General features: G+C 31.9%; 7 protein-coding genes across 12 annotated transcripts; 2 read left to right on the top strand and 5 right to left on the bottom strand.

Moving 5' to 3' along the window:
- Positions 1–14769: 14769 nt before the first annotated feature.
- On the bottom strand, positions 14770–18477 carry LOC107405097 (peroxidase 4). The gene is made up of 4 exons (XM_048468465.2): positions 18161–18477; positions 15868–16059; positions 15546–15714; positions 14770–15423 (listed from the first exon to the last, which is right to left on the bottom strand). Exons 1-4 carry the CDS (start codon positions 18371–18373, stop codon positions 15032–15034), a joined length of 966 nt encoding a protein of 321 aa, XP_048324422.1. The 5' UTR covers positions 18374–18477; the 3' UTR covers positions 14770–15031.
- A 9266-nt stretch (positions 18478–27743) lies between these two features.
- On the top strand, positions 27744–30830 carry LOC107405101 (biogenesis of lysosome-related organelles complex 1 subunit 1). Of its 5 annotated transcripts, XR_009634468.1 has the most exons (5): positions 27759–27986; positions 28124–28329; positions 29113–29347; positions 29789–29897; positions 30021–30830. XR_009634468.1 is itself a non-coding variant. In XM_048467748.2 (3 exons), the coding sequence occupies exons 1-3, from the start codon at positions 27845–27847 to the stop codon at positions 29127–29129; spliced, it is 381 nt and encodes a 126-aa protein (XP_048323705.2). In that variant the 5' UTR covers positions 27744–27844; the 3' UTR covers positions 29130–29516. The 5 variants fall into 5 exon arrangements, 2 of the variants coding, with proteins under 2 accessions (XP_048323705.2, XP_048323704.2); XR_007238984.2 differs by lacking the exons at positions 29789–29897; positions 30021–30830 and adding an exon at positions 29458–29516; XR_007238983.2 differs by lacking the exons at positions 29789–29897; positions 30021–30830 and adding an exon at positions 29448–29516.
- Positions 30831–32064: 1234 nt separating this feature from the next.
- On the bottom strand, positions 32065–34347 carry LOC112490641 (cationic peroxidase 1). Its single transcript, XM_048467746.2, has 4 exons — positions 33755–34347; positions 33378–33569; positions 32745–32910; positions 32065–32555 (listed from the first exon to the last, which is right to left on the bottom strand). The coding sequence occupies exons 1-4, from the start codon at positions 33977–33979 to the stop codon at positions 32167–32169; spliced, it is 972 nt and encodes a 323-aa protein (XP_048323703.2). The 5' UTR covers positions 33980–34347; the 3' UTR covers positions 32065–32166.
- A 1071-nt stretch (positions 34348–35418) lies between these two features.
- LOC107411606 (protein TIC110, chloroplastic) lies at positions 35419–41351 on the bottom strand. Its single transcript, XM_048468047.2, has 15 exons — positions 40684–41351; positions 40315–40374; positions 40054–40177; positions 39884–39952; positions 39680–39778; positions 39431–39497; positions 39014–39078; positions 38829–38923; positions 38506–38633; positions 38318–38418; positions 37936–38152; positions 37553–37707; positions 37114–37239; positions 36042–37013; positions 35419–35926 (listed from the first exon to the last, which is right to left on the bottom strand). The coding sequence occupies exons 1-15, from the start codon at positions 41199–41201 to the stop codon at positions 35684–35686; spliced, it is 3039 nt and encodes a 1012-aa protein (XP_048324004.2). The 5' UTR covers positions 41202–41351; the 3' UTR covers positions 35419–35683.
- Positions 41352–41427: 76 nt separating this feature from the next.
- On the top strand, positions 41428–44995 carry LOC125420846 (putative tRNA pseudouridine synthase). 2 transcript variants are annotated; one of them, XM_048468048.2, is made up of 8 exons: positions 41428–41824; positions 41949–41984; positions 42207–42319; positions 42474–42622; positions 42926–43070; positions 43189–43641; positions 43854–44289; positions 44532–44995. In XM_048468048.2, the coding sequence occupies exons 1-7, from the start codon at positions 41575–41577 to the stop codon at positions 44280–44282; spliced, it is 1575 nt and encodes a 524-aa protein (XP_048324005.2). In that variant the 5' UTR covers positions 41428–41574; the 3' UTR covers positions 44283–44289; positions 44532–44995. The 2 variants fall into 2 exon arrangements, with proteins under 2 accessions (XP_048324005.2, XP_048324006.2); XM_048468049.2 differs by having other exon boundaries at positions 43854–44326.
- Positions 44996–46215: 1220 nt separating this feature from the next.
- Positions 46216–47556, bottom strand: LOC125420847 (basic helix-loop-helix protein 004). Its single transcript, XM_048468050.2, has 4 exons — positions 47346–47556; positions 46849–46986; positions 46553–46729; positions 46216–46442 (listed from the first exon to the last, which is right to left on the bottom strand). Exons 1-4 carry the CDS (start codon positions 47418–47420, stop codon positions 46344–46346), a joined length of 489 nt encoding a protein of 162 aa, XP_048324007.1. The 5' UTR covers positions 47421–47556; the 3' UTR covers positions 46216–46343.
- A 15583-nt stretch (positions 47557–63139) lies between these two features.
- Positions 63140–65680, bottom strand: LOC107410159 (protein NUCLEAR FUSION DEFECTIVE 4). The gene is made up of 2 exons (XM_016017565.3): positions 64212–65680; positions 63140–63974 (listed from the first exon to the last, which is right to left on the bottom strand). The coding sequence occupies exons 1-2, from the start codon at positions 65372–65374 to the stop codon at positions 63548–63550; spliced, it is 1590 nt and encodes a 529-aa protein (XP_015873051.3). The 5' UTR covers positions 65375–65680; the 3' UTR covers positions 63140–63547.
- Positions 65681–71541: the final 5861 nt, after the last annotated feature.

The following is a 71541-nucleotide window of genomic DNA, read 5'->3' as shown; positions in this document are numbered from 1 at the left end:
AGGTTACATATATCACACTTTTAATGATAAATAAAAACAAAACTCTAAATTGTATAATCAAACAAATGTATGTATTTTAATATGCATGTGTTGTGAATATTTATCATCTAATTTATGTATATCGTGCTCTTAAAAGTAAAATTGATATATTTTATTAGTCTAATATGCAAAATTAAATTTTCATATGGGGTGTGTGTAAAGATATAAGGTGCCTAATAGCTTTTATAATTTGAATCAAACCACCCTTACACTTTTGCTCTTAAACTTTTGGGTCACTATAAAAACACTTTTACCCTGCAATTTCCTTTCAAATTACTAACATTTCACCAATCATATAAAAATTTTAAAAGTTGAAAAAGTATTTAAGTTTATTCCTTTTGCATTATATTTACTATTATATTTTATTTATTCCTTACTAATGTCAATTTATTAATTTTTTTTTTCTTTTATAGACTTAAATATGTATATAAATATATTATGTGTAAATGATCAAAAAGAATATATTACTAGTTATATTCTTTATGTTATCAGTTAAAATGCTACAAAAGAAACCTTACAAGAAATGATATATGAATTGTCATCATGTCTACAATAAGTTAATAATTTCAAATTATTTAATGAAATAAATGTTGTAATATTTCATTATTTTTTTTATGTTTTTATCTATGAAACATATATATATATATATATGTTGCACGGGCCAAGCCAAAGTATTAAAGGCTCCATCTTGTTTTTGAGTTCAAACATTTCCCTCCAAAGCTTTGTTTTCAGCCGATCGCTAAACTTTACATCTACATGTCAGATTCACATTCTCAAATCTCAAAATTCCCTATCCTTTTTTATTACCATTCTCCCAAATTTTCCATAATAAAATTTTTCCAAACCCAAAATTTTCCCAAATTTAATCACCTGTTTCTTGGATTTGTACTTTTTTTTTCTCGTTGATGGACTTTTTTTTGGTCAATAGATTTTTTTTTTCAATATTATAGTTGTTTGATTTCAGAAATATTTGATTCTATCTTGAATCTTTTTTTCATATTCATTTAACAGATTTCCATTGTCACAGCTTAGGTAGTCCTTGAGAAGACTAGAAAGTCGATTGAGGCAAATTAAAGGTAAGGGTAAAAGTGATTCAGAAGCAAAAGGGGGAAAATTACAAAAGAAGTCCAAGAAATTTGCGACAAAACTGGTATAGATTGACTTTCAACTATTAATTTTTAATTGCTTGCAAAGATTATGGGTCATAGTGGACAAGATCAAAGTATATTATGCGTTTACCTGTGTTTAAGAGTTAAAATCTTTTCTCTGATGTTAAATTTTTAGATATGGAGAACCTAGAGCTATTGACGGTGGAGGAACCTATCGACTCCATGAACAAATATCTCAAGGATGTATGTAGCAATTTTTCCATGCTTTTATGAAATCTTTGACATATAGCTTTTTCCATATTGTTGAAATGTACGTTTTAATTTTGTAAATTTACGTGATAACCTTTTGTTATTATTTTCTTTTTCCCCCAGAATCTCATGGAAGAAGTGTCTGCACATGTTGATGCATTACATGCGATGAACTTCATCTCCGACAAAGGTGTGGTTGGATCAATGTTGGCATTACGAAAGGTGCGGAACTCGTTTAATGAAGTGCAGGAGCACCTACAGCTCAAGCTGAGGATTTTTAAATTTATACACAGTTTTAGAGAGGACTTGTAAGGTATGCGGGATGCTGATGGTTTCACAGCTGTACTGAAAGAATCGAGTATTAGAAACTGGTTGATTAACGTCACCATAGTGATCCATGAAGAGCAGCAACAATTTTTAATGCTATTACTGACAAAAATGCTACATAATTTAAGATGGGAGTCTCTGTGAAGGTGATCAGAGAGTTCATCTCCAACGGTAAGAAATATTTCTACTTCTTACCAGTGGTGTTTGAGGGAAGGCAACCAGGAAGAGATGGCAGCGCAATGGTAGAAGATCTGACAATATCATCCCTGAGAAGGTCAGTAGACCACTTGGCACTTCCAGAGAGAATGTAACTACGAAAGTATATTACGAGAAGGAATGGAGAGCTGCCACATATCGAAATTGGGTTTCTCAAACTCACTGGAACATGCAACTCTGTTACTGTTGACCTGGAGAAACACTACATGAGGTACATGCAAAATAATCTAACATCAGGAGGTTGACATTGGACCCTAAGGACGTGGATCCGTTGCCGGAAGTTGGGAACAGTAACCTGTCATTGCTACAAAATCTTCCCTTCCCATCTTCGGAGGATCTTCTACCATTGGAAACTGAGACAAATTCCATGGCACCACAGATGACTCTGAACAACCCACAGGAATCTGAAATTGAGACAAATAGAGTGGCAGTGGTACCTCCGACTCACAACCACCCAACACCACCTTAAGAGCATATGTTGGATGCTTTGGCAAAGGAGAATCTACCGCAACAATCAGAAACTGCCAAGGGACCACATGTTCTGATTCTCCTTCCCCCTTCATCGATACTAGAGCGCTTCTTCTACACAGATTATTGGGAGAACCCCATAAGCCCAACAGTAAGCTCAAACCCAGAGGACATAAGCCTAAACCCAGGAGAGTAAAAAGAAATATTAGTTAGTTTTTGTAGCAAGTTCATCTTTTTTTTTATAGCCAAAATTTCACTGGACAAAGCTCTCTTGTGGCTCTATTTCTAATCTCTCAACGAGTGTTTTTTTTTAGCTTAACCAACCTCTTTTGTAAGTTTTTGTGGTAACATTTTGTTATTATTATCTTTCTCCCCAAGAATCTCATGAAGGAAGTGTCTACACATGTTGGTGCATTACAAGCTATGAACTTCATGTCGGATAGAGTTGTGGCTGGATCGATGTTGGCATTATGAAAGGTGCGGAACTCGTTTAATGAAGAGAAAGACCACCTACAACTCAAGTTATGGATTTTGAAATTTATAGACAAGTTTAGAGAGGACTTCCAGGGTATGGGAGATGCTAATGGTTTCACAACTGAACTGAAAGAATCCTATCTTAGAAAATGATCAATTAACCTTGCCACAGTGACCCACGAAGAGCAGTAACAATTTTTAAATTTTTAAAAGTTAGTTGATGCTATTATTGACAAAAACGCCACAGGATTTAGGATGGGTGTCTATGTGGAGGAGATCAGAGAGTTCATCTCCAATGGTAAGAAATATTTCTACTTCTTACCAGTGGTGTTTGAGGGAAGGAAACCAGGAAGAGATGACTTTTGTAGGGTGCGATATGACAAATTGCTGGAGAATGATGATAGTGCAAAGGTAGAAAATCTTCAAATATCATCCGTGAGGAGGCGTAGAAAGAGAGGTAAACCTATCACTCCACGAGAGAATGTAACTATAGAAGTATATCAAGGGTATGAATGGAGAGCTGCCATATGGTGAAATCGAGTTTCTCAAACTCACGGGAACATGCAACTGTGTTACTCTCTCCCTGAAGAAACATGATGTGAGGTGCATGCAACGTCACCAGACATTAGAAGGTTGATATTGAACCCTGTGAACATGGATATGGTGCCGGAAGCTGGGAACAGTTCCCTGTCATTGCTGCAGAATCTTCCCGTCTCATCTTTGGAGGATCTTCTGCCATTGAAAACGGAGACAAATTCCGTGGCATCACAAAGGACTCTGAACAACCCACAAGAATCTGAAACTAAAACAAATACAGTGGCACTTGGACCTCCGACTCACAACAACCCAATGCCTCCTCCGGAGCAGATGTTGGATACGTTAGCAAGGGAAGATCTGCTGCAACAATTCGAAACTGCCGAGGGACCATATGTTCTGATTCCCGTTCCCCCTTCATCGATAGCAAAGCAATACTTCAGCACAGATTATTGGGAGAACCCCGTAACCTATACAGTAAGCTCAAACCTAGAGGACACCAGCCTAAACCCAGGAGAGTAAAAAGAAATATTAGTTAGTTTTTGTAGCAAGTTCATCTTTTTTTTTTTTTTTAAGGTGAATCTTTAACTGGACAAAGCTCTCTTATGGCTCTGTTTTTAATATCTCTGTGGGTGTTTTTTTTTTTTTTTTTTTTTAGCTTAACCCATCTCTTTTGTAAGTTTACGTGATAATATTTTGTTATTATTTTCTTTTTCCCCCAGGAATCTCATGGAAGAAGTGTCTGCAAATGTTGATGCATTACATGCCATAAACTTCACGTCGGACAGAGTTGTGGCTGGATCGATGTTAGCATTACAAAAGGTGTGGAACTCGTTTAACGAAGTGAAGGAGCACCTATAACTCAAGCTGGGGATTTTTATGTTTATACATAGGTTTAGAAAGAACTTCCAGGATATGAGGGATGCTGATGGTTTCACAATCGAATTGAAAGAATCCTATCTTAGCAACTGGTCGAATAACCTCACCACAGTGACCCATGAACAAAAGCAACAATTTTTAGATTTTCAAAAGTATGTTGATGCTATTACTGATAAAAATGCTACCGGATTTAACATGGGAGTCTCTGTGAAGGTGATCAGAGAGTTCATCTCCAACCGTACGAAATATTTCTACTTCTTACCACCGGTGTTTAAGGGATGGTAACTAGGATGAGATCATTTTTGTACGTTACGATATGACAAATTGCTGGGTAATGATGGTTGTGCAAAGCTTGAAGATCTTCCAATATCATCCATGAGGAGGCATAGAAAGAGAGGTAGACCTATCACTCTACGAGAGAATGTAATTGTGGAAGTATATCACAGGTATGAATGGAGAGCTGCCATATGCCAAATCCGGATTTCTCAAACTCACTGGAACATGCAACTGTGTTACTCTCTACCTGAAAAATACTACGTGAGGTACATGCAATATCACTTGACATTAGAAGGTTGACATTGAGCCCTGTGGACGTGGATCCGGTACCGGAAGCTAGGAATAGTTCTCTGTCATTGCTGTAGAATTTTCCCTTCCCATCTTTGGAAGATCTTCTACCCTTGGAAACTGAGACAAATCCCGTGGCACCATAGATGACTCTGAACAACCCACAGGAATCTGAAACTGAGACAAATACAATGGCAGTGGTATCTCCGACTCAAAACCACCAAACACCACCTTAAGAGCAGATGTTGGAAGCTTTGCCAAAGGAGAATCTGCCGCAACAATCAAAAACTGCCAAGGGACCACATGTTCTGATTCCCGTTCCCCCTTTATCGATACCATAGTGCTTCTTCTACACACATTATTGGGAGAACCCCATAAGCCCAACAGTAAGCTCAAACCCAGAGGACACAAGCCCAAACCCAGGGGAGTAAAAAGAAATATTAGTTAGCTTTTGTAGCAAGTTCATCTTTTTTTTTTTATAGCCAAACTTTCACTGAACAAAGCTCTCTTGTGGCTCTATTTCTAATCTCTCTATGGGTGTTTTTTTTGCGCTTAACCCACCTCTTTTGTAAGTTTTTGTGGTAACCTTTTGTTATTATTATCTTTTCCCCCAAGAATCTCATGGAGGAAATGTCTACACATGTTGGTGCATTACATGCTATGAACTTCATGTCAGATAGAGTTGTGGTTGGATCGATGTTGGCATTATGAAAGGTGTGGAACTCGTTTAATCAAGAGAAAGACCACCTACAGCACAAGTTGGGGATTTTGAAATTTATATACAAGTTTAGAGAGGACTTCCAGGGTATGGGGGATGCTGATGGTTTCACAACTGAACTGAAAGAATCCTGTCTTAGAAACTGATCGATTAACCTTACCAGAGTGACCCACGAAGAGCAGCAACAATTTTTAAACTTTCAAAAGTTAGTTGATGCTATTATTGACAAAAATGCCACAGGATTTAGGATGGGTGTCTCTGTGGAGGCGATCAGAGAGTTCATCTCCAATGGTAAGAAATATTTCTACTTCTTGCCAGTGGTGTTTAAGGGAAGAAAACCAGGAAGAGATGACTTTTGTAGGATACAATATGACAAATTGCTGGAGAATGATGATAGTGCAAGGGTAGAAAATCTTCAAATGTCATCCGTGAGGAGGTGTAGAAAGAGAGGTAAACCTATCACTCCACGAGAGAATGTAACTATAGAAGTATATCACGGGTATGAATGGAGAGCTGCCATATGGTGAAATCGAGTTTCTCGAACTCACTGGAACATGCAACTGTGTTACTCTCTCCCTGGAGAAACACAATGTGAGGTGGATCTAGTGCCGGAAGCTGGGAACAGTTCCCTGTCATTGCTGCAGAATCTTCCCGTCTCATCTTTGGAGGATCTTCTGCCATGGAAAACTGAGACAAATTCTGTGGCACCACAAAGGACTTTGAACAACCCACAAGAATCTGAAACTAAGACAAATACAGTGGCATTTGCACCTGCAACTCACAACAACCCAATGTCTCCTCAGGAGCAGATGTTGGATACGTTGGCAAGGGAGGATCTGCTGCAACAATTCGAAACTGCCGAGAGACTGTATGTTCTCATTCCCGTTCCCCCTTCATCGATAGCGAAGCACTTCTTCAGCACAGATTATTGGGAGAGCCCCGTAACCTATACAGTAAGCTCAAACCTAGAGGACACAAGCCTAAACTCAGGAGAGTAAAAAGAAATATTAGTTAGTTGTTATAACAAGTTCATCTTATTTTTTTTAAAGGTGAATCTTTCACTGGACAAAGCTCTCTTATGGCTCTGTTTCTAATATCTCTGTGGGGTTTTTTTTTCTTTTTTTGTTTTTGCTTAACCCACCTCTTTTGTAAGTTTACGTGATAACCTTTTGTTATTATTTTATTTTTCCCCCAGGAATCTCATGGAGGAAGTGTCTGCAAATGTTGATGCATTTCATGCTATGAACTTCGCGTTGGACAGAGTTGTGGCTGGATCGATGTTCGCATTACAGAAGGCGTGGAACTCGTTTAACGAAGTGAAGGAGCACCTACAACTCAAGCTGGGGATTTTTATGTTTATACACAGGTTTAGAGAGGACTTCTAGGATATGAGGGATGCTGATGGTTTCACAATCGAATTGAAAGAATCTTGTCTTAGCAATTGGTCGAATAACCTCGCCACAGTGACCCATGAACAAAAGCAACAATTTTTAAATTTTCAAAAGTATGTTGATGCTATTACTGATAAAAATGCTACCGGATTTAACATGTGAGTCTCTGTGAAGGTGATCAGAGAGTTCATCTCCAACCGTACGAAATATTTCTACTTCTTACCAGCAGTGTTTAAGGGAAGGTAACTAGGATGAGATCATTTTTCTACATTACGATATGACAAATTGTTGAAGAATGATGGCAGTGCAAAGCTTGAAGATCTTCCAATATGATCCAAAAGGAGGCATAGAAAGAGAGGTAGACCTATCACAGTTCCACACCTTTCGTAATGACAACATCGATCCAACCACAGCTCTGTCCGACATGAAGTTCATAGCATGTAATGCATCAACATGTGTAGACACTTCCTCCATGAGATTCTTGGGGAAAAAAGATAATAATAACAAAAGTTTATCACGTAAACTTACAAAAGAGGTGGGTTAAGCACAAAAAAGAAAAAAAAAAACACCCATAGAGAGATTAGAAATAGAGCCACAAAAGAGCTTTATCTGGTGAAAGTTTGGCTATAAAAAAAAAAGGATGAACTTGCTACAAAAACTAACTAATATTTCTTCTTACTCTCCTGGGTTTGAGCTTGTGTCCTCTTGGTTTGAGCTTACTGTTGGGCTTATGAGATTCTCCCAATAATCTGTGTAGAAGAAGTGCTCTGGTATCGATGAAGGGGGAACGGGAATCAGAACATGTGGTTCCTAGGCAGTTTCCAATTGTTGCGGTAGATTCTCCCTTGCCAACGCATCCAAAATTTGCTCCTGAGATGGCGTTGGGTGGTTGTGAGTCGGAGGTGCCACTGCCACTGTATTTGTCTTAGTATCAGATTCCTGTTGGTTGTTCAGAGTCATCCATGGTGCCACGGGATTTGTCTCAGTTTCCAATGGTAGAAGATCCTCCAAAGATGAGAAAGGAAGATTCTGCAGCAATGACAGGGAACTGCTCCCAGCTTCAGGCACCGGATCTGTGTTCACCGGATCCAGGAACACAGGGCTCAATGTCAACCTTCTAACGTCAAGTGATGTTGCATGTACCTCACGTAGTGTTTTTCAGGTAGAGAGTAACACAGTTGCATATTCCAGAGAGTTTTAGAAACTTGATTTTGGCATATGGCAGCTCCGCATTCATACCCGTGATATCCTTCCATAAATATTAAAAAATAAAATTGAGGGGGGCACTTGCCCTCCTAGACTTTAACTAAATCCACCCATACATAGTCGTCAGATGTTACAGATTATGCGGATTTGATAACTATGATCGGATATTGCCTATCATATGGTATCCGACTTTAACTACAATAACAACTTTTCATATATATATATATATATATAAATGTATGTATATATAATATGCAATTGATCTTGGATCTTGTCTATCTATTATAATTTGATTAAGAGATGCACATATATTCAAATGTTCAAAAAGCATTATTTTGGCTCTTATCGATTCAAAATATAATTGAATTCCTTTTCACACTACTGATTTTTTTAAGATAACTTCTGATAATATATTTAGATATACATTTATATTAGAACTGTTTTGGAAATTATTTTCCAATTTATAAAGGCGAATGACATGATTAATTATTTGTTAAGTTGTATGTATAACACTTGGTGAATTATTTGTCAAGTTGTATGTATAACATTTCAATTAATTATTTAGAACTAAAAATCTAGTGAACTATGAATATATAACAACCCTTTTGTCACTTAATTATCATATATATTTTATTACTATAAATTAAAACGTAGCTTTCAGAATATCAATAATGATATATCAGAAAAGGAAAAAAAAAAGCATACAGATAAATTATGCACCTAAATGTGTTAATTAGTTAATAAGAAGCGTTGGGCTCCATTAAGATGCTTTCCATTTAGAACACTATGAGAGAAAATGCCGGTTCAGCCAAGAACAATATGAGAAAAGGCCGGTCAAAAGAACAAATAGAAAATGTCGAAGAAACTTTTACAGTCAGCATCTCCAGCTGGTTTATACTCTGCCATCTGCCAGATAGGAAATGGAAATGTCAGAAGAACAATTAATGTCTGGAATGGAAACATGGTGGGCCATGCATGCATCGTCACAATAGATTGAGATCCCCATCAACACGCCCTTTTCTCTCATGAGACAAACACATGTTTACCTTTAATTCTACTAATTTCAAATTTGTGTAAACATGCTTCAACTAATATCAATAATAATTGAGTATGCCTATGTCCACTAAGTAATATGCATGTTTACCAATTATTTACTCCCACACACACACACACACACACACACATTGTATATGCTGAATCTGCCAATTTGCTTGCTACATATATACAATATGACTAATTTCATGGAGTAACTGTAAATTGATAGATCTTTTATATATAATTATTAAAAATCATATGGAATTCCTGTGTATTTTATGATCCATACGAATTATATTACGTTAATTTGGTAGTAGTAGCTGGAAGTAGATTGGCTACAACTTATTCCACCAACTTGATCATTGCATAGGAATCTTTTTCATACATCATGTTCGGGGAAGGAATTCAAAAAGTTTGAAATATGAGACTCTAACTAAATCGACCTAACTCAATTAATATGTATATATATATAATTGAATATAAGTTTATATATATATATATATTATATACGGACTAATTAGAAATATAGTTATATATAGTGAGATTGTGATGTTCATGAAGACCTATGACCAATATGTTGAAGACTTGGATCCATCATCAAAAAATATTAAATCAATTAATTAATTCCAATGGAGAAAATTATTAAGAGCGATTGTTTTGACTGAAGCTAGAACAAAGTGTTCTTTCCCTTTGATTTTGCCTTTGGCTGTACGTATAACTATTTGAACTTAAATGAGTTTGAAAAACACCTAACATTAAATATAATAACTACTTTTTTATTCAAAATTAGGTTCCATATGTATAGTTTTTGGAATATTATTCAAAATTTATATATGGACATAATTATTTTTGAATTGAATAGTCCTTTAGGCTTTAGGGGATAGACCAGCTATTTGTATAGTAGATGTAGGTATTAAATTTCCAAGTTCAAATGTTGACAAATCAAAGAAAAACAAATTTAAAATTTGAAAAGAAGGGATCAAGGTGAAGAAACGGTGAAGAGGGAAATATTAGAGAGATAAAGAATAGAATAAACAGATATTTTTGTCCTTGTTTTCCTATGTGCTTGAAAGTTGTTTTTCTATAACCATTATTTTCTTCTTATCCAAACAGTCTTGATATATGCACACAGAATCATAAATTAGATTGATATACTCCGTTTGAAATAAACTTTTTTCCCCCTAAAAGAGTAAGAAGGAGAAAGAAACAGAAATCACAACATTTAATTTTAAGTCTAGTGTTTTATGAAATTTTAGCTAAGATGAAAATTTTAATGGGAAAAAAATATTATTTTTTGTTTGTTATATATAATAGTAAATAGTTGAAATGTACATCAAAGGATAGATAAGTTATGAGGAGTTATAGTAGTTATATATCCTATGATTTACACAGATAATTAGATCTAATCATTCTATAGACAAGCTAATATTTTGCAAAAATCTTTATCAAATATCTTCATCACATATGGAAATGACCACAATTTAGAAGTAAAAATATTTATTTGAATACAAAACAACTTTTCTTGTTTACTAATAATTAGAACTTCATCAGCAAATTACATGCTTACTAAGTTTCGGCAAAAAGTTGAACCATTACATCAAAATTCGAACTAAAAGAGCAAGATCGGTGTCCAGTGAAGGATGAATGGGCTTTTAGATTGACATGTTTTCCACCATAACCCAGTAGAACCCGCTCATTACCCATACCCATTGGTCCATTGTGCATTCAGAGAGAGCCAGTGAAACGACGTCGTAAAAGTTGAGCGGTGTTGTTCTCAGTGAGTCAGGAGGAATCGGCCACCTCATTAGCAAAGCTCAAATTCAATCACTCCCGCAGGGGATGTATCCAGGAACACCGATCGCAGCGGCGCGTGCCATCTTCATCCGAGGCAAAGCCTGGTGGTCTGGAAGCCTCTTTGCTCGAGCTCTTCCACGATCATCAGAATTCCTCCCTCAGACTCCGCTAACTCACCGGTGATTGATTTCCTCAGTTCGCTAAAATTTTATGCGCAGAAAAAAAAAAGTCTCAAATTTTTTAGAAAATTTTGGATTTTTTTTTTTTTTTCTGTGAAGCTCTAATGTTATATATGAATTAAAATTTGTACAGAGAAGTCGAAGAAGGAGGCGATCAGGAAGGCATCGCGGGTTTCGGATGTGTTGGTGGACGCCGTGAATGGTGGGGTCCAGGAATGCTTCATTATCGAGAAGCGGATCGAGCTCGAAATTCAGGTTCTAGCGGCCTCCATTGCCCGATTCATGAAGCAGATCGATCAATGGCTCACCGCCACTCATGCTATTAACACCGCCGTTAAGGTTCTTTTTCGTTAAAAAATATACATAATTATAGTTTTTTTTTTTTTTTTTTTTTTGAAATGCAAATTATGCTGTTTGGCTCGTTAAAAAATGTCCCAATTGTAAAATGGTTGCAATGTGTGCATTTGCTTGATAATACAAAAACGTTTCAATTTTATATAGCATTTTGCCTCTTTGGCGGCTTTGGTGAATGGGTTCTGGAAAGAAGCTAGCAGATAATTATCTTCTTATTTAGATTGTTTTACTGAGTATAGGATTGAATTCTAGGGGATGAATTTGAAGAAAAAAATTGAAACTTGAGAGGAAAAACAAAGGTGGGAAAAACAAAGGTGGTGTTCATTGCTTCTTGGAGAAACATAGAAAACTTATCTGAAGCTGGTTCATGACAAGCACAGTTCAGGATCAGTTGGGAGATTACTCCTTTGCTAGTTAGTTGATATGAGCAAGTAGTCTCCATGTTACTTTATCACCTTGTGGGCAGACAGGCTGTGTTAAAAACGAAAATGGAATGGTTTAATATCACTGGGAAATCCAAACACCTATCACTTTTGAAGATGATGTTGTTATAACTGGCATTGAAATTGCGAATTCATTTATGTGTATTTTGATGTGCACCATGCATCGGCAAGTTATAACATGTATTTTTGGGTCGTAACATGTATTTTTCAGTGTGTGTTTCTACGATTTCTCTTTTTCTTCCTGGTATTTAAATTGAAGAAATAGGATGTGTTTATAAATGGACTTCTGGGTGGGTTCATGTTGCAGGAAATTGGAGACTTTGAGAACTGGATGAAGACCATGGAGTTTGATTGTAAAAGCATCAATGCAGCAATCCACAGTATTCACCAAGATTAACTTCATAAAAGCATTTTGCAACACCACCTTGTAAATTATGAAATTCCTTTTCATGATCTTCGAAATACCGCAACTCTTGCAGAGAACACTCCATGCAATTTAACTCAGAGAACACTCCATCCAATTTAATTCAGAGAACACTCCATGCAATATAACTCAGAGCCTGTATCTGAGTTATGGGGTACGTGTTTTCTTGCCTAATATCTCAGAATGTGCATTTCTAAAATGACCGTTCTTTTCCTTCCTCAATAGAAAATAACATATAAATTTATGGATCTGGCTGGTTAGCGGATTGATTATTGCTGGTTCAACCTTACTCATCTAAATCCTAAGTGCTAAGGTTGCAAATATTTTGCTAATGTTGATACTGGGTGTTTAGGATGGAACTTTTACCTTGGAGAGTAATGGATTATGCTACAGTTATTTGCTTTGTCGGAGAATGCTCTTGTTGTAACCTTTTGCAAGTTTGAAGAACTTGTCCCAAGTTGAAATGGATGGCATTGCTCACTTGACCCCTAATCTAATGGCAAAAATGTTCCTTAGACCAATATTCATGAACAGAATTATGAAAACAAATTTCAATGTTCATATATAGATGTGTTCGATGCTAGAAATTCAGGGAAGTTAGTAGGTCCAATCTTTAACATAAAAAAAAAAAAAAATGATTAGCAGCTAGATCGACCGCATTATTGAGCTTGCTCATTTGAAATACTACTGCAAAAAATTATAGCCTATGATTGGGAAAGCGTTAGAAGTTGATAATATTGGACAACTATACCATGTTTCAAGTGTTTTTTTTCTTGTGGGTTTGGGGGTATTGTTTGATTTTTATTGGAAAGTAAAGTAACTTTTCTGACTTTTGAATTTTAACAGATACATAGTCCCACCACCATCTTGTCTCATAAAAATTCAAACGCATAGGAAAAGAGTGGTTCAATCTATTAGGTCTAGGTGAGAGAGAATTTTTCTCTTACCATTGCCAGATTACCCAATTTGACGATGAAACTAAATTGATGAGCACTTTTATATTTTATTGCTAATTTGACCTCATCTTTCCTGTTGGTCAATTTTGGTAGGCTGAGAGTATTAATTCAAAGCATGAAGAATTAATCATCTTGATTTACATTAAAATTACTTCTTCAACTTCAATACAAAAAGCAAAGCTATAGAGTATCAATTTACGCTAATTTGACATTACTAATATTATTAATTATGTCAATAACTACTCTAATTATGTCAACAATTACTCATTGAGATCCGAAAGTCCATGGCTCAGTTAAGTTGCACGATTACGTGGCAGACAACTTCACTATCACGTTCATGATGAAACATTTGCTAAATAATGATGTTGACATATAAGTAGCCTTCAGAGACGCAATGTGAGCATAACATGAAGCAAAAGAGACTCGTATCAACTTCAAAGAAACCGGATATACTTCACTATTCAAGCAACTTGGTTGGTATATTAGCTTTTTATTATTTTCCAAATCAATCATAGTTTAAAATATCTAGCAATCTACATAAACACAACCCCATGTTTACTATATTTGTTGATTTGTAACTATTTGATCTAAATACCTATTTTCTTATGTATCTTAATCAAGTATATAAGCTTATTCTTTCCTAGTAAGTAAGAAGCTACTGTGATTATCATATAGAAGGTATTTTAGATAGACATATACATCAATAACAGAATCACGAGCTACAACAGCGAGGATATCAGCACAAGAAACAACTCCAGGGCAATTAGACTCTACTTGAGATTTGATATCATCAATTACCTCGAAACCCCTCAACGAGTTTATATTTGGTGCGCTGTCTTCTCTCCGGTAAAGCTCGATGTGTCATCTAGTAGAACAGATCCATCACATCCCTGCATGCATATCAATCCACATAATGAACACACACATAAACATATAAAAAATACAGATTTTATTTTACTAGTAGTAATTTCAGACTGAAACAATGAAATTTTATTATATAAGAGAAAAAAATGAGTTGTGAAATTAGAGATGCATTTCACTAGTTAGAAACATAATTTGAAAATTATTTTTGTTATATGCATTTCACTGGTTAGAAAAATAAATAAAAGACTGGATTGAATCTTGCAAAAGCTAGGACCATTATTACTTTCTCGTTGAACAATTCGACAACAATGACAATTGATATTAAAGGCGTAAAAGAATGGGTCACCAGAAATCCCGTACATAGGCTCTTCCTTTTTATTTGCTTAATTAATGTGATTAGCTACCTTATGGAAATATCTTGGGGGCACATGCCTGGGTTACATCATGATTTATATGATATATTTCTTTTTTGTCCCATTAGAGACAACGAAGCAACATTTTTTTCTTTTCGAAGTGATGATAAAAAATTTCGAATCCCATACTCCATTTACCACAATCTCGAAATGTTATCACTCACTCATTTGGTTCAAATAATGATACAGAATTACACAATTACAAACTTAGCTTTATATAAAGTTTGTTGGAAATAATAATCCAAAAAATAAACTAAACTCTCACAAACAAATGACTTTCCAAAATCCTTAAATTGGATTTGGACTACACCGACAAGTAACAGTGCTTATATTTTAACGGATACATGTTTAAATTTCCTCTACTAAAACAATATTAATTAAACATGATAGAAAAATTAATTGACTCTAGCACAGTTCTTTCTAATTTCACCCGCTGATCCAGTTAGGGGCTCAATATCTCCCATCTTTATCATGGCATTGACGAGGTCGGAAAAGAAGCTCTTTTGGTCCTGACTGTACTTCCGAACGAAGGAATCAGAGGATCCGCCGTTGAAAAGTACTTGATCGGAGTGGAGGAGACCTTTCTTGTTGATGAGATTCTTGAAATAGTAATTGTCAAAACAGTTGGGCGTTTGAAGGTCAAGAGGAGCAAGATTATTGTCCCCTGTGCCATTGATTTTAGGACAATTCCTTTGCCTTGTCTTGGCAAATAAACTATCAATGTTGTTCTCGTTGTATATACGGTCCCTGAAAGTTGTACACCTTGCTTGGCCAATTGTGTGTGTCCCTAATACAATTGCAAATCAATACCCGGATTAATTACCATAGCAAATTAGTATAGGAGACGAAATTAATTATTCAAAAAAAAAAAATTTTTATGGGGTTTAGAGAGAGAATGAAGTAATTTACCAGATAAGGCAACCATGTCCTGTTCAGAGAGACCTTTAGCTCGGAATCTGTTGATGAGGTTGCTTAGGTTAGAAGTAGGACCTGGGAGTTGTCCATTATTGGCAGCTGACAAACTGGCCGTTTTTGAATCCCTTCTTCCAAGTTTCACATCCCATTGTGGTCCTCCAAGCTGCACCACATTTGAAAATAATAATAATAAATAATAATAGAGTAAGGATTTTTCTAACTTAGAAAGTAAAATTGACGATTAATACATAATTAGGTAATAATATATGGGGAAGGATATATATATATATATATATAATTATGAAAAGAAACTCACAATAGCAACAGAGTCACGAGCAGCAATGGCTACTATATCAGCACAAGACACAACGCCAGGGCAAACTTGCTCCACTTTAGACTTTATATCATCTATGACATTATATCCCCTTACTGAGCCGGCATTTGGACGTGCTGTTTTCTCACCTTGGAAAGATGGGGTATCGTCCAACAGTATTGACCCATCACAACCCTGTTAATTATCAAATAAAAATTTAAATTAATTAATTACAAGTAATTAAAAAATAGGAGTGTTAAAAAATATATTAATTTATGACCCTTAATTATTATGAAAATTCAACATGTATGTTATAGGCTACTTAACTCTAGCGTACACTTAATAAGGATGACAATTTGAATCATTAAATAAATCCGATTAAAAATAATTCGTTTAGTTGACTTGAAATTAACATGAATAAGTTAAATTAATGTCTAAAAATTAAAAATAATGATAAATTAATATATATCTTAATACATTGTAATGTAAAATATAATAATAATAGTAGTACTAATAATAATAATAATAATATTTTATTCTAATGATTTAAATACCCCAACCCATTTAATACATATGATAAACATATACAGATACAACCTGTTAACACAAATTGCCACTTATTGAGTGCATGCTGTAAAATCTGGCATATAATAGTTAATTTGTTTTCTTTCTAAATTAGCAACAGCATTCAAAATCGTAGCAATTAATGGGATAAGATAAGCTCAAGACCAAGCCCACATGTTGGTGAGGATGTGTGCCGTTTTATCAACCCGTTTCAAAAAAAAAAAAAAAAAAAAAAAAAAAACCACTTTCCACTTTCACCAAAAATAAATAATTAAATAAATAAATAAAACCACTTTCCACTTTTTTTTCTCTGGGATGCTTTCAGTACCACAAGATATCATAATCAATGCATAGATCAACGGCAGATTTTATTTTATTTTTTGGTGCTCTTGATAGAAAAAGATTATGGCTGATTTTTTTTTTTTTTTCCCTTTTTTGGTGAATAAAGACTATGATTGATTATTGTTGATTAGTTTGCAGGACTCTGTAAAGTCTATATGCTAAATATATGCAACTATCAGTTTAGATCAGAGGGTCCATATGGAAAATATGAGGTCAGTGGTCGATCAAGTCCCAGCCTATTAATACAGTAACAAGAAAATTTATATACACATAATTAAATTTGTTACTGCTCAAAACACTTTTTGACGCAGTACTATTATTTTTAAGTTACAATAAGTCTTGCCTGCCCCTGCCTTGTTCCTATCATGAGACTAAGATTTGTCAAACATGGTGAAAATATATAATTGGTGGACAATATTTGTGTAACTACTAATTAGATATTATATGTTTTATAAATTCTCAAGCCAAAAAAAAAAAAAAAAAAAAAAAAAAAAAAAAAAAACCGTATTAGAATACTAAAAGTTTATGGTAACTTTTGGCCGATGGTATATGTATATTTGCTGCACTTTTGGCCTAAGAATTGTAAAGCAGGACAAAGTAACCAATAAAAAAAATAAAAAAAAAAATCCATAAAAAGTAAAGTGCATACAAAAAATAAATATCTAAGTTTGTTAACCTGCTGTTTGTTGATATATTTAGTTTTTGTTTATAATTTTTGTTTTCTTATTAAATAGTATGCAATTTGTTTCCTTTAATAGTTTATTAATATTAAATTTATTAGATATATCAATTAACTACTACAGATGTGAAAAAAGGAAGAACAAAAAAAAAAAAAAAAAAAAGAAACAACACCATTTTAGATTTATTCATTTGATGTTTATGTTTTTTTTTTTTTTCCTCTCATTAGCTTTATAAGTAATTGAGATGTCTATCTACTACTTAACTAACAAAACAATTGAAATAAATAAACAATACTCAATTTAGTAAAAAAGAAAAAACAAAATAAATAAATAAATAAATAAATAAAAATCAAACACACGTTAACAAATAACACCTAAAATTTCACCGTCACAACGCATTTATGCATGTGAAGTAGGAAAAAAATTTAAACCCTAGCCAGCTATACAAAGAACTGTGCATGCACTTTCAAAATAGTCGAAACCAATACCACAAAATTTACAGTTTTAAATCTTTTGAAAATTATCTTTAAAAATTACAATACAAGAAATGATGATATAATAAATGCCAAAAAGTTACCACTTATAGCACTTGTATGTCTCTAATTATAAATTGAAAGTTAATTTTCCAAAAATAATTTTTTACACGTGTGTATATGTAATACGTATATGTATATATATATATAAATAATAGATGGGGAAAGTAAATATACATGGACAAAGCAGTCATGGAAGTGAAGGCGAAGGAGAGAAGCACCCATGCGGCGTTCTTTGGACACAGCAGATTGGACAACAGATCTGACAGTACTTAAAACCTTAGGACAGCTCTTGGAGTAGTAATCTTTGGAGAGTTGTGCCGAACAACTCCCTGTGAAAACCACAAGAATTGCTAACAAAGTCACAACAAAAATGGAAGAAGAAGCCATTATTTGCTTCACTAGTTATTGTGGTTGATATATATATATATATATATATCTGATAAGGCTGAGGAGGAATAATATTATCGATGGAATATATTGAGTTTAAGGGGTGGAATTAATAGGATTATATAGAGCTAGAAGTTTGGCATTGGAAGCTTATCTAATTTTCAAGAGCAGTGCAAGTGCATGGCATGGCATCTAGAAATTAAAGAAAAAGTTGAAAGCTGTATGATTGATTGACAACGATTTTTAAAAATCTAGAGGCAAGATTGAACAGTTCTAACTGGGGCATGCATCTATGAATTTGCCAAATTTTAGTAGTCTACTATTTTATTTATTTATTTATTTTTTTGTCCATACATGTAATTTAATAATGTTCATGTTTGGAGAAGATACTTGGTGAAGATACTATGCAAGGATTAGACTAAGTACCTAGAGAATAGCTGCCTGACAATTCAAAAGTTAGTTCTTATACATGTTAATTATTACAATTTTGTGAAACAAACAACAGGATTGAAATTTCAATGGAAGTCTAAAAACTTTATTATTTGACTTTTATTATTATTTTTTTTAAGAATTAATGGGGATTTGATATTATACACATGTTTCTTTGGATAATCAGTGTGGTAATTAAGTACTCAAGTAATGTTGTTTAGGATTATTAGGTTAGCATATATTTTAAAATTTTGTTAATATATGAATAGATAAAATTGCGACAAATTAAAATTAAAAAATTTAAGTTACAGCAAATTGTATTTAATATTAGTTAAATATAACATAATTGTTAATCAAGATTAATAAAAAATCCAGCTCAACTAAAATGCACAAAATTAATTAAAATTTAAAGATATAAATTAGAATGTTTCAATTTTAAACATGTTGGAACTAAAAAGTAGTAAAATGTAATTCACTTTTTAATAAGCAAAATGTTATAAACATATAGCAGGTGCGGTTAGAAACTCAAACTATCCCTCTTCAAGATAGTAAAATGATCCCTCTTCAAGATACCCCGCAAATGAATTTAATAAGACTAATATACAATTGATTGGATCAAACTATCGATAAGAACATTCAAAGTTAATAATTAAAAAAGATAAAGGCGAATAATGTAAGTGGTCGGTTTGATTAATGGTTTAGACGAAAATTAAGAGAATCTACTATATCAATACTAGGAAAAAATAAATCTAACGAAGACCAAGGATCTGTTTTAAAATAATTTTCTGTTTTACAAAATAAAAAATTATTTTCAAAACAAAAATAAATATATTTAGCAATCAATTTTTAAAAATAATTTTAAAAAATAAATTAAAAAAACAAAATGTAGAAAATATTAAAATAATATTTTTTAGTTTTTGATTTTTAATTTTAAAAATTATTCTGATCAAATATTTTTTGTTTTTATAAAACAAATAAAAATATTTTTTTACTTTTTATTTTTTATTTTTAAAATAATATTATAAAAATTAAAAATTAAAAACGTGACCAAACGCCTAATCAACTCTAGCCTCTATGTCTTTTCACTCTTTAAAGAGAGAGGAAGAGAAAGAAACAAAAGTTCATCTCTCTAAAAAACCGACAAAAATATAAACGTACCCGATTAACCATGTAACTAGTACAAGGCAAACGAGCAATTATTGGTTTAGTTAATTAGAAATGATGTTTGTAGTATGGAAAGCCCATTCTTTGTACCTTTGGGTCATATATATATATATATATATATAAATTTTAATGACGTTTATCAATTAATGAATTAGTTAGCAAGTACAAGTCACATCTAATCAGTCACCTCTCACTGATTTAACAGCAATTTTATCAAAAAGAAGCAATATATGTGATTATAAAAGTCTAATAAAGAAAGCCTACGACCAGTGTTTTAAAAAATAGAAAAATGTAACGTTCAAGTGTGATATTTTTAGATAAGACGTAATAGTAATGTTTAAAAAATATAATTAATGTTGTGATAACCGTCTAAGTGTTAAAAGGTGTGAATTTTTTTGTTTAAATTTTTTTTTTAAGATTATTTTTAAAAATATTGAAAACCAATTCATAAAAAATAAAAAAAAAATATATTGTTAAAAAATAAAAAAAAAATTTAAGATTAAGTTTTTTTCTTAAACAAAAAAATTAAAAATGATGAATAAGAAAAAAAAGAGTAATAAATTAGAGATTCTATTAGCAAGTGATGCTAGTAATGTACAATCATGGATTACCAAAGATTGTGATGATGATGAAAATGATGCTGAGATAGAAAATGATATATTACCACCTAAAAAAGATTCTAAAAATGCTCAAGTTGAAATTAGGAAGCCGAGAAAAGTGATTTTATATTGGATGACATGGAAGATAAGTTGGATGAAGATGTAGATATTGAATTAGAATTCGATAAAAAATTAGACAAGAATTAGATTATGGTAATAGGTAAAATATATACTAATCTAGGAATTATTAGGTATTTGTAAATTTGTAATATGTTTGTTTTGAAACTAATCTGTTGTTAAAAACTTGAAAAACATATTTTTTTATAAATCAATTATGATCAATTACGTGCTAATTCATGTTAATAGCACATACAAAAGTAATATAGACTTCTATATAGTTTGATATTTAAAATATAAATTATTTTGTTTATTTAGTAGCCTTATAATAATTAAAATAATAATATAATTATGAAACACCTTTTCAAGCGTAGGCTTCGCTTAGACATGCCTAGACTCGTAAAGTTTAAGGCTTAACCTTATCTTGCTACGCTTTATGCCTTTTAGAACATTGCTGACAACTATAAATTGTCATAAAATATTAATGGATAAATATAAACAAATAATACTGTTGGAAAAAAAAAAGTTTCTTTTTTTCTTCTTTCATATGGCTTATAAGAATTTAATTTTGTAGGTGTAGGTGTCAGGGTTTAGCCAATCTCATTTATATTTAAAAAAAAAAAAAAGATTGATTTCTTTTATTTAGTTCAATCTGAAATAGTAAAAAAAACAATAATACTAAAGATATTAAAAAGTCCATCAAAACGATTATTAAAATGATGGCATGGGCGAATGATATATTTTTATTTTATTGTTTGAAAAGTTAATATTATTTAAATATTGATGGATTCTAATTAGTGTAACTAAATATGAATCGATAAACTAATAATAATACATCATTTAATAAGTATTTTGGTAGGCTTCTTTTATTTTAGTATTTGTTTGTTGAACATGATTAAATTATATTAAGTATCATCTAATCATCTAATTAAATCTAATCTCGTTCAGCAACGGATTAACCTGATTCTTAGTGTTTTTAGAGTGTAAATAAGTACTCCCAAGGGGAAAATAAAATTGATTGAGTTTTTGAGAAAAAAGTGGGGGGTGTTTATTTTATATGAGCACTCCAAGCACGTCAAGCATCAAGGTTGGTGCTGCCTCAAATAAATGCTGGATGAGGAGCAAAACCAAGTTTTATAAAATTTAGTGCAATTTGGTATCTTTTTGTAAACAAATCATTTTTATAAAAAAAAAATTTTGAAAATTTGAATTATATATTTTTATAATTTTATAATTTGTTTGCTAATTCTATATTTTAAATATAAAAATACTATTTATCACCATTGATGACTATATATATGGAATAAATATGTTATATGGTAATTTTATTTATTTATTTTTATAATAAAAGAGAGATATCCATAAATATGTTATATGGTAATTTTATTTATTTATTTTTATAATAAAAGGGAGATTTCACACAAAATTTTAAATTTAAGAATGCAATTATTATTGGTGATCATTATCAACTGAACTACTCCAGTAAAACATGCACGTTAATTTGATTGATTACCTTAAAAATTTTACTTTCTTATATTATTATATTTTAATTTGAAAGTTAATATATATATATATAGATATTTTTGCAACAAATTCAAAATATAATTAAATACATCAAATTATTACTTGTCATCTCAATAGTGGAATTTATTAATGCTCATCATAAGTGGTGCAAAAGTAGCCATTAAAACTCTTTCAAATATAGCTAGGAATTGCATTTTTGTCCATTTTTTTCTTTTAATTTGTAAAAGAAAAAAACAGTTTTATAAGCCACATAATTTCTATTTTTTTTTAAGTCATTCTTATTAATCCAATTGGGACTGATTAATTTTTAAGATTTTTTTTTTTTTTGAATGATTAATTTTTAAGATGATGTTGCCATGTGCTCCCAAATTCTCTTGGCCAATGTACAAATGACAGATGTATGGGGTATGTACCTCGCAGCTACCCGCAGCCATGGAATTAATTAATTGATTACAACTAGAGAGTTCAAATTAGAAAATATATATCACGTGAAAATGTTTGTTAATTTAATTAGTGGGACTAGAAGCATACAGATGAAGGATGAATATAATAGCGATTGAAAGTGGCAGTTTAAATAAAGACGTGGAAATGTAATAAGAAAATGACCATATAATATAAGATAATATAATACAAAAGCATACGCATGCACAGCAATCTACACTACACACATAACTTTCTTTATTAAGCGATAACCATGTTTTGGACATGACATCTTTTGCACCATCCTTTCTCGTTAAACTTCTCTATTTTCCACAAATTGTTTTTTAATTAATCTTAGAAATTAATAATTGGGTGATTAAGAATTAATTAGTAGAAATAAAATAAGTGTTCTCCAATCCTTTTAAAGTATTTCCTATTAATTTTAATTAGCTTATACAGCGCCTAAGTATCTTTAAGTAGCTGATCATCAAACAAAAAAACAGTCGCATAATTAAATTAAAATACACTACTTTTAACTACTTTAGATTAGATACATTGTCTGCATCAGTACGTAGGTCCAAAATGTATGTGCTTAACACACGCAATATTTGCTGTGGGACCATTTTCAACGAAGCAGAAAGCAGAACTAGAAAATTCCTGGTTAGGGGGACAGATTGTGATAATGTTGTCATTTTTTAATATTTCAGCTGTTTTTTCTCTACCATTCAAAAGTGAATGATTTTGTTGTTACACTTGGTAGGTTCGTTTGGTTTTTTAAAGGAAGAGAGTGTATTGTTTATGTAATCTTATCAGAAAATTCAGAATCTTGTCAAAACCTGATCCCTTCTTTTGGATATTTTGGAACATGAGCGAGTGAAGTGATACTTGAGGGAGAGGCACCAACGATATCTTCAAATAACTGACTTATCCTTTCAATCAAACAATTAATTTATCCTTTTAAGGGAGATTTAGAGGATAACCAACTACTTTCAATAATAATAGTTATGACAAATAACACGAATTCATAATTAAAACCATAAAAATTTAAATTTTGACGACAATAAAATTTATTCAGAAGGTCAAACTGTGTAAATTCAAATTCAAATTTCATTATCCTCGTGATAGATTGTCTATTTGACCATAAAAAATGCATTTTTCATGAATTGTGCATGCACATGTATGTGTGCTCATCCACAGGCGAGCAAGGAGAAAAGAGCATAGAGAAGTCGGAGACTTCTTGTAACGAGCTAATTTCTAATCAAGTAACTGTCCTACTTGGAGATAAAAAATATATAGTTCCCGAACGAAATATCTCTTCTTACATATCACATTCATACATTAAATATTAATTTAGAGACTCAAATCTCGCTACCGTGTGGAATATTATTATATATATCGTCCTAAACTTCTTCGAATTAAAACTTTGCCGTATATCAATAAAAATTAATTGAAACGATTAGTTATATATATATATATATATATTTATATATAAATATCATAGAGGAAATAGTTCACCATTTGAGGGTGAAGCCATTCACAGTCGCAGTGGCAAATCTAGAAAACATTTTCAGAGGAGGCACCACTAAAAATGAACAGTAAAACACAAAATACATCTATTTAAATAAAAAAGCATTTTCTTCATAGTAAAAAGTATATTTTAAGATAAAAGGTGGAAATTTAAAATATCCTTTAATAATACTTTTAATTTTTTTTTCAATAAACATTTAATTCCATCTTTCTCTTTTTATTTGAATTCTCTCTCAAGTATGATATTAGTAATATGAAAGCTTATACCACATTAAATTCAAATAATATAATATTTAAATAAAAAATAATATTTAGCTTTCTATATTTGAAGAGTCAAATTAAATTTTTATATTAAAATGTCAAAATAAAAAAATTTTTGAAATCTTTTTTAAAGATTAACTCTTTAAAATAAAAAGATCTAAAATGAAAAGCATGAGATAAATAAAGAGGCCATTGAAATGCTTAGTACTTAACCAAAAAAAAAAATTGTAAGTCAAGATCTTAATTAATTACAATTTATTAGCTATAGTTTATTCAAGATAAAATTAAAAAAGTAAAAAAATTTAATTAAAATTTTGAAAATTTTAACAAAATAAAATTCCATTTATTTTGGGAATTTTACCAATATTAATGTTTAAAAAAAATTATACCTTATTTAGTAGAGATTATTTGGATTAGATTAAGCATCATTTGAACCTTTATTAAAAAAGAGAAAAAATCAAAATCAAACAAATTAAAGAAGAAATTTACAATTTAGAGTGGGTATAACTTTATTTACATAAGGCTATAAAATTATATACCATCTCATCCATCCAGATTTTAACTAAATCCTCTCATAAATAGTCATCAGAATTTACAGAATATGCAGATTTAACAAATATGGTTGAATATTATCAGTGTTCGACTTTGGCTATAATAACAATTTTTCATATATATATATATATATATAAATATATATATATACATGGAAATTCTATGGTGAGGACGGTCCGTATGAGGACCGTAGTATTAGTGATGGTTTTTTATAGTATTAACGATGGTTTTTTAGAAAATCATCACCAACATTATGAAAAACTGTCACCAACACTGTGGTCCGTATGAGAACCATCCGCAGCATACACAGACTGTATATATATATATATTACATGTAATTGATCTTGGGTCTTGTCTATCTATTATAATTTGATTAAGATGCGCATATATTCAGACGTTCAAAAGTATTATTTTGGTTCATATCAATTTGAAATATAATAAATTCCTCTTCACAATACTGTTTTCTTGCAAATAACTTCTGGCAATATATTTAGACCTACATACATATTAGAAGCGTTTTAAAAATTATCTTCCAATTTATAAAAGCGAATGACATGGTTAATTATTTGTCAGATTGTATGTATGACACTTCAATTAATTATTTAGAACTAAAAATCTAGTGAAGTATGACTATATAACATCCTTTTTGTCACTTAATTATGCACCTATAAGTGTTAATTAGTTACTTAATATCAAGCATTGGGCTCATGATGCTTTCCATTCAGAACAGTATGGGAAAATGCCAGTCCACCCTAGAACAATACGACAAAAGGCCGGCCAAAAGAACAAATAGAAGATGTCAAAAAAACCTTTACAGTCAGCATTTCCAGCTGTTTTATAGTACTCTGCCTGATAGGAATGGAAATGTCAGAAGAACAATTAATGTCTGGAATGGAAACATGGTGGGCCATGCATGCATCGTCACAATAGATTGAGATAAAGTGACATTAGATTGAGATAAAGTGACATTAGATTGAGATCCCCCTCAACCCGCCCGTTTCTCTCATGAGGCGAACGCACATTCACCTTTAATTATAATAATTTCAAATTTGTGTAAATATGCTTCAACTAATATCAATAATAATTGAGTATGCCTAGGTCCACTAAGATATATGCATGTTTATCAATTATTTACTCCCACCGACACACACACACACACACATTATATATGCTGAATCTGCCAATTTGCTTGCTACACACATATACGATATGCCTAATTTCATGGGGTAACGGTAAATTGATGGATCTTTTATATATAATTATTAAAAATCATATGGAATTCCTGAGCATTTTATGATGCATACGAATTATATTACGTCAGTTTGGCAGTAGTAGCTGGAAGTAGATTGGCTACAACTTATTTCCACTAACTGGATCATTGCGTAGGAAACTTTTTCATACATCATGTTCGGGGAAGGAATTGAACAAGTTTGAAATATGAGACTCCAACTAAATCGACCTAACTCAATTAATATATATATATATATCAAATTGAATATCAGTTTAATATATATATATATATGTATATATATATATATAGATATATATTTTTATATACAGAGTAATTAGAAGTATAGTTATATATAATGAGATTGTGATGTTCATGCAAGGGTGGGACCTATGACCAATATGTTGGAGGCTTGGATCCATCATCGAAAAATACAAAATTAATTTCAACGGAGAAAATTATTAAAAGCGATTGTTTTGACTGAGATAGAATAAAGTGTTCTTTGTCTTTGATTTTGCCTTTGGCTGTACGTAAAAACTATCGAATATAAATGAGTTTTAAACGCATCTAACATCAAATGTAATAACTACTTTTTATTCAAAATTAAGCTATGTATATATAGTTTTTAGAATATTATTCAAAATTTTTATGTGGACATAATTATTTTAGAATTGAATGGCCTTTAGGCTTTAGGGGATAGACTAATTATTTGTATAGTAGATGTAGGTATTAAATTTCCAAGTTCAAATGTTGACATATCAAAGAAAAAAATTAAAATTTGAAAAGAAGGGATCAAGGTGAAGAAACGGTGAAGAGGGAAATATTAGAGAGATAAACAAAAGAATAAACAGATATTTTTGTCCTTGTTTTCCTATGTGCTTGAAAATTGTTTTTCTATAACCATTATTTTCTTCCTATCCAAACAATCTTGGTATATGCACACAGAATCATAAATTAGATTGATATGCTCCGTTTGAAATAAACTGTTTTACCCCACTAAAAGAGTAGAAGGAGAAAGAAGCAGAAATCACAACATTTAATTTTAAATCTAGTGTTTTACAAAATTTTAGCTGATAAGAAAATTTAATAGGAAAAAAAAAATATTACTTCATGTTTGTTATATAATAGTAAATAGATGAAATGTACATCAAAGGATAGATAAATAATGAGAAGTTACACAGATAATTAGATCTAATCATTCAATGGACAAGATAACATCTTCACATATGGAAATGACCCCAATTTAGAAGTAAAAATATTTATTTGAATACAAAACAACTTTCCTTGTTTACTAATAATTAGAACTTCATCAGCAAATTAAATGCCTAACATGTTTCGGCAAAAACTTGAACTAGCAGAGCAAGATCGCTGCCCAGTGAAGGATAAATGAGCCTTTTAGATAAAGATTAATAAATTTGGGCCAACCCAGTGTTGTCAAATTGGTTGGGTCGAAAAGGCTTTTAGATTGACATGTTTTCCACCATAACCCAGTAGAACCCGCCCATTACCCGTACCCATTGGTCAATTGTGTTTTCAGATTTAGAGCCAGTGAAACGACGTCGTAAAAGTTGAGCTGTGTTGTTCTCAGTGAGTCGGGAGGAATCGGCCACCTCATTAGCAAAGCTGAAACTCAAATCACTCCTGCAAGGGATGTATCCAGGAACACCGATCACAGCGGCGCGTGCGCGCGTGCCATCTTCATCCGAGGCAGAGCCTGGTGGTCTGGAAGCCTCTTTGCTCGAGCTCTTCCACGATCATCAGAATTCCTCCCTCAGACTCCGCGAACTCACCGGTGATTGATTTCCTCACTTCGCTAAAATTTTGTGCGCAGAAAAAAAAAAAAAAAAGTCTCAAATTTTTCAGAAAATTTTGGATTTCTTTTTTTTTCTGTGAAGCTTTAACGTTATATATGAATTAAAATCTGCACAGAGAATTCGAAGAAGGAAGCGATCAGGAAGGCATCGCGGGTTTCGGATCTGTTGGTGGACGCCGTGAATGGTGGGGTCCAGGAATGCTTCATCATCGAGAAGCGAATCGAACTCGAAATTCGGGTTCTAGCGGCCTCCATTGCCCGATTCATGAAGCAGACCGATCAATGGCTCACCGCCACTCATGCTATTAACACCGCCGTTAAGGTGCTTTTTCGTTAAGCTTCCGTGTCTTTTTTTCTACCATACTTTGTGGATGGGATATTGTTCAATAATACACATAATTGTAGTTTTTTTTTTTTTTGGTTGAAATGCAAATTATGCTGTTTGGCTCGTTAAAAAATGTCCCAATTGTAAAATGGTTGCAATGTGTGCATTTGCTTTTGATAATACAAAAAAGTTTCAATTTTATATAGCATTGTGCTGGAAAGAAGCTTTGGTGAATGGGTTCTGGAAAGAAGCTAGCAGATAATTATATTCTTTTTTAGATTGCTTTACTGAGTATAGGGTTGAACTCTTGGAGATGAATTTGAAGAAAAAAATTGAAACTTGAGAGGAAAAACAAAGGTGATGTTTCATTGCTTCTTGGAGAAACATAGAAAACTTTCCTTATCTGAAGCTAGTTCATGAGAAGCACAGTTCAGGATCAGTTGAGAGATTGCTTCTTTGCTAGTTGGTTGATATCGACAGATAGTCTACATGTTACTTTACCACCTTATGGGCAGAAAGGCGGTGTTAAAAACGAAAATGGAATGGTTTAATGTCACTGCGAAATCCAAACACCTATCACTTTTGAAGATTACGTTGTTATGATTGACATTGAATTTGCAAACTCATTTATGTATCTTTTGATGTGCACCATGCATGGGCAAGTCCTAACATGTATTTTTCGGTGTATGTTTCTATGCTTTTTCTTTTTCTTCCTGGTGTTTAAATTGAAGAAATAGGATGTGTTTATAAAATGGACTTCTCAGTGGGTTCATGTTGCAGGAAATTGGAGACTTTGAGAACTGGATGAAGACCATGGAATTTGATTGTAAAAGCATCAATGCAGCAATCCACAATATTCACCAAGATTAACTTCATCAAAGCATTTTTTGCAACACCACCTTGTAAATTATGAAATTCCTTCTCGTGATGTTCGAAATACCAGACCTCAACCATTGGAGAGAATACCCCATGCAATTTAACAACCTATTTAGCAGAGCCTGTATCTGAGTTAGGGGTACGTGTTTTTAATTTTCCTTCTTTTTTTTTTTTTTTTCTCTCTCTCTCTAATATCTCAGAATGTGCATTTCTAAAATGACCCTTCTTTTCCTTAATAGAAAATAACAGATAAATTTATGGATCTGGCTGGTTAGCGGATTGATTTATTGCCGGTTCAACCTTACTCATCTAAATCCTAAGTGCTAAGATTCCTAATATTTTGTTAATGTTGATACTGGGTGTTTAGGGAGAAAATCTTGCGTACCACAGTGGTACCATATCAGATTATGCCACTTCCATTAGTTTTTTGCCACATGTTAAGACTATTTGACATCTGTTTTTCTATTTGGCTCGTCATTTAAAATTTTCCAAACTCACCATTTTTTATTTTTTTGAAAAAGTAAAATAATTATATATATATATATATATATTTTTCCAATAGCTCTTTTTTCTTTCGTAGCGACACCATGTGTGCAGTTTCACAAGTAAATCCGGCCGTAGTCAGAGAAAATAATAGCAAACATGTTAGCTAGATTTCACACGCATAAACCTCCCACGGAGAAACCAAGGTGTGGCTCTCCCATTTGCTTCTCCATTTTCTCAAGCTTTGGGGTTTTTTTTTTTTTTTTTTTTTTTTTTTTTTTTTTTTGTTTGTTTGTTTGTTTGTTTTATATATGTTTTTCAATCTATAGGTGGTGAATGAAATATAGGAGCAGATTTGGGATACGCTTTGTTATAGCTGTACTTCGCCATTTTTTTTAAACTTTGAAGTTTTTTTTTTTTTTTTTTGGTTGTGTTATTATTATTATTATTTTATCTGCAAAGGTGAATGAAATGTTGCTTCAGGTTTGAGATCTCTAAAGGATAAATTTTTTTTTATTACTTTTGTAAAAATTATCGATTAAACTTGAAATTAGACAAATGAAATATTGGATATGATGCTCGTTCGGTTTTTTCTTTTTACCGGTAAAAAATTTCATCAAACTTTCTGGGGAAAAAAAAAAAAAATCCTTCATCAAACTTAGATGAAGACTTTTTGTGTTTGGATCTGGCCATCTATCAATAGATGAAGAACCTCTAAAATAACTAACTTGAACATACCTATTTGATGCATTTTGCGATCTGCTTCATAATATAGAGCAGGTTTAGTAGTGTATCTAGTATAATATTCAAGCTCTAGCACTTAACGATTGAGAAACCATGCAGGAAAGCCAGATCTGGAATATGAAAGATCGTTCTTAAAAACGTACGAGTAATTTTTTAAAAAATTTTTAAAACTTTACTTTTTTTCTTTATTAAAAAAATGGTGAGCTGGATATTTTTTTAATGACAAAATAAATGAAGAAACAGGTGTCAAAAATTTTAACACGTGGCAATAAACTAATGAAGTGGCATAATCTGATATGATACCATGGTGGTACGCAAGATTTTTTCGTGTTTAGAATGTGACTTTTACGTTGTAGAGTAATTGATTATGCTACAGTTATTTGCTTTGACGGAGATTGCTCTTGTTGTAACCTTTTGCAAGTTTGAAGAACTTGTCCCAAGTTGAAATGGATGGCATTGCTCACTTGACCCCTAATCTAATGGCAAAATGTTCCCAAGACCAATTCATTGACAGAATTATGAAAACGAATATCAATATTCATATATCGATGTGTTGGATGTTAGAAATTCAGGGAAGTTAGTAGGTCCAATCTTTTACATAACTTTTAAAAAAAAAAAAAAAGAAAAAAAAATTAGCAGCTGGATCGACCACATTGTTGAGCTTGCAAATTTGAAATACTACTACAAAAAACTGTAGCCTATGATTAAGAAAGCGTAACAAGTTGATAATATTGGAGAACTACACCTTGTTTCAAACGTTTTTTTCTTGTGGGTTGGGGGGGCATTGTTTGATTTTTATTGGAAAGTAAAGAACTTTTCTGACTTTTGAATTTTAACAGATATACAGTGCCACCACCATCTTGTCTCATAAAAATTCAAACACATAGGAAAAGAGTGGTTCAATCTATTAGGTCTAGATGAGAGAATTTTTCCCTTACCATTATTAGATTACCCAATTTGACGATGAAACTAAATTGATGAGTACTTTTATATTTTATTGCTAATTTGCCTTCATCCTTCCTGTTGATAAATTTTGGTAGGCCAAGAGTATCAATTCAAAGCATGAAGAATTAATCATCTTGATTTAAATTAAAATTACTTCTTCAACTTCCATACAAAGCAATGCTATAGAGCACCAAATTACGCTAATATGGCATTATTAATATTATTGAATGTCAATAATTACTCTAATTATGTCAATAATTACTCATTGAGATCCGAAAGTTTATGGATTAATTAAAATTGTACGTTTAAGTGGCAGACAACTTCACTATCACATTCATGATGAAATAATTGCTAATTAATGGTGTTAAACATATAAGTAGCCTTCGGAAACACATTGTGAGCGTAACATGAAGCAAAAGAGACACGTATCAACTTCAAAGAAAGCGAATATACTTCACTATTCCAGCAACTTGGTTGGTATATTAGCTTTTTATTATTTTCTAAATCAATCATAGTTTAAAATATCTATTAATCTACAGAAACCCAAACCCATGTCTACCATATTTCTTGCTTTGTAACTATTTGAGCTAAATACCTATTTTCTTATATATCTTAATTCAGTATATAAGCTTATTCTTTCTTAATAAGTAAGAAGCTGCTGTATTTTCCACATCCTTTCTAGGAATCAACAGAGATCAGAAGCAAATGACAAGAAAAAGCCTAAATCATAGTACGAGTATAGTTAACAATATGAGAACGAAACAACTTTCTCTCCAGTTCTTGGCTTCAATTTATTTTCCTGCAATTGCCACGAATTTCTCCACTGCTCCCTGTAAGTGGGCTCATGTTTCCCATTTTGACCATGGCATTGGCGAAATCCTGAAAGAAAGTGGAAGGATTGTTGACGTAATTTGTAACCTGAGAATCAGTAGAACCACCACTGAAGAGTTGCTGGTCAGAATGCAATAGACCCTTGTTATTGACCAAGTTCTTGAAATAACCATTATCGAACAGAACCGGGGTAGTGGCATCTAGCGAAGCAAGGTTTTCATCATCAGTTGTGCTTGTAGTGCAGCTTGATTTCAGCGATGTTGCGAATGCTGAATCGATGTTAGTCTCATTGTGGATTCTTGGTCTAAACATAAGGCACCTGGCCTTTCCTGTTGTATGAGATCCTGCATAATAATTTAGACAAATAATTGCAAAAGCTTAATTATGGCGAAATATAAGTACTCTTTTTGAGTAACTTAGTTGCTATATTTTGAAATGGTTATTGTGGGAGTGGTCTATTTTATTTATATATATATATTTATTGTGGGAGTGGTCTATTTTATTTATATATATATATATATATATATATATACCTGAAAGAGCTACCAACTCTTTGGTAGTAAAACCTTTGTTTGAGAAGAAAGTTACAAGGTCTGTAAGATTGAGAATTGGGGATGGGAGTTGGGTGTTTGCAGCGCTAAAACTTGCATTGGTCGAGTCTTTTCTGCCCAACCCTACTGTCCAAGAAGGCCCGCCCAACTGCAAAAAAATAAATTTTGAAAAAAAAAAAAAAAAAGTTAATGATCAATCAATATAAGACATATTGTTATAATCTTACATGATATCATTACTGTTGACCTATATTATTTAGCTAACATGATTAGATGGCACTAAAACAGTGTCTTCGTTCCCAATATTTGAATTTGTCTAAGAATGTAGTCATCGTTAGAAAATAAACAAAAGTACTACTAAGCATGAGATTCGTACTATGTGCACATGTATATAAGTTGTATAATTTTGCTATGGTAGGGACGTGGCACATATTACGGTGTGGGACTTAAATAAATTCAATTGTCATACACATTATAGTGAGAGAGACTAACACCCACTACAGCAGGGTATGTGTATGCATATACACTAACATATGCATGGTTTTTATGAATTTTGTGCAAACAAGAACGATGCTTATGATTATCATATAGAAGATACTTTAGATAGATATATACCGCAACAACAGAATCACGAGCTACAACAGCGAGGATATCAGCACAAGAAACAACTCCAGGGCAAATAGACTCTACTTGAGATTTGATATCATCAATCACCTCGAAACCCCTCAACGAGTTTTTATTTGGCGCCGCTGTCTTCTCTCCGGTAAAGCTCGATGTGTCATCGAGTAGAACAGATCCATCACATCCCTGCATGCATATCAATCCACATAATGAACACACACAAAAACATATAATCCAAAGCAAAGCTTTTGCTATATCTGTTTTTATGAAAAGTAAGATTTTATTTTACCAATAGTAATTTCAGACTATAACAATGTCATTATATTATACAAAAGAAAAAACGAGTAGTGAAATTAGAGATGGAAACTTGCATTAACAAAACAGTCATGGAAATGAAGACGGAGCAAAGAACCCCCCATTCGATGTTCCTTGGCCACGGCATTCATCACTGCATTCCTAATGGTAGATAAGGCTCTTGGACATGTGTTGGAATAGTAATATGACGACAACTGTGATTGCCCCATTCTAATTCCAAACATGAACATGGTTATCACAAACAAACAGAATGATCTGTTGGTGTTCCTATTCAATGCCATGGTGCTAAGCAAGAATAGAGATGTCACAGACCGATTGAGATTTTTAGAAGGAATATGTGGTTCGAGTGGGAAGCTAGAGCAAGCGGTATGTAACTATATATAGACTACAAGGAAGCAATTTTTTATGGGACTCTTTGACATTTTTTTAATCCATATATGCTATACTCCAAGGTCAGCGTTTTCTTAGACTTTAGATTATTTCAACCTTATGTCCATGGCTACCTAGAAGGCTTCGATTATTGTAATCGTTATCTTCTTGTTCTTAATGCCTAAACATCTCAAATTCTGCTGCCTCCACTAGCTGTCGTCATCTTCATCTTCCATTGAAAAAATACTACCCCGTCGTTGTAATGCGAAGGAGCTGACAATAAAGGGAAAAACCGAGGACGTGGCACTATGTGATTTGACAATGGAAGTTTTTTAACATTGTGTGAACATATTTGGAATGGGGAATCTAATTTAGTCAAAATTAATTATGCCTGTTTTTCACTTTTTTTAAGCTTTCAATGGAACTTGGCTTGGAAGAAATCTTATGCAAATGAACCAAACTTTAGAATCTTCCCACTGACATAAATACATACTAAAATGAAGTCAGAATAAAACTTCAGAGGTGATCCTAAAGATGGTTAATATTTTAATAAAAGAGTAAACGATTGTTAAGTCTAAATTGTTCATATTAACCTTGTTAATTATTAGCTCCGTTCGGTGATATCTGGAGAAGTATATATTCAAAGTTTTCGCTCTCTTTGAGTAGTGCAATTTGACAATTTGGCACAGCGCAACTATAGTATGTGATTACAGAAATATGAGCGGGTGGAACCAAACTAATTAACATCAAACATTTGAATTCTAAGAAAGTACGAACTCATATATTCATAATATGTCAATTTTGATTAGGACTGATCGCTACCCAATTTTCATAGAAAAACGAATAATAATATATGAACCGAAGTAGAAAAACTCCATGCTTTTTACCTAATCCCTCCATTCTTACTACTGAAATTTCTTCGATATTGAATATGAATCATGTTAAATTTTGATTCTTCCCCCACGGGGCCATGATGGGAATAAATTGCATTCTTGGTTGCTTTTTTGCTATAGTCAATTAACTTGCTTTGTTTATACAAACATAACGACTATTGTTTCCAACTCAATCGTATCCCTACAACTTGATAGCTATTGTGTTTCGACATTGTTGTCACCTACTTGGAACAATTTGCAAAATGACAACATGCTTTGAAAACAATATGCAGAATGCATTACAAGTGAGCGATAGAAAGCATGACCATAATCAAACATCATCCAAGATGAAATGGTACTCTGCAAAAGGTTTGTTATGCAACCATCTATAGTTTTTTACTGTAAAGACGTGATAAAAGAAGTTCTTCCACAGAATATAGTACATTTTTTGCTTATCTGATATCCTTGCACACCTAAAAAAAACAAAAAAACACAAGTATTACATTAACAAAATCATACATTTATTACATTCCAGAGTTTCATTATACTATATGATTGCATTGAATATTTTGTCTCTAATAATCATATTGCGACTTTTTTAACATTCTACACTCTCAAAAGGAAAAATCTGCTGGACAAAAATGGGCTCAACAGGCAGGGTTAATGCCCCAGTTTACCTTTTACAACTTCACTGAAACAGTCAAAATACACCCCAATTTACCTTTTACAACTTCACTGAAACAGTCAAAATACAAACTTTTCCTCCTCTGCACTGCCAGTGAGTACTTTATCTCCCATCTCTCTTAGTGCAGCCGCCGTCGAATCATTTATGCCCAACAGATACTGCAAGCGGGACAGCTTTTCGGGTGGTGGGTCACTTTTCAGGTATATGGTGTATAGATCAGCCAGCTCTTCTGGTACCTCCCATGAAAGTGGGGTCGAAGGTACAGCTTTGTCACAAGCCAGTAAGTCGTTAAGAGAGGAAACCTGTAATAGCAGAAAGAAGATTTCAAAACTTTTCACTTCAAGCATTCAAACACCCAAAAGCCTACCGCAACTAAAGTAAAATAAGTAAAAGAAAAACATGCATATAAATCCATACCACTCCCTGCCGATTTCTCTGCCTTAGTAGTGCCACAGCTTGGATCAATGAGTTTGATAACCGGCTTCGAGCAAGTTCATGAACGACACCTTTTGCCTTCTCAGCATTAATGTTAAGATCTGAAGGGATTTTCTCATATACTTCCTCCTCATCAAACTCTCCAGTGCCTGATGAGAAAATATCATCAACAGTCTTTTTGAACAGGCTCTCTCGCAAGCTCAAAGATATCATGCTGTCCAAATCAACACTTGCCTCCTTAAGTTCTCTTATCTGCTTAATATTCAGTCTCCCCTGACCAATAGCTGTCTCGATAGCAGCAGCCATTTTTGTAGTTGTTATGCCCTTAATTATCTTTTGCGCATATTCCGAAGGCAAGCCTACTTGCTTCTGCAGTTCATTAAGCTGCTCTACTCTGGCCTTTGTCAGTTGCCCATCAGCTAAAATCACCTCTGCTTGTTGCCTGAAAGCTTGTTCAGCCAGGCCTCTATGTACTTCCACTATCTCCTTAGTGCTCAAACCCAAAATTCCACCAAGCTGATTCAGGAAAATATACTCAGAATCATCCTTTTTTGTAGTGATCTCAGCACCAAAAGGAATTCTGGTTACTTCACCAGTTATACAATATAGCAAGTATGTCTTGTATAGGTCAGTCCTCTCTCTTTCTGGCAAGTCATCTTTTAGAGTAATCTCACTCTGACCAGGCTTTCCCATCCTTGCAGTAAGTTCCTTGTTGGGTCTAATTTTCCGAAGGGTCTGAATAGAATCCCATTCCTCATCCTCCACGACTTCTTTAACTTCCTCCTTTACAGTTTCTTCTGATGAAGTCTCAGATGATTCACCTTTTATGTCTGCCACCAATTCTGTCACAACCAGGGTGTTGAATGCTATCATCTTTTTAAGTTCTTTTGCAGATTCAGTACGGTTTCCAGCTGCTCGTGCTCGTTTTATATAGTTAATAAAAATCTTGCGGACCTACATAGATACAAAATTTATTTGAAGATATGCAAATCATGACAGATATGAAAGTAAAAATACCCATTTAAAAGAAACAGCAATCAAAATGGATACTCACTGCCTTGCTAGCAATAGACATGGCAGCCTCCCTGGTCAATCTCAAACCATGTGCTGCCTTTCTGACAGATTTCTTAACATCAGCATCATAACCATCAACTCCTGATGCAATAGCATCCTTGACAACCTGGGAAAGAAACAAAATATAAGAAGTACTATATTATATCCAGCGCTGGTTTGACAGAATATGAGGTCAATTCAGACAGATGATGATCTGACAACAGAGAGCTCTCACATATCAAGCCATTAACTTCATGTTATTGCAACAAACAAGAATTTAAGAAAGAAAGCTTTACTGAACAATGGAAAAACCACAAAGATTGACGCTGACTGTCAATGCAAAGATGGGCAGTTCTAACAAGAAATATTACAGGCTACAGCTACATGTGAACCAGGAGTTCCAGGACCAGAGGAATATATAGCAAAAATATTTGCTTTACCTTTTCAAACAAACTGCCACAGATGTCTGAATGGGCAGCTTCAACAGTGTTCTGAGGTATACAAAGCATGACCCGTAGCCTCAGCAAGGCAGAAACATCCTCCTCATTTAGCTCTCCATCAGCTATGCATTGCTGAAGCTTTTGGCGGTAAATTTCTTAACAGAAAACAAACATGTCAGAAACAATGGCAATCTATAAACTGCATACTCCATCACTAAATAAGCTAAAAGACAATTTCAAAATACAATAAGGATTGAACGCTTCTCCATTGCATACTTGAAAGAAAGAGAAGAAAATAGGCAATTCATGCAATAAATGTCAGCAAGATTTCTAGGTTACTACAGCAAGATTTTTTAAACATACAGGTATTTCAATTTAATTACCTTCGTGAATCTCACTGGCCTTCTGTGGATCAAAATGCAGCTCATCACAAAGATTTTGAAGGAAAGCTGCTTTGCTATCTGCTGCTTCTAAATCTCCCCCAGTAAATGACTCTGCAAGTCGCTTACGATACACCTTTGAAGTAACATCAAGAACAACGGTCTCTGCTTCTCGTTTTCCTAAGCCAAATATATTCCTCAATTGATTCAATGCAGAAAGCTACACAAAGCAAAACAATAATAACTATACAGTAATTTAAAAAGAATACTAATAAAAGCTACAGAGAATGCACGCCTAAAATAAAAAAATAAAATAGCCAATCAAATATATTTTCTTAGAAAATGCTTTCCCAACAAATTCATTCAAAAAAAAAAAAAACAACACCTTATTTTCTTCCATACGACCATTGGACAATGAATCTGTCACATATGCTCTATAAAGGAGCTTTAAGTCATCCATCTTTTTATCGTCATCATACTCACCACCTAAGGCATTGATACAAAATAATGAGAGCTTGTGATTTTGACATGTCAAAACACCATAACAACCAAGAAGACAGTTTGGATTCATACCTAGTATAGAAACTGGACCAACACCAGGGGAAAAGTGACCTGCATCCGGGTGGTTCTTTAATGTGATAAGTATATCATTGAGCGCTAGTATCTTATCAAGCTCTTCCACAGCTTGTGCAACTACATTACTGGAACACCTTGTTTCATTAGATGGTGCATATTCTACGAATACAAACTCATCAAAGAAATAAAAGCACATGCAGGAACATAAAAAATATCTCAGGCATGTGTTTAAAGAAATCTTAAATGCTAAAATGAAGAGTCCCTATTGACACATGCATACAGTCATGAGTTGCAGTTATCTATGGTAATAGCGATCATACACTGCTCTCGTTCTGGATTTAAGTATCCTGAGTGCTGCCGAAATATTTTCCTCAACCAGTTTTCTTGTATGCTCCTTGAATAATTCCTCAGCATGCTGCAAAAAGCACAAATATCCAAATAGAGAAGTAATTATAGTCCAGCCATAGAAAACTTATTAGCGACCAAATATTTTTTAAGGATGTACCTCATCAGAAAGTCGATACAAACGTTGTGCTTCTCTAAGGCTAACAAGCTGCTCCACATTAACATCTAAAGAGAACGTAGAAAATTTTTTTAGCATCAAACAGATGACAGTAAAATAACCATAAACATATGGCAAATCAATAAATTGATTATATCAGATACATTTACAACTCATTTCTTGTTAATGTCTTAAAATATTGGAACATTAATTGGTTATATTACTTGCCCTGACATTTCCTGAATTAGATTACAAACAACATAATTGAACAAATTATTACTTGAACATAAGCCATCCCCTGTAAGACGTTAGAGTTAACCACAGAGCACGGAAACTACTTAGGGTTTACAATTTCCTTCTCATTGAAAGTAGATAACAATACAACAGTGCCTGAAAGACTTCAATATACAGCATATTTACCTCTGCCAACTGATTTTAGCTTTGAAGCAAATAATCGCTGGGCATTATCACGAATAGCGATCTCAACCTGATAGAACAATTTTTTTATGAATCCAAGGAAAGTGGAAAAGCAAGAAAAATGAAATGTCAAGATAAAATTTCACTTGGATATAAGTTCTTATATACACAGATGGTTGAACAAGAAGTTTCTGAACCTAAGCCCACACAACTACAATGCTTTCCCCGATAAAGGATCAAAAGATGAAATACCTGGGAATCTGTGACTTTGAAAACACGCTTCCAAGGTAATAGGAAAGATGATGCTTCCCCAAACACAAGAGTTGACACATAAATCAGCTTCTGAAATGCCTGCACTGGAGAATCACTGATAATGGTCAAGTTCCATATCTCTGTTAAAAGTGCAAATAATAACGTCAAAGTGAGCTTATGAAGTAAGCAAGCACTAAGGCCTACCCGACGCTGCTCTAAATTGGCATCACGATCTCCAGTCTCAAGCCTTTGCCTGAAAATCCGCCTACCAATCTGTAAATGAACAGGCAGTAACCCAGTTTTAAAGTTATAAATACTTCAAATTTCCTTCGTACAAATTGAAACGTGTCCCAAAGACAGGATACAAGGAGTACCTCCATATGCATGGCAGCTGCCTCAGGATCATCAATGCCCAAAGCCTTTTTGAACTTAACAATCGTGTCAACTTCATCACCCTTGAGTTCTTGACCCTCTGGAGGAATGACAGAGGAAACAAACCTGAAAGGTGAAAAAAAAATTGAAGGAAAATTCAACCAAGAGTAACATAAGATATACAAATTGCTTGAGATATTTCAGAGCACATATCAAAATCATATCCATTAAAAAAAAAAAAAAAATCCTTAATCTCAACTCACCGACAATATAAATCAGAAAGCTCTGCATTGAACGCTTCGTCTTGTTTGCTCACACCATATCTAATATATTAAAAATTGAACATTGAATGATATCAGAGAACGAAACTAAATCCTCAATAACACCGTATAAAAAGTGAAATTCAAATTCTTGCAAAACCCAGATAATATAAAAGCCCCTCATAGAAAATAACACCAGGCTTGTATAGCTCACTTCAAATACCAAACCAATAACCTCATGAATTCTTAGCAATAAAAGAATTAAAATATTATATTTGTCATGACCGAGGAAAAAGGAGCAATTCGGCCAGCATTAACAAAAATGATATGAATGTGAGACAATAAATTAAAAAATTAAAAAGCAAAACCAACTTTTTGGCAATCCCTTCAATGTCCTCCTTCTTCAACGCGCTGGGATCGTCGCTCCCAGCAACGAAATTATGCAACTCCACCGCAGCAACCTCAGGAGCACAGGCATTCAAAGAATACACAGCGGCCCCACCGGCGGCACCCAGCACAGCAGCCCCACCCAATGCGGCATTTCGGGTCTGACCGAAACGGAGCCCCAAACCATACCCAGCAGCGACAGCCCCGGCAAATATAACGGCCGAGCTAACCAACCTCAGCGGCGGCGAGAGCTTCTCCACCAGGGGTTGAACACCCGTCAGCTCCTTTGGGCCTCCGAAAACATCCGGAGGGGGTGGCGTGGAGGCGGAGCTGGGTGGCTCAGAGGTAACAGACGAGCTGCGGGGGAATGAGACCCTGAAACGACGCCGTTGTGTGCAAACGGAGGTTGAGGCGGTTCGCAGAGGGATGGGGTTGAGGAAAGGAGAGCGGAGAACAGAACGTGGAGAAGTGGAAGATGGAGTGAGGAGCGTAGAGGGATTCATAGCTCCCTCTTTAAGAGGAAGAAGAGGTTTGTTCTAGGGTTCTATATATAATCACAGAGAGAGAGAGAGAGAGAGAGAGAGAACTTTTATATAGGGTTTAACGAAGAAGATAGAGGAGGGTCGAAACGAAAACGAAAATGGTGAAGAGCCAAAACAATGACGATAAACATAAAAAGCTGATATAACAACCAAGATGGTGATTGGTGATGGTTTTCGATATGGGCTTTGATGGGCCTGTGTTGGGCCTTTAATTGGGCACGAAAAATAAACATTTTTTTTTCCCTCCCTCTCTCTTCTCTCTCTATTTCTTAGCTCTTCTCTCTCTCTCTCTCTCTCTCTCTCTCTCTCTCTCCCGCCCCTACACTCCGAAAAAATGGCAATCTCTTCTCTGAGACTACCGCTATATCCTTGGCTTGCGAAATCTTCAAGCCGTGGCTTCAGAATTGTAAACCCGATACTACCCTTGAGATTACAGCCAATTTACTGCTTGTCTTCTGTATCTCCGCCATCCAGTACGAGTACACAACAACATACTGTAACAGTAACCCAATCCCAGAAATGGGAAACTTTCCGGAAGAAGAAAGTCGTTATGCGGGTCGGGTATGTCGGAACCGATTACAGAGGTTCGTTTCCGACTTTTTTTTTTTTTTTTTGGCTATTTATTTCCAAGCCAAATGTTTTTTTTTTTTTTTTTGGGGTAGATTTTTGGCTAGTTAATATATTGTTCTTTAAATTAAATTATTGTAGGCCTGCAAATGCAACGAGACGAACATTCATTGTCCAGTAAGTTTTTTCGTTCTCTGGATTGGAAAGTCTTTTTATTTATCTTTTTTTTTTTTTTTAAAGGTTAATTAGTAGATTTTGTTGCTGGATAATATGGTACTAAATATTGATAAGGAAAATACGTGATAATACATTGACTAAAGTCATATAATTCAATCAGCCTAGCAATGCGTGTGGGATGGAATTGCGCTAAAAAAAAAGTATCGAAATTTTGAAATGTAGCTATCGAGAAAGAATTGGAAACAGCCATTTATAAAGTTGGTGGCATTCGGGAAAGTAATTTTGGGGACCTTAACAAAATTGCTTGGGCCAGAAGTAGCCGAACTGATAAAGGAGTAATTAGCTCTTAAACCCTTTTGTCTCTTTTGATTTTTTTTTTTTTTTTTTTTGTGGGTAATCCAAATGTCTTTTTTTGATTGTGAGAATAAAGGGCTGAATTTTTTTTTTTTTTTCCCTTTTTTGGGGTGTGTTGTGGTGAAAATATTGAAGGTTCACTCGTTGGCGACGATGATTTCACTGAAAATGGAAATCCCTGACAAAGCGTGGGTGGGAGATCCTTATGGCATTGTTCTTGCAAATGATATTAACTCTTATCTTCCTGACAATATAAAGGTTTTTAGCATTTTGCCTTCTCAAAGGTGAGACTTTGGGCTTTGTTGAATATTCATGTTATAATTATGGATTATTTGTTTTTAATGTCTCCGAATGGAGTATTACCATTTTCAATAGTGTTTCCATTTCAGTTTTGTTTTGACCAAGGTATCGAACATTTAAAAATATTGTTGAATCTCCATTAACTTTAAAAAGTTTTCAGTTTAAGTTTAACAGCATCTTGTAATCCTTTTTGGTCTCTGTGGAATATAAAAGCTTACTTCCAATGGTTTTCTGCCACACTTGTTCTCATAATTAATCTTCATTTTTGTTGGTTATAAATAAATTAGGAGCTTTGATCCCAGAAAGGAGTGCACTCTTCGGAAATATTCTTACCTCCTTCCTGCAGACGTTATTGGAATCAAAAGTCACTTTAGCAGCGATGAAATTGATCATCACATTTCAGACTTCAACAGTATACTGAGTGCTTTTGAGGTGCGAGCTGTTGTTTTAATATTTTTTTGTGATATTTTATTTGTAGTTGTGAAACTTTATTTTCCGTGAGACTATTTCTTGAACTGTTTATTTTTGTTTATATAAATTCTCTCTGCAGGGTGAACATCCTTTTCATAATTATACAATACGAGCAAAGTACCGGAAACAATTTCCTTCAAAACAATCACGTAGAAATGGCCATGCTAGTAGAAAAGTGGGATCTGATACTGAAGCATCAACCTCTGAGTCTGAAGAAAGTGATGGTGAAGAAAATTCTGTAATTAATGGAGCAACTCCATTGAGTGCTGAATCACTAAACCAGAATTCTTTTGTCTCCATCATATGTGATGAAAACTTACCTGCTGTGTCCAAGAAGAATGAAGATAACATGAAGGATCAAGGTTCCAGTTTAGTTCTTGCTAGATGGCTACATGAACCTGATGAGTCAGATAGAATAGGTGCTTCTCATTTTAGAAAGATTTTTCGTTGTTCTAGTGGAAAGCTAGAGAAATCTCTTGGATATGATTATGTTGAGCTTTCCATATGGGGGGAGTCTTTCATGTTACATCAGGTAAGGTTTTTTCTTTAGCTAATTAGCCCCAAAAGTTGTTATTTGTATTCTGTTTTCCTGTTTTATCTTGTGACACTTTAATAAATTAGAACTTTGACACATGACAATAAAAAGTTTCCAAGTATTCTCAGTCAAGAGAACTTATGTAGTCCATCTTGTTATAATTTTTAAATTTAAAAATTTCACCGTGTCAATGTTTATATGTTTTGCAGATCCGCAAAATGATTGGCACTGCTGTGGCAGTAAAACGTACTTTACTCCCAAGAGATATTCTAACTCTGTCACTGGTCAAGTTCTCACGTATTGTCCTACCACTTGCTCCTTCTGAAGTTCTGATCTTAAGGGGAAATAGCTTTTCGGTGAGAACAAGACCTGGAAATGTAACAAGACCTGAAATGCTGACAATGGTTGAATCAGAAGAAATCCTCAAGGCAGTTGATGAGTTCTACACGTCTATAATGTTGCCTCAAGTATCAAAATTCCTGGACCCATCAAGATCTCCTTGGAAGGAATGGGTTGAGAAATTGGATCAGCTCACAAGCATTCCAGAGGTGCAGCTGGATGAAGTCAGGATGGCTTGGAGGATATGGAAGGAAAAGTATGAGGCTCGAACAAGTATTGCATCAGTTATAAATGAATGAGACGAAGGTAAATTCTATTGCATTGTGTGAGACGCTCTTCATTGGTTAGTACTGTTCATGGTGGATTTTACGAACTGCCTTTTAAGATTTTGCTTCTTTGACTTGTCTGTATTAAATGATAAATTATTGTCTGTTGCTTAAACCATTTAACGTACTGCTATGTTAGTTAGCCCGACTTATGTATGGAATATTATATGCACTTCATCTTTATCGTTTGTCTAATACCTTTGCTCTCTGATCCTGTTGCAGGGATTTGATGCAACAAATCCACCTCCATTTCCTTCTTTTCTATGACCTGAACTACTTCATATGTTTGCTTGATTGGAGAATCCGGAATACAGAAAGACTTTGAGATAAAAAGAATTGATAAAGCTGTCATTTCTGAACAGCTGTGAAGAAGCTAACAAATTGAGGATAAAGCTAGGCGTACAACGTCAATTTGAGTGGAAGAAAAATTTATCAACAGTTTCAGTCTGTGGTTTGTCAACAAGCAGGAGCTAGCACTCATTAAATACTTTCTCCATTCCTATTAGAGTTTTAATCATCATTTTTCACTGCCAGTGCCAAATATACTCTTAAGAAAAGCAAGTTAGTCATTTCCTTTTTAAGCGTTACGAGAGAGCCGAATCTAAATTCTAAAGGCTCAGGATTTATAAAATTCAAATCCAGTTTTTAATCTCTTGTGAATAAAAGAGCACATCTTCCTTCTTTGCTATCTTTTCTTTCTGATGATCAGGGATTATATAATATGGGCATTGGATGTTGAATTTAGAGGCTTAGTTAAGCACTTCCGTTGGGACATTTGGCGCTGAGAGATAAATGGCATATACGTTGGTCGTTTTGGTAAACAGCCAATGCAGTGAGGCTCTCTCTCATTTAAGCCACGTCCAACCAAATAAAGGTGCGTTTGATTCTCTGATTTTGACAAGACTTCACAAAGCATTCCACTGTGAATGCGCATAATACGCTAATCAGATTGCACAGAGTTTGATTTATGGTACCAAAGTTCTCAGATCATGTGCAAAGGGGTCAATTACGTGATGCTTTATAATTCCACAAACTGATTCTATAGTGTTATTAATATTATTATAAGCAAATAATAAAATAATTGGTCATTTCAGTATAAGAAAGTTGGTAATTCTACTATTTCTAATCATTTATCCTTTCATATTTTAATAGTCTAATAATCTTTGTATAAGTTCTTGAAAAGAAGTAAAAATTGTGTTTATGTATCGAAACCTTTAACTTTTATCATATTAGAAATATTTCTATCTGTTCTTGTCAATATTTTTGAATGGCTGAGAAAAATCTTAATATTCATGAGTGAAAGAATGGAGTGACGGCTTTGATTTTGAGCAGTAAAATAACTGACATTTTATCTGTCAAAGAACGTAAATTAACAAATTTACCTTATCACATGGAAAACATCTTATTACCTAACATAAACTTTCTACATACATGTTTAAACTGTATAAGCTTGATCATGATTTGTATAGTACATTTAAAAGATATTAGACGTTTTGCAATTAGCAGTGCTAAAGGTCTCAAAATATTAATAACAAATATTTATTAAATAATACATGTTAATATATTATTTATTCACATATAGACAAGTAAATCCTTAAATAAATAAATAATAATAAAATAAATCAATTAAATATTGCTATACTATGAATCACATCATTGGATAACTAAATTAGTGAATATATATTTTAGTAACTTTAACATTGTTTATTAAAAAAATCTAGCATTATTGATTTCCATTGGGATGGAAAAAAAACAATCAAAATTTACTGTCAATCAATTGTAATATACTTACTTAGGCATATTTTTTGAATTATTAATGGCAATCCTCTAACTTATACTAAAAAGTAAAAACAGGAAATTACAAAACAGAACCAGAGAAAGAAATTTAAAAACAAAACAATGATGCGAAGAGAATATATATACATATACATATATATATATATATATATTCATTATAAGCGAGTAAAATATTTGAAAAAGTAGAGAAAAATACGCTATCCAGCTCATGTAGATTAAATACAGATGAGTGCATTTTTAGTTTAGTTGGGTTGCACCAATCCAGCTTTGAATGGCCTGCACCAAGGCTTGTTGAACTGCCTGAGCATCTTTATGCTCAGAAACTTGGTTATTATCCTAAACCAAAACAAAAAATGAGAATATGTTAGGAAGAGATGCATATATAATATGAAAATTAAGTTCTTTTTTTTATTTTTTTTATTTTTTTGTAGTTTGTTAATATATACCATTAATATTCCGACTGCTTCTAAATGAAAATTGTCAGAACAAGAAACCCTAGCTTGGAGAATATCAAGCCCCAGCTCTTCCAGTGCTTCCAGTATGAAAACAAGCAACCCATTGCAACTCCTTTCAATTAACACCTTAATTACAAAACCCTCCTGTCCATCTTCAACTTTAAGCTTCTGAAAAATTGATACAATAAAAAATTAAACCTTATGAATATTAAACTCTTCCAAAGTATTTTTAGAGCAATAATATTACATAACACATAGAGAATTTAATTAAAACAAACTAACATTACCACAGGGAATAATGGGTTTTGGTCCGTGAAGTAGCAACGTTGCGCCGTCACGTCTATGTCTTCATTGATTTTCTCTACTTTTTGCTTCAACCCTTGTATGTACCTTGATGCATCCAATATGATTGAGGTTCTATTGCGCTGCAAAAAGGAAAGCATGTTCCATCAAGTTCCGTAACACACACACACATAAGCTTTTTTCTATTATCCGGTATATTTTTGTCCGGAAAAGTGTATCCACATGTGTGATGTGTAAAAATTTGTATAACGCCGCACGGCATGTGAAGAGGCATACAAAAATTATCAATTGAGCGCCCTCGCCCACCTAGATACTCCAAGTTTTGAGACAGAGGTCTATATATTTATACATACAGAATCAGTAAAACGTTTCAGATAAAAAGAATATAAGAAGTATTATTGATGTTGATGCTTATGACTGAGAAAAAAAGTTATATATATATATATGTGTGTGTGTGTGTATATATGAGTAAGAGAATCACCGCATGGGAGTTAGTGATGGATCTAAGGAGTTGCAGTTTCTTGTTGATGGACTTCTTCTGCTCTCTAGAAACCATGGTCTCTCTCTCTCTCTCTCTCTCTCTCTCTCTCTCTCTCTCTCTCTATTATCTCTCTGTAGTTCTTCTCTCTCTCTCTCCCTCTCTCTCTCTCCCCCTAAAACTAGTTCATATGAATGGTTGAGGACTCTACTTATAAAGAAATGAATCATATTATACACATATATATATATATATATATATATGTACACACATAACAACACACTTAAAATTTATCTGAGAAAGTTAATACAACACACTTAAAATTTATCTGAGAAAGTTAATACTAGCGATAATAATAGTAGTACTAATAATAAAAGTTCATATATATATATATATATATATATTAAAAATATCGAATTAATTAATTTCCTTGGAATGAAAAATACCTGTTTGTCATGACAAACTGCTGGCAGCAACTAGTGGCCTTCTGAATCAACAGCTGTACGTATGTGTCTATACATAAAGTGTTTGTCAATATAACAATTATTAGATTTACATACATAATATATATATATATATATACACTTTATAAAAATTCAATCTTAATTAATAACTTTCAAAAATGTTTATTAATTTAAGTATTTCTTATGAAGCAGAGGAAAAAAAGACCAAAAACAAAATAATAAGTTTAGTGGATATATATATATATATATCTTTATATAAAGCTTTAATTTATTGGTAATATATTTTCAATTTATGTTGGATATTTAAATGACGTAACAATTATTGTTATTTATCCAAATAAAATTTTAGTACTAACTCATTCATTGCGGTGGCTCTCGCAGCATATGATATGTCACTAGCTGCACCCTTTATTATATTGGGAACATATTTCCATCAAAGCAGTTCCCTCTCTCTATATATATGTTCATCTCGTCAGTTGAATGTGCAGAAAAATTAACCCATTATAATAGCTCTTATATATTATATATATGAGTAAAATATATATAACCTTTTATCCAAATTAATAAAGGGTTAGCAGTAAATTTGATTTTCTTAATCATACAAATTAAAGCTAGCTCATATATATATATGAGTATGCAGTTGATAAAAACGTATGGGAGGGGACGTTATGATGATGATTTCTGATAAGCAGTAGTGGCAATCATGCATCTTGTTAGTTTGTTTTTCCACTGAAAGTCGATTATTATATAAGGATATATATATATATATATACTACTTCTATGTTACAGGTACAGAAGAATATGCAAAACATATAGCCTACAGGGGTACATGGAAAAAGCAAAGAAATTATTAATTTCAGAATGAGAAAGAGAAAGAAAAGAGAGGTTGAGAGTGAGTGAGTGAGTGAGAGAGAGAGAGAGAGAGAGGGGGAAATGGTATATAGCTAGGGACAATATTTGAAAGGAATGGAAATGGTGAAACAGACAGAGTACAGTTTGTTTGCATGGGAAAGCAGTGAAGTGTGAGGATGGATGGTGGTGGGGTTACGTGAGAGGAAGGAATCTCTACTCGTGATTGGGACACCATAGAAAAGTAGCAAAGGAAGCGTCAAAAAATATCAGTTTTTTGTTGTTTGAATGCCTCCAAATCTTCCTCACGGGAATGATTTATATATATATATATATATATATTACATACAACTCTCTCTCTCTCTCTCCCCACAAATATAAATATTTTTGAGAGCCTTAGGAATAAAAAGACATTAATATTATTATTATTCCTCAAATATAGAAACGGCTAAAACTATTTTTGAGAATGTGTCATATTCATTTTTGTACTTAAAATTTTACACAAAGACAGTGATATTTGCATATAGCATTCAGAGGGTAGTGTATATTTAACCTTCACATATACATTAACATCTACTGACAACCAAAAGCATGCATATATATCCATCGCATATATATGCTGCCAAAGCTGATAGTATTGTATTTGTACTGTGATCTTGCTAAATGCCGTATAGTGGAAGAAACCAGCAAGTCACAGGGTGTATATATATAAAGATCCAAATGAAAAAAAGATTATTATACATCTTTAAATATACTACTTCACCTTAAAATAAATTTTGGTGTAAAAACTCACTTTGTTTAGACATAGGAGGAAATTAATTAATCCCACTTTATTCATGCTTATCTAATTATTAATTTTAATCCAAAATCCCTTAATTTCTATAGGTAGTATAGTATATGAAATGTTGAGTCGTATGGAGCTTAATTTTCTAATGCTCTAGGAATCCCCTCTCCTATATTTGCACTCTGTACATATACAGGGGTCGAGCTACCGGGTCAGCTCGCATGAATTAAATTTTAAAAGTATTTTAGGGCTTTTTGGTTTTTGTATGTGGTGGCTTAGAATTCTTGCTACATAAAAAGTACCATGCACCACTTTTGAGGAAGAGAAAAAGTGTGTTAGACCGATTTGTGTGTGTATATAATCCGTCATGGAATTGTGGGATTACCGTGTACTTTTCATTTGATTTGTTATACAGTGAAAACTTGATCAATTACTTTGAGTTATAATTTGATATGTTCTTCTTTTTCTGCTTTGCTTTCATTCCTTCTTTAATTAGAGATTTATGCTTAAATCCCAACAATATGTACCTCAAAACACACATTTTAACTTTATTGTTGTTCTATATAATTGGTAGTAGTAGTTGATGATCTGTTTTAGCTTTGGAGGTTGAGTGCTTTCAAGATGCAATCGATAGACAAATAATCAGAAAGAGGTTACCCCATCTATTCACATGAGTGCCTACTAATCATTACAATCAAACAATCTAACCAAAACGTTTTTTCCCTTCTGCTTCTCTCAGACCTTTGTCCCTAAGCATCCCCACCATCAACAACCTTAATATCTTTTCAAAGCCTTAATTACCACCTTTATTCATATGTATACATATTTTAAATTGTTTAATTATACGCTTCCTTTTAATCACTAATCACACTTAAGAAAAAAAAAATTACATCCCAATTTCCCTCCCAAAATAAAATATTTCATTGGAACTTTTAGTTTTTACCCTTTTGGCTAATCCATAATATATAGTATATTGGTGAACTGCCTAATCTTGTTCTTCTTTAATGGAAATGACTCTTTCTTTTTGTTACTCTATATATATATATATATATGTATATGACATGGTAATTAACTAATTAATTTTTTTTAATCATTTATAATTTTTTTTTCTCTTTCACTTGAAATCTCAAATCTACGACCTCCCAATCGTATGTATGAGTAGTTTACTAATTGAACTAACCCCATTTGATAATTAATTAATTTATTTAATAAATGAATATATTCTAGTTATTGTTTATCAAATATCGTAATACAAATTCCACCATTTTGTTGTTTTCTAAATGAATTAATCATTAATGGTTTGATATTTTTTTTATTTTACCAAAAAAAAAAAAAAAAAAGATAAGTAATACCTAAGTTATTAAATTTATTTATCTCTCGCATATCAGCTAGATGTTTTTCATGTATATTAACAAATGTACAAACTAGCTAAATTCACAATATAACAAATATTATATGAATGTTCCAATCTTTTGTTCTCCTTTTAATATCTTCATCTCTATTCATTATTATTCATTATTGATATAATGCAACTTTATTTAAAAAATATTAACAAATAAATAAATAATAGTGCTTTTTAAGATGAGATGGAATTATGTCATTAGTGGACAAAAATGGGAATATAGAAAATGGGGATATTCTATGGGGATAGAATAAGATATATATTGGACATACTATAAGATATTCCATCTAAAAGCAAAAGAAAAAAGAAAAATATTCATTAATTTCCATTCATTCAAATCTCATACATCCAAGAATTTTATAAGAAGACATAGAGAATGTGTATATACCATTGGGGAAAAAACATACATGAATATATTTGTATGTAAATATCATGAAGATGCTCCTTTAATTAGCCTATGAATATTATATACACACTCGCATGCAAATGCAGTTAGTATGGCGTCTATGATATATGATAAACACATATATCATCTAAACATATTGTGTTAACCATAGTATCCCATGCTTTGATTAGCATATATAATACACATCTATCATATCTCACCCGAACATTTATCATACCCTAAAAATATTGGATTTAAACTTTGACCTTATTGAAATCTTCCCTCCCCCAATTAATATTGTTTGATCAATAAAAAAATTATATGTAACCCAAAGTCTACGGCATAAAAATTAATCACTTAAAAATTGTTGATATATCAAACAAATTAATAGAGATTAAGATAAAATCAAAGAAGAATTAAGAAAATACCAAGTAAATTGTCTTAGGAGAGATGACAAAATTCTCAATCGTTCACGTGGTTCACAGATCTAGAATTGTGTATATATGTGTATATATATATATATATAATATTATATCCTTTGTAAACAGCCAAATAGCCTTCATTACCCCAACTTGTCAGTAATTATCCACGCATATTACACCTCATTACCCACACTGAAAAACAAACATATCTTTTGCTGAGCTGTAAACGTTTTTTTATTTGTACAACGCTACAAGTACTGTTTGATAAATTGACCTGATTTAGCCGTAAATATACGTGTCTAATTATGTGGTGCAGACATACTGTGCGCTTGTGACATATATATCTCTGACATTTCTTCAAATGTTTCGGGACGACTTTGTTTTTTCAAGAGCGTCGCCGTGTGAAGATGGTACACATGTTTATATTCAGGGCAGCATATATTCTTTTGCCTCGTGTATGCTACGGACACATTAAACAGTAGTACTAGCTAATTGTATTAGAATTGCATGCCAACATTCTGGACCAAGATTCTTTCTTTTTTAAGTAATTAATTATTTGAAAGAATACCTTTTTCTTTAGGGATATATATTTGAAAGAAAAAACTTAAGAGCATTATTCCTCAACATTAGGATCATTTCTTTAATTATATTACTGCATTTTTGTTTTTATGTTTATTTTTTGGTGAAAATATCCACACTTCATTAAGCATGTGACTATATATAGATATATATATAATTCTAAAAACAAGGAGGAAGCAAGACATTTGGAATCTCTTCAAAATAGTATGTAGAATTTCCCTATTTTGGAACAAGCGGAACAAACAAGATTCAAAAGAATTTGACAAACAAATAATATCATGTACATAAGAATTGCATGGTTAGTACAAGACTCTATCTAAGCATCCACTTTGAATAGTGTTATGAACATATTTGCTTATTTAAAAACATCTAAAAATAAAAAAATAAAACATTACAAATATACAAAAATCTAAAACAGATTTTCCAAGGAAGTTCAAACGTTCTACAGATCAATCAATGAATCGGAATTTCAATAATCATGAGCACACCTTTTAAATTCACTTGTGCTTTTTTTTTAAAATAAATAATTAACACAAAGAATCCCTAAATATTGGGGACTAACTAACCCCAACCAATAATGTTAACCATATAGCCATAGTAGCAAAAAGATATCAATATTAAACTAATTATCAGTGACCAATTTACTAAATTAAATTCAATAAATGAAAAAATAAATAATATTATTTTAAATTAAAAATTAGGAATATAACAAGTAGCTTCAACCACCAATTTAGCATCTCCTTCATAGTCAATGAGCTTCCAACTTTTTAAAAAAACTTTTGACACAACAAAAAAGATAGCGGCCACCTCTACAACTTCTTGGAGATCACAAATGAAAAAATGACCACATTTTTCAAAAATTTTCCTTTAGAATTTCTAGCTACAATAGCAGCCAGTCCATTATCCTGCTTTTGTGTGCATCAATGTTTCTTAGACATTTTATGATTTTGCACTTTTAATCTTTAAAGATCCATATTTATAATTTCTAAACTTCATAAACAGTGTAGTCTCCATTCTCTAACATTATAATACTAAGAATCTTTAGTCTTTTAAGGTGCTTTTTCTTTCTCAAAACTAGGGATAATTGCATTCAAGTAGTATTTTTAATTTCATAATGTCACAATTTATGCTCATGATTAGTTAAATTCCATAAGCATACGATCATATAAAGCAATAAAGTGAACTCGTATGAGTCTGATATTGTACCCACAGAGATTGTAGACTTGTTTAAGTGCTAAATGCCATAATAATCACAACTCAACTTTATTTAGGTAATCAAACATAAAGAAATTAAACTAACATAAAAATACTAATCTAATTCTAGCCTAGTTCTAAACTAAGATAATAGCAAAAGAATGTACAATAAACAAAACAAACAAAACACATGGTAATGGATATGGTAATATTATAATCTAAGCTATAAGACTTTGAATTACCTTCTGCCCCTCCTATATTTTATTAATTATATTGATAAAAGACCAATTTTATCCAAATTCAAACATAGATTTTCTAAACTAATCTAATCCCTTATTCCAAAGTAAAATTAGAAATTCCTTCCTAAAATTCTCGGGTCCTCATGCATTAAGTTTCCTATTTTGTGGCTTCCCAATCAAGCTTCTCAACATAAATTAGGACCTAGGTTGCATAAATCTAGCAACCAATTTACCAAATTAAGCTTTTTCAAGCTATCTGACATTCAAGACAATTTTCCAATTGCAAGAATGTATTAAGCAATTATTGCAACATTTACACAAGAATATTGAATAGAGACAAAACAATAAACAACTTATCAATCAAATCTCATCACGGTAGAGGTTCTATCAAATATAAACCTAATTCAAAATAGAATGTATATATTTATCATTAAATCCATATAAAAAATACATAATATATATATACATATTCAAATACAATTTAGAGAAATTAGGAAATAGAGAAAACTCGAAAGTAGAAGAAATTTGGAGATGAATCTTTTCAATTCTTCAATCTTCTTTGAAACCCAACCTTTCTCTCTCTAGAATTAGCTATCTCTCTCTCTCTCTCTCTCTCTCTCTTTTTCTCTAAACTGGGTGTTGCTCTCTAGCTTCTTTTCCAAGCTCTCTACAATGGTGGCTCTCTAATCTCTATACCAAGCCCCCCTTTCTAATTATGTATCCTCTCCTATATATAACCATCCAAACAAAGCATTCAAAATGGTCTTCTAAAAACCCTAACAGAAAAGGAAATCCAACCTTTAATTTTTCATCAAGGCTCCATAAATTGCCATATCATCAAAGAATATTGGTGTGTGACCTGGGAATAGAGGCATGTGCCTTTTTCTTCAGAAAATCCGGACGGCAACTCAGACTTGCCACATAGCAAGCTGGAGTTGCTGTGGCTCCTGACTTGAGGACGCGAAGAATGAAGGGAAATCAGCCTTGGCGAGTTGGAGTTGCTATTGAACTTGCCATGCATGATGGAAGCTTAGAACACAAGTTGGAGGCTCAAGCATGCTAAACTCGGCGAGTTGGAGTTGCTCTCGTGCTTGGATGGCGAGTTGGAGTGTATGGCATGCTTAGATGGCAAATGAGCTGGGCCGTCAAACTGTTGGGTAGCTGGCCTGTCAATCTGTTGGGCCTCCTAAGACCTGGGCCGCTTGGCCATGGGCATGCGGGCAAATGAGCTGGCCTGTCGAACTGTTGCCATGGCCCATAGGCCCAATTCCTAGGTCATATCAATAAAAAAAAAAATACTTTTAAAATATTTATCAAATAAAAAACCAATTATATATATAACAAAATAAAGAAAAATTCTCAAAAAAAAAACAAAAAAAAAAAAAGGGGTTACCTGGATGTATGGCCGTCAGATTAAGATGAAGTGGTTAAGATTTATTATTAGTATTTGGTATCATTTTTTTGACCTGAGATTCTTCTCGAGAAATTTTCACCGTGCTTTCGATGTTGATCAGACGGCCAACTCATCCAAATGGGACAAGCTATGTTCCATTAACTCCAAACCTGGGAATAGATTATCGGTCATGGACTTGCACGGACACATCAAAAGGGGTAATTACGACATTAATTAGTTAATTAGACATAAACCTTTTAATGGAAAACTGCAAAATATAATTGTTTTTCCGTCCTATATTCTGGACACAAAAATTTAATTAAATTTCACGATATAATCATCAAATATATTTAGTTAATTTGTATTTTTTTTAAAAAAAAAAAGGCTAAAAATCTATTACCACAAAACATATATTGTTTTAGTTAATTAGACAAATCATACTTGTTTATCATATTAAAGTGGACAGTGAAAACTTTTGGGTCGGTCTGACTATAGAGGGGGGGTGGGGGAAAAAAAGCTTCATATTTCTTAAGAATAGTTAATAATATCAAGAAACTTATGTGTTGTGCAGCTACAAAATGATATATATATATATATATATATATATAAACAAACAAACGAAAAAAAAAAAAACAAAAGTAGTAGTCATGCATTACGCGGATCATGACGATACATAGACACTTCTGGGGCCAGAGAAAATTTTGGAACAGAACCGACTTATAAAAGCCTACACGCCTATAAATGCTGCAGGACCCTATCAATGACAAACATGTTTCAGGATGGGAGTTCAATGTGGATTCAATTTGATAGCTTGAATAAAAATAAAATAAAACATGGGTTAGGACTTAGGATCGAACTAGTAGAATTTCCACTGGCCGTATATCTATAAATATATATATATATATATATATATATATAGATAAATAGATAGACCGATAGATAGTGTTTGTATGCCAGCTTTTGTATGTGGTTGCAAATCACAAGGCGTGCAATGAGATCGGTGAACTTGCATTGACGGGAAAAAAAGTTGACTATTATAGTGGGTTTTGTTGAAAATGTTTTTTTTTTCTTTTTTGAAATCCCCACAAGATTTCTTACCGAATTCAGTTTGGCCATTAGCTTCTTAAGCTAGAAAGGATAGGAAGTTCCAAAAATAAGATGTTTCAATTTATTGGACTGACCAGTTTGAGAAAAAATGAGATTATTTTCAAAAAAAGGGAAAAAAGAAGAAGAAGATTATAATTTAAGAATTGCACTATTCCAACGCTACCACACCAAAAAAAACAAAAAAAAAAAAAAACAAAAAAAACAAAAATACATAAATAGGAAGAGTTCTCATTGGATATATAATGTTAGGGTCAGCAGAACAAGCAGTTACTGAGGCCTCCAAAGTCCACACGGATGGTTATGATTTTGCTGCTCATGTCCCACTTTTCGTTCTAATAATAATATGTTTGTCCCACTTTTTATTCTTATATTAATTTGTTTTAGTAAAGGTTGGCATTACAAAGTCATCCAAACGTAAGCATTGAGTAATAACTTTATTTAATTAGAAATCAATGCAAAAGAATTTTTTTAGCTTTTGTGCTTCCAAAAATGAGTACAAAAAATTGCATATAGCATATATTATTCAGCTAAAAAGAAAACTAATCCACATACACTCTCTCTCTAATTAGCAATATATGTGGCATTATTAGTATCACAAACTTAACAACTTAATGGAGATTAAAGGTACTTAACGAATTAATGAATTTGAGCTAACAAATACAACTGCATTAATTTATGGTTGCAATTGGAAAAAAAGACGATTAATATGATTGATTTTATAGCCTTCAAGAGATCAACAGATCTTTACCATTTAATGTGGCATCTTCATTGTTTATCAATTGATCAATTATAAAATTTTATAGGCACCCCCACCAAAATAAAACCAAAACATAAAAAAGTATCTCTTTTAGGCTCAATATTAATTGGACGTGTTTAGTTGTGTACTATTATATATATATATATTTTTTTTTTTTTTTTGGTTAAGAAAAATCAAGGGTAATTAGTGTGAACCCCTTAAACTTTACGGTTATATTTAATTCTTTTTTTCTTTTTTCTTTTTTTTCCCTTTTTTTTGTCATTTGGCCCCTGAATTTGTAAATGTGTTGCACTCAAAGACTTCTATTATTTTTCGTCAAGGTACTAGAAAGGGTACAAATGGTTATTTTACTATGTAGGCTTGCTAAACAGGGGCTAACAGCAATTTTAAACTAATTCAAAGGGGCAATAACATTAATATTTTAAAACTAATTATATTTATGAAAATAGAGATTAGGGAAAATATCATAGATCTCTTTCAGGTTTGATAAAATATCATTAATCCCTCTAAAGTTTTCAAGTTCATTATCCACCCCCCAACCGTTAATTTTTTCTGTTAAATATAACATAAAAAATCAATTTGATAAATTTATAATATTTGATATAAAAAAATGCAAAAAAAAAATATATATATATATATATATATTTTGGATTGCACAAATATTTGAAGTTTAAATTGTTTTGCATTTTCTAGTCAACATTTTTTATATGTTACTTCAATGTAAGATACATCATAATTTGTGACGCACAATGATAAAGTAATCACTATTAAATTAATATTTATTTTAATCAACATGAAGGCAAAATAGATTTTTTTACAATTCTAATCAATCAAAATTAGAATTTTTTTAACAGATATTAACACCTAAAAGGATAAATGATGAACTCATAATCCTTGAGGAGGTGGATGGTGTTTTACGGCCAAACCTTGGGGTTCTATGAAATTTTACCTAGAAATTATGAATATTGAATTTTTTTGTTGGACAAATAAAATATTTGCTTAAACAATTAAGATGTTTAAAATATTTACAAATATTATGAATATATATATATATATATATACACACACACACATATACTATATTCAGTAAATCATGAAAAGAATAAAGCTAAATATATACACATATACTATATTCAATAAATCATGAAAAGAATAAAGCTAAACCTATATTGAAAAATCTACAGGATATATAATTTTTTTTCCTTTTCAAAGATTACATCTGCCTATGAAAAGCTACATAAATATTCAAGAAACATGAAACAAATTCATTTTTCAAAACTAACAAAAAAAAAATTGCGATGAAAGTATTATATATATATATATGCTTGAATATTTAAAATGGTGAAAGATATATATGAAAAATATCACAAACAAATATATATTATATATTTTATCAATATATTTATATATGAATTTTTTTTGGACAAATAAAATATTTGCTTAAAAAATTAAGATGTTTAAAATATTTACAAATAATAAGAATATATATATATACACACACACATATACTATATTCAATAAATCATGAAAAGAATAAAGCTAAACCTATATTGAAAAATCTACAGGATATATAATTTTTTTTCCTTTTCAAAGATTACATCTACTTATGAAAAGCTACATAAATATTCAAGAAACATGAAACAAATTCATTTTTCAAAACTAACCAAAAAAAAATTGCAATAAAAGTATTATATATAGATATATATGCTTGAATATTTAAAATGGTGAAAGATATATATGAAAAATATCACAAACAAATATATATTATATATTTTATCAATATATATATATATATATAAATTTTTTTTGGACAAATAAAATATTTGCTTAAAAAATTAAGATGTTTAAAAAATTTACAAATAATAAGAATATATATATATATATATACACACATATGCTATATTCAATAAATCATGAAAAGAATAAAGCTAAACCTATATTGAAAAATCTACAGGATATATAATTTTTTTTCCTTTTTAAAGATTACATCTGCTTATGAAAAGCTACATAAATATTCAAGAAACATAAAACAAATTCATTTTCCAAAATTAACAAAAACAAATTGCAATAAAAGTATTATATATATATATGCGCTTGAATATTCAAGATGGTGAAAGATATATATGAAAAATATCACAAACAAATATATATTATATAGAGGCAAAATTTTTATCTTCATATTTCTTTTATTTTGTTAGGTAACACACTAGCTATATGTCCAATATCAATAGATATCAAAACATTTTCCTTCTCTGTCCTTTTTTTTTTTTTTGGGGGGGGGGGGGGGGGGGGCAGATATACGTAAACGTTTTTTATTAATTTATTTGACAACGACAAGTTTCTAAATTTGAATTTATTACAAATAAAAATTTTTAATTTTTAATTTTTTTTTCACAATAATAATTTTTAATCTTTTTTTTAAAATTTTTAGTAAAATATATTTTTATTTTGTTAAATTATTTATATGTCTTTTAACAAAAAGTCTTATGAAATAATTATTTTTTCATTTTTTAAAAATTATTCTTTCAATCTTTTTCCCGATTCTTTATATTTTGAAAGGTTATAATATATATATATATATATTATATTTATTTTTCAATAATGGTTTAGTTTTCTTCTTTCCTAATGTATTATATATAAAACAATATATTTTTTTTTATATTTTCTTATTACTTGTAAATATTTTAAAATTTATACAACTTTTTGAAGTACCAATATTGAACAATTATAATTTAATTTTTGTTGGTAAAAAATAATTTTAGATAAAAATATATTTGGAATGTTAACGTTATTGCCTCTGGAATATTTTAAAGCTGCATTTTGACCCCTATCAGCAAGCCTACATGGTCAAATAACCATCCATGTCTTTTGATGTGCATCTTTCATTTAAAAAAAAAAAAAATCAATGGAAAATAGTAAAAAGTTCTTAATTGCAACATACATACACAAGTTCAAGCGACTAAATGCCAAAAAATAAAAGTTCATGACTAAAATGGGTCCACATTAATTAGCAAAAAATTAATCTCTCTTCTAAAATATAAAAACTTTATTGTTTTGAAATGAAAACAATAATTTTAATTTAGCAAATAAGAATACGTGAACAATAATGAAGTACCATAATATCTAAAAGTATTCAAACACGCATATCATGTAATAGTTGTAAGTAGAAATCCAAACACAAATAACTGCATAGAAATTAAAAGAAACAAAGAAAACATACATTAGTGTAAATTTTTTTTCTTTTTAACCATGGAAATTTATATGAAATTTGAGTAAAATTGTATTTGAGTGTGAGAAAGTAGCTCTAATAAAGAATACATTTGTTTGGCATGGAAGAACTTTTAGAGCTTTAGAAAAGCTTTAAAATCTAAACCAATAAAGTATAATTTTTCATAAGTTTTTCAAAAGAAAAATCAAAATTTATCCAAAACAAAACATACATGGATAAATGGCTTTTATGTGAAGAAAGGAAAGTAAGGGTAAGAGATGGGAGTGGTTAGAAATAGATTTATGAAACTATCTTTTTATATTTTCCCAGCTGGTTCTTCCATTAATGAAATATTATCCATTGGAGTTATGAATGTGCCTGCCTAGGTCTGGACCCATATTCAGTACATATATACATATACAAGAAATGGAAAGCCACATTTATGATCAGACGGCAAGAGTTAGCTACCACCCCAGATGAACTGTCAATATACATTTATACGGCACCAATGGCCGACCATTTTTTGCCTACACAGTTCTCTGACTTCTAATTTTGCTTCTCATCAAACTTGTCGTCAGTCATGTGGTCCTCATCAGCCAATTCAATTTTCAATTAAGCAAAATCAACCACTTTTCGGCTACATTACACCCACCGCCACCCCCATCCCCTGCTGTCCAAAAAAAAGAAAAAAAGAAAAAAAAGAAAAAAAGAGTGATGATCTTCACAAAAGAATAATAGAGTTTATTTAGTTATTTATAAGTATATATGTGCCATTATTTGATTGATAAATATATTAATATAATTTAAAATAAAAAAATTAACATTTGAAATATAAGTCAATAAAATAAAATAATGATATGTATACATTTACTAAATACAAGTCAATAAAATAAAATAATGATATGTATACATTTACTAAATAGCTTAGTAGATTAAATGATTTCTTTAGTATTAATCATTATAAAAATAGAATATTATAATCCTTTAGAGTAGTATGTTGATAAGCTAAAGACCCATTAAACTTTAAATTTGTTTTTCAATCTCCCAATTTGTTTGTTTGTCTACTTACATCTCCTTAAATTGCTGATGTTAATTCAATTATGAGTGATAGAATTCTCCTCTCTTTTTTTTTTCTTTTTTTTTTTTTTAACCCTTTTAACAATGAACAATATTAGTGTTCCTTATGTTTTTTTTATCACAGACTAAATTGAACACCTTTATAGCGAAATTCTTATGGATAGAGAGTGACTACTTATTTTTTTTATATTAGATGCATTTTACTCTCATTTTCTTATTGTTTATATTTTTAATTAACATCCTCTATCTTCAAAACTAATTAACGAAAATTAAACTTAAAATTCTTTTCTATATATGATTTTTCCTTTTGAACTCCATATATAAGAATACAGTTTTAATTTTGAATATAATCGTCAATTCTGGTCATTAATTTTTGTTCCCAGAATTTGGGTACAAGTTCTCCGCTTCCAAGCAATTAAATAAGGACATTGCACAACCAATGAGGTCACCAATCGTCAACATTACATCATCTATCCAAGCAGGGGCTTCTAAAGAGACAGAGACAGTAGCCTGAAGAGTTTCCTATATGTTGCTTACTGGTATATTTTGTATGGTCATTAACGATGGTAGAGTGGCCCACCACGTTAATGGCCTGAGGTTTCGTTAACTGTGTATATATATATATATATTATATGTTATATACATGCTCTAACCTAACTCTAAGAGCATGCGTCATGTATATGTAAAATTTTGTTCTATTGCCCAACTTCGTTGATTTTGTAACCATTAATATCTCTATCCATGCGATAAGAGGTTGATACTTTTCACATTTAACCATTATATGTAATCTAGCGTCAATTTTATTCAATCTAACGGTTGCAATTATTGTTGTTAATCACTTGTGGCAAATGATCAGAAATGTTGATGGTGTGAGGGCCTAGTATTTCTAATATCGGGTTTGAAATAGAAATCATGTGACCGTTTATATGATGACAACTGGTCATATACAAACAAAAAAAAGTATTTATATTAGTACTTGTTTTGTCCAATAACATTTTTAATAACAGATAAAAAAAATATTTAAAAATTTTTACGATATAGACTATTCACATGATCATATCTAAAATCTATATTTTTTTAGCTTTATTATATATACTATACACACACATATAATAAAATCATCAACTTTAAATGCGATCAACATTCTAGAATTGCCCCCTATGTATATATATACACATATGAAACGGATAAATAAGAAAAAAGAAACGAAGAGGAAAAAAATAATCATATTACCAATGATTTGAAATAGAGAGACGTGATCGTTTATATGATGACAAATAATCATATCATGTGACAAAGGTGAAGTATTTGTATTTTTATTTTTTAATAACATATAAAAATGCTTACCTTACATATATATATATATATATATATGAATTGAATAATAAGAAAAAAGCAGAGGAAAAAAACTATGTATAATGCGCATGATATTAGTAATGGCTTTTCCACACATGCCGCCGTAGATTTTGCACGCCCAGAAAGCAACATAGGTGAACATGTAGCTTTACAAATGATTATTCGTATAATTTAATATATATATATATTTTTTTTTGTTTTTTCCTTTGGGTGAACATAATACAAACCGTCTTTTGACAAGAGCAGTATAATACACAAATCAGTTTTTTTTTTTTTTTTTTTTCAGGTAAATGATTACAAAAATCAGTTATACGGAAAGTGATGTAAAACTTAGAATTGCAGAAAATAGATGATGCTCTTGACTCTATGAAAAGCTGAAAAGCCTGTGCATGCAATTCCTGGACTCAAAACCCAACACCAAGCATTAATATATTGCTTATGTCACCAAAAAAGAAAAACTTATTAATATGTTGCTTCTTTTGGAGGGTGTACATCAGCAATAATCCAAACTCATGTCAATTCTTTATGGCTGAAATGAAAATGCCGTATTACACCTGGAAGTAATAATATACACAAAAATAAAAGAGACCTTCAATTGAAGTTGATTACTATATGTATTACTATAAATTCATCCATCTACAAACTTGTTGCCCGAAGGAAAAAAAAAAAAAACAAAAAGTCTCCATCTACAAACATGTATGTATACATGTATATTGAAGTATTGATATATAATATAGTGTATATATATATATATAGATGGGGTTTTTCTTCTACGTCAAAAATTCGAAGCACGTGCTGTAGTAGCTAGCTATACGTTTGTGTTATTTATTTTTTTTTTTTGCCTTTCCTGATGCCAGTAGATCATAGTCGTGATCTGTCATTCTACAGTCAGAATGGACATCAGAATTAGTGGCAGTACTGTCAACGAGAGACATGAAAACAGAGACACAAGATCTTTTTTATCCCATCAATTCCATATGAAAGATCGATCAACTCCGATCTTTTTGGAGATAGAATTTTCGTGTTCGAGCATATAGAATTAAAGCCAGGATGATTCCGAGAAAACAAACACAACCCCAGATGATGAAAGTGTTTGTATAGCATTCCATCCCCATGCAATTTTCATCTCCATTTCTTTCCCTACGGTAAAGAATAGCAGCCATGTAACCAAACAGAAATGACCCTATTGGTATATTTGCGACCACAACATTATGATTGACTGAGAAATTTTTGGTTCCAAATAGATCTCTGGTTATTAACACTGAAATGGAAGTAATTGCTCCAGTACAAACTCCTATAATGGCGGTGCTGATATAGAGACAGAAATCAGTTGAGTTAAGAAGTAAGAAAAAAGATCCTGCCATTGGAGCCATTAAGAGCACTATCAAAGCGGGTCCCGAAATCATATATTTACTCCTGAAAATAACATAAAATCACACAAAAAGAATAAATCAAAATTGCAAAATTAGAGCTCCATATATTTTTCATCAACTTTCGGTGCCCGTGTGATAGCACAATAAATTCTTTCGATTAAAATAGTGGTTAGCTCAAAATTAATTAGATCTTTCAATTTCTCAACAATGACATTTATTGCCTTCCAAAAGTTGTCAGAGAATGAGAGAGAGTAGAGTAGAGCAGAGCAGAGCAGAGTACCTTGAGAGAAAATAGTCTAGGAGAGAAGGTATGAGACGGCCAAAGAACCCAAAGGAAGAAGACAGAGAAACCAAAGCAGATGTTTTAGAGGACCCACGAGACTCTACAATCTGTCCTAAATTGTTCAAGAAAACCATACCAAGTGTTGCACTGCAAAAATACACGAAGAAATACAACCAAAAATCCACTCTCTTCAGCATTGTCTTAGCTCCAATCTCCTCTCTAGCACTAACATCTTCCACCACTTGACCAGCGTCTTGTTCATGATCTGCATCTTCTTCTTTAACCCCTTCCTCTACCGATCTCGCCCCACCATCGTCTTTTTCCTCCATGGTAAAATCGTATACTCTGTTTTCTCTGTTCATATTCAACTTTCCTGGAAAATTTTCTCTGATTTTTGCTACGAGTGGAATCGCCAACGGAACCAATAGTAACACCCCGGTACCGATCAAATTATGCAGAGCTGACATCTCACTCGATATTGAATCCAAACTGCTGATAACAGAGTAAATTCCAGTCGCAATTGTTATCACAAACATTGCGATGAAACCGGCGTCTACATTTCTTGAGCTTTTGGTATCAATAACTCCCACTAACGGACCACATATGAAACAAACAATCAGAGGGAAAAGGGAGTTTAGAAGAAGATAATCCTTAGCCGTTTTATCAGGTGAAGAAGAAAACAGAGCACCAACAACATCTGCATAGATTTTCGCACTTAATCCTTGATAGCTAGTCGATATACCGACGGCGACCTGCCGGTTACGTGTGAAATTGCGAATGCAAACGACGTACGACACGGTGTTGATCCAACAAATACTGTTTCCGGCAACGACGGTGAGGAAGAAGATCAGGGGATATGAAAGAGTGGGTATCTGGTTTATCAAAGAGAGGTATTGAAAGCCATAGCCGATCAAACCGAGAATCGAACCGATGATGAGGACTAGCCAAAGGGGGAGGTAGACAGCAGCAATGCCGGAAAACCAACCGAGAAGTTTTCCGGCATCAGATGCAAAGGCAAGGTTGTTGAGTTGCAGTTGGGACATGGAAAGCATGTGCTTGAATTGGGATGAGTAAGCTGGAAAGTTTGTGTTTGTTCCACTTATGGATTGAAGCCATATAGCCCCAACTAGGCTCAGCCATTGAAGAGCTGCTTGAGGCATTAGAGAGAAATTTTTTGAGTTCCAAAAAAAAAAAAGATAAAAGAAAAAAAGATAAAAAATCGGTGGTATGCTATGAAATTTGCCCTGGCTTTGGGGTTTATAAAGGGGATGTGGTGGAACAAAGTTAGGCAAAGAAACAAAAGTATAGGAAGAGAGTCATGCGATAGAGTGAATAGCGGAATGAAACAAAAAGTAAGAGAAATGATGTTAAGGAGACCTGGCGTCCGAGAATAATATTATAATGTGGTTGATAATTCTAAAATGTGGTCTTCTGTCAACCACCACATTTACCATTAATGAGCCATAACTTCACTGTTTTGTGTCTGTGTGAGAGAGAGACTATGAATAATGTTATATGGTGGTCAGCATTTGCTAATTTAAAATAGTGAAAAGCTATTAGTTGTTAGATCTAAAACGAACCCACAAAACTGGATTGGTGAATACGACCGGAGGTGATTAGGAAAGGGATAGTTTTCTTTTTTCTTTTTTTATTATTCATTATTATTTTTTTAATTTATTTTGGAGAGTATAGTATATGAACATTTTTAAGGGTGTGAAAAGAAGAGAACACAGAAGCCGTCTAAAGAAGTGAGAATGCTGCCTAGGCGTTTGTCTTTTTTTCCTATTGACAATGAAGGAAACTGATTGGTGGTGCCTGCTACATTTGTGTATTTCTTGTTTAGAGATATTAAAAAAAAAAAAAAAAAAAATTCCATGTAGGGCCACAAAAATAGTTCTAGTGTAAATCCATAAAAATAGTTCTAGAGTAAATCCTTAATAGTTCTCCAACTTGCAATTTCAATAAGACAAAAAATAAAAAATAAAAAATTGTACAGAGCTTTTGGAAAAAAGGGTTCAAATGGGAGGTTGAAATCAATTATGGGGCATTAATAGTTCTAAAAATAACAAACATATATTGAGAGGCAGAGGCAATGAATAAGGGCATGCTGGGAAGTTACTAGAATTATGTAATTTTGAAATGTGTCCTGTCCAAATTCAAACAGCCACCCACATATCGGTGTCTTTTCTTCAAAATATCATAGATATACAGAAAATACAGCCTCATGTATTCATCAACATTATGTCATAATCAAGATTCTCCCTTGTACAGCCTCATTTATTCACCAATACTATGTTATAAGCAGGAGTCTTTCTTTGAAGCCTCATGTATTCACCAATATATATTATGAAGATAAAGCAGGACTCTCTCTTTTGCAGCATCATGTATTCATTAATATTATGTCATGAGCAAGATTCTCTCTTTTTGCAGCCTCATGTATTCATCAATATTATGTTATAAATTCACCCAAAAAATCAATATTATGTTATAAGCAAGACTCTTTGTTCTCTTGACCCCATAAAAATAAAAAATAAAAAAAGAAAAAAAAGAACAAAAGACTATGTCTTCTGCAGCCTCGTGTATTCATCAATATTATGCCATGTGCAAGACTCTTTCTTTTGCTGCCTCATGTATTCATCAATATTATGCCATAAGCTAGACTCTCTCTTTTGCAGCCCTATGTATTCCTCAATATTATGATCATAAGCAAGGTTCTCTCTTTTGCAGCCTTATGTATTCGTCAATATTATGTTATAAATTCACCAAAAAAAATCAATATTATGTTATAAGCAAGACTCTTTCTTTTCTTGACCCTTAAAAAAAAAAAAAAAAAAAAAAAAAAGTCTATCTTCTGCAGCCTCATGATTCGTCAATATTATGCCATAAGCAAGACTCTCTTTTGCAGGCTCATGTATTCATCAATATTATCCCATATGCAAGACTCTCTCTTTTGCAGCCCCATGTATCCATCAATATTATGCCATAAGCTAGACTCTCTCTTTTGCAGCCCCATGTATTCATCAATACTATGATCATAAGCAAGGCTCTCTCTTTTTGCAGTCATAAGCTAGACTCTTTTGCACCTATAAGATTAATTTGATTTTGAGGACAATATGAGATACGTATTCATTCTGGAAGATAAACACAAGGACAAATGAAATTTAAAATTATAAATTACTTTACTATATATATATATATATATATGGCAATTGATTTATTTTTTCTTTGAACTGAACAAAAATTCTTGATTTTTTTTTTTTTTTTTTTTTTACACTTAGTTTCTGAAATTGAATATCTTAAAATTTTATCTTTAAGGTGCCAAAATATGATCACATTAAGGACCTTTTACAAGCAAAATTTAAATTCAGGGATCAAAGTGCCAAAAAACCCTTCAATAACTAAAATGCCAAAATATATTCAATTAAATGGGAAAAAAAATACCAATTACCATTTTTTTTTTATTCCTTGTCTTATTTTGTTAATTATTTTGCATGGAAAAGAAAAAATTCAATAAGATCCACAAGAATTTTGACAGTACCTTTCTCTTTTAAATTAATATAATGTACCTTATTTTTGTACTTCTTTTTTTATTTATTTATTTTTTATGTATGAGATGATTATGAAACAGAATGTCCTAGTTCCTTAGTATATAAGATTGTGTTATAATTTTTGAATAGTACTGTTCCCTGCATCTGGCTCATGCTTGCATTGTTTACGCATCAATCATCTCTTGGTTCAGATTTCTAGGATAATTAAAAAAAAGTGGAAATTAATTCATGGCCATTAACCATGAGCCAAGCATGACCGAATTATTCTACTCTCTTCCACTTTTGCTTAAAATATATCGTTGTACTATATGCATATATATTTTATATGTTATATTATATGTGGTCTTAACTCTAATAAATATTTCAGACAAAATGCAAACACCAATCAAATTAATAGGCTCAGTAACCTTGTAAGCGACAAGTCTATCACTTGAAAACCAAAATTGAAACGAAACTCTTTATCCAGATGCTAAATATTTGAATTTTGCTTAGCCTGCCAATCAAAGAGACAAACTTGTCAAAAGGGTCGCAGTGTCGCTTTTCTATATTTGCAGCAAGCAATTGTGGCCAAGAAGAAAAAACGTATAAACACTCCAATTATATATTTTAGCTTCCCGCAATTGGTCCAATGGCTTAGGGATATAATCTAATATGATTTTTCTCATCCTAAATAAAATTTTATCTGAAACAATACCTCTCTGGTATCCTTTTCGGACAAAAATTTTGTCCAAAATTCTTACATGAAGAAATTACCGTAATTTAAAATGACAGAGACCCCAATCTCTTCCAATGGAATTAATAGGAAAAAAGGTAAAAAAAAGTATTATAGGGATAAGGTTAAGTAATTAATCTCCATATTTACTCCCAGGAAAAAGAATTTTAATAAGAGCGATGTATTCAATTTAGAGTTTGATGGATTTAAAATAAATTATAGACTTTAAAGGATTTGATGGATTGTTATGGAATTCTACAGATTCCGTAAAGATTTTGTAAGAATCCAATGGAATCTTTGAATTTAAAGGTGAATTTCATATTGACAATTTTCTTCACAATTTTCCTGTTAAAATCCTTTCAAATCTATTAAAATTTATCATTTTTTAAAATCTTTTAAAATCAATGACTTTTTGAATACCACCAGATTTTAAAAGAATTCTATAAAGTCCTAATTGAATACATCTAGATTTTAATGGACTTTTATAAAATCCATCAAAATCTGAATCGAATATCATTAAATTTGTATGGACTCTTTTAAAATCTAAATCGAATACCTCAAAACTTTAAAAGATTTTTAAAATCCTTCAAATTCTAAATTGAATATCTTCTCCTAAATCTTTCTCTAGCAAGCTCCATTAGAGTTAGGTACTGTAAACACTCAAAACCCCTAATTGAATAAAATCAAGTAGATAATATATATATATATATATCACGATTCTAATTTGATGAAGATTGATGGAGATTTCATTAATTTATTGAATTCCTTATACTATTTTTTTTATTTTATTTAATCAAATAATTTGTTTGAGAGATAATGAGAGAGAACAAATTAAGACAAAGAAACGACATAGAATAAGACCCAAAAGTAAGGAAGGAGAATTTTTTTTTTTTTCCTTTTTGTGTCTACGTTCATATTTAGAACAAGACCCAAAAGTAAGGAAGGAGAATTTTTCTTTTTCCTTTTTGTGTCTACGTTCATATTTGATAAACAATGGAATCCCATCTTACTTTTAAAAACACTAGTTTTTTTCTTATATTTTTTATTTGCTAATTTAAGTGACGCGTTATCATGCCAATAGTAAATAAGAAAAAGGGCATAAAATTTTGGAATTCCAAAATTAAAATAGAAACATTGAACACGAACTGAGAAAATTAAATATAGAACAAAACTACAAAGTCATTGCTTAGTTTGATGTAAATTTTCAAAAAATCAATCACAGCTCTGAAGCAACACTCAGTTTTTCTGACCTTTATGAGTGTTAATAAATTGTTATTTTAGAATTGTTAAAAATTCTAAAATTAGAATTTGAGTTTTGGTATAAAACCTACTTAATTGTCATAATTATATATAATGACTAAAATAGACATGAATCACTACATATATATATATATATATATATATATAATTGTCTTTTTAATAACAAAAGTAATAACATATACACATCTTGTTCTCATCCGAACTGCATTAACAAATATGTATATGTGTATATATATGTATTATATGTATATGTATATATATATATATATATATATATTAATTTATCAATACTAAAAGTTTATGAACGTATCCAATCAAATAAAATGTGTATAGTATTGAGCAAGATATATGTAAATATATAAACTCATAAATTCAAAACAGTATTTATACAAAAGAAAATCAAAATATCATATTGTAAATGTATACAAATCAAAAGAAATCCAAAGATAACCCTAAAATTATAAATAGGTAAACATGAACTTTATCATTAGTCAAAAAATATCATAGTAATTTTGTCATTGGTTGAAAAGAATTTTGAAAAGCTATTTCTTGATTATTCCTCATATTCTAGCTTTTTGGAGAGAATAAGTTATTAAAGAATCTAAGATTTATAAATTTATTAAATTTTATATTTAATAAACTTTCACTCATGACCTAAAAATGGGGTAGAAACTAGAAAAAATGGTTTAAAGCAACCCTAAGCGCAAGTTTGGATTAATTTTTTTTATTGTCTCGACTTAACACGTTGTATTCCGTTGGTCATGTCTAATTTACAGAGCTGTCTGCGCACAAAAACTTTACTTTAGGTAAGGTCGGTCAAAAGTAAGTAGGTAGAATAAAACTGCATAAATCTCTCCAGAGTCGAGACATTAATAGTTACTATTTTTTCTTCTTATAGACACGTCAAGAATAACGGACTGGTGCAACAAATAGTATATTTAACATTTTTTTCTTTTACACTTTAGTGTGGAAGTTTGAAAAATCAAAAGAAAACAACTACATAGGTAAAGTCCGTCAGAAATGGAAGTCGGAGTCAAGGCACTAATAATTACTTTTTTCTTTTTACTTCTTGTACACGAGTCAAGAATAACTTTGACCGCCCCATTTGCAGAAACAAGAAAAAGGAAAAGACTGGTGTGGCAAAAGTGTTTCAACATTTTTCTCACGTTGAAAAATAATAATAATAATAAATAAGAGGAAAAATATTAAAGTTCTCCGTGGTGTTTGGTTCTTCAAATATAAAACACAAGTTAAAAGAAATCAGTAGACAGAAGAGAGAGGAGTGGGCCATTATTAAGTAGTTGCTCACACGTTGTTTTTTTCTCAACAAACTCTGCCTATGTTTGGTATAGATATTTTTTTCATCAAAGAGCTATTTGACAGCCAAAAATTCTTTTGGTAAAAAATATGGTGTTTGGCTAAAGTCCGCAAACACGTGCTGATTGAAAAAAAAAAAATTTTAGAAGCACTAATTTTAAACTTTCTTATAAAATTCTATTTTTAAGCTTCATTTGTCATACATGATATAATTGAATTGAAATTAAAATTAAGATTATAATTGAATGAGATAAGAATTAATTCAACTTTATATTTGTAATTAAATATATATATATATGCATTTATTTATATAATCAATTTTAAATAAGGCTTATCTTGTTTTATTAAACTAAAGTTCATTTTTTCAAAAAGAAAAAAAAAAACTAAAGTCCATTCATGATGATTACATCAAAAATTAGGATTCAAATTTCAAAAACTAATCAAATATATATTGAGTAATATACTAAATTTTATTTAGAAAAAATAAATC

This window comes from Ziziphus jujuba, chromosome 10, assembly GCF_031755915.1.
Source record: "Ziziphus jujuba cultivar Dongzao chromosome 10, ASM3175591v1".
Lineage (NCBI taxonomy): Eukaryota > Viridiplantae > Streptophyta > Magnoliopsida > Rosales > Rhamnaceae > Ziziphus > Ziziphus jujuba.
This window is presented reverse-complemented; position numbering and strand designations above follow the sequence as displayed.

Coding starts and splice junctions, on each gene's coding strand:
- LOC107405097 (XM_048468465.2), bottom strand. CDS start 18,373: ATGGCTTCTTCTTCCATTTTTGTTGTGACTTTGTTAGCAATTCTTGTG. Junction 16,060..18,160: donor TCCATGACTGCTTTGTCCAT/GTATATTTACTT, acceptor GATAATTAACAG/GGTTGTGATGGGTCAATACT. Junction 15,424..15,545: donor GGACATGGTTGCCTTATCTG/GTAAATTACTTC, acceptor CAATTGTATTAG/GGACACACACAATTGGCCAA.
- LOC125420847 (XM_048468050.2), bottom strand. CDS start 47,420: ATGGTTTCTAGAGAGCAGAAGAAGTCCATCAACAAGAAACTGCAACTC. Junction 46,987..47,345: donor CCATCACTAACTCCCATGCG/GTGATTCTCTTA, acceptor TCCTTTTTGCAG/CGCAATAGAACCTCAATCAT. Junction 46,443..46,552: donor AAGCAGTCGGAATATTAATG/GTATATATTAAC, acceptor GTTTTGGTTTAG/GATAATAACCAAGTTTCTGA.
- LOC125420846 (XM_048468048.2), top strand. CDS start 41,575: ATGGCAATCTCTTCTCTGAGACTACCGCTATATCCTTGGCTTGCGAAA. Junction 42,623..42,925: donor AGCATTTTGCCTTCTCAAAG/GTGAGACTTTGG, acceptor TAAATAAATTAG/GAGCTTTGATCCCAGAAAGG. Junction 43,071..43,188: donor GTATACTGAGTGCTTTTGAG/GTGCGAGCTGTT, acceptor TTCTCTCTGCAG/GGTGAACATCCTTTTCATAA.
- LOC107410159 (XM_016017565.3), bottom strand. CDS start 65,374: ATGCCTCAAGCAGCTCTTCAATGGCTGAGCCTAGTTGGGGCTATATGG. Junction 63,975..64,211: donor CTAGACTATTTTCTCTCAAG/GTACTCTGCTCT, acceptor TGTTATTTTCAG/GAGTAAATATATGATTTCGG.
- LOC107405101 (XM_048467747.2), top strand. CDS start 27,845: ATGTATCCAGGAACACCGATCACAGCGGCGCGTGCGCGCGTGCCATCT. Junction 27,987..28,123: donor CAGACTCCGCGAACTCACCG/GTGATTGATTTC, acceptor AAATCTGCACAG/AGAATTCGAAGAAGGAAGCG. Junction 28,330..29,112: donor CTATTAACACCGCCGTTAAG/GTGCTTTTTCGT, acceptor TTCATGTTGCAG/GAAATTGGAGACTTTGAGAA.
- LOC112490641 (XM_048467746.2), bottom strand. CDS start 33,979: ATGGCATTGAATAGGAACACCAACAGATCATTCTGTTTGTTTGTGATA. Junction 33,570..33,754: donor TCCATGACTGTTTTGTTAAT/GCAAGTTTCCAT, acceptor ATATGCATGCAG/GGATGTGATGGATCTGTTCT. Junction 32,556..32,744: donor AGAGTTGGTAGCTCTTTCAG/GTATATATATAT, acceptor ATTATTATGCAG/GATCTCATACAACAGGAAAG.
- LOC107411606 (XM_048468047.2), bottom strand. CDS start 41,201: ATGAATCCCTCTACGCTCCTCACTCCATCTTCCACTTCTCCACGTTCT. Junction 40,178..40,314: donor CTTTCTGATTTATATTGTCG/GTGAGTTGAGAT, acceptor TTCACCTTTCAG/GTTTGTTTCCTCTGTCATTC. Junction 39,953..40,053: donor CAGCTGCCATGCATATGGAG/GTACTCCTTGTA, acceptor GTTCATTTACAG/ATTGGTAGGCGGATTTTCAG.